Raw genomic sequence first — 72,089 nt, 5'->3', positions numbered from 1 at the left:
CTTGTCCTACATCCTTTTTCTCTGGGCAAGGGGAGCTTGTTGGACTAGGTTCCCAAATAAATGTGGCGCTACTTTGACTATTTCATCTACAAACACTTCCAACTCCTTCTCTGTAAAAAGTGGCTGCTTCCCCTGGGGCATGGCGAGGGGCATGGTGAGGGTGAGGGTGAGTGTGAATGTGAAGTTGAGGGTGAGTGTGAAGTTGAGGGTGAATAAAAAAAAGAGTGTGTGTTCCTAAGAGTTTTTTTTTAAAGTAAAATCTATGCAAGTTGTGTGGTGGGATAAGTAAGTGTGTGTGTGTGAGGCTGAAAGGCAGAGAGCAGGGAATGTGGACAGACTCCTGAAACCTTTCAGCAGTTGTTTTAGAACAATGGATCATGGTCATGTTTTTGGCACTTTATATAAGTGGATTAGTGGGCGTGGCAAATATTAGATTTTTTTTATTTGGTGGTACAAATGCTTGTTGTTGTGACTGTATTGATCAGTTTACACTTGCCATTTGTAAGACAATCTGGTTGTTGGATAAACTGAGTCTGATTTGTAAGCAGAATGCCTATTTGTCAGCGTTTCCGAAAGAGTCGGTCGGATTGGGCTTGTTTCCTGATGACTCGGTGGGGCGGATTGCTTTCGAACAGACTCAGTCAGAGTTTTACATGGTATTCATCATAATTGACCCCTAAATTTGTACGTTGTACCTTACACTAGGGTCAATAAATTGTAATGCCCAGTAATGTGTATGGGGATACCCACAGAGATTTCTGACTCAGGGAACTTTCTACCAAATAATGTGCAATTCATAACGAGGCCTTAAGCATCCTTGAGATGGTGTCAATTATTAATTTATACATGTTTCATCTTGACCTAACATAGTTTCCTCCCAATACAAGCATCCTTGTTTCTTGTACCTGTGATCATTTCTCATTCTCTTTATCCTTGTCCCTCTCCTGGGTTGATGCTCTGACTTTTTGGCCCTGCATTAATATAATTTGTCTCTAGTACTTATACCTCTATGTTCCATTATCTAGTCTCCTGTGTCCTTGTCTTAAACTGTCTTTACCTTAGTACATTTTTGCTAATATCATTAAACTGTATGTCCTTACTTAATAGTCCACAGCTTTTTACCCTAGTGTCTAGTCTCTCCCTAAAATGTTTTTCATGTATGCTTGATCAGAATTTCACTTGACACTTTTTAGAGAGGAGACTACTCGGACCCTGAGGATTTTAACAGTTTCATCAATCTCCTGGTTATTCACATGCAGTATAAATCACTCAAAGATAAACCAGGTGTAAAAGGGTTGGGGGAGCAGAGTTTTGTCAGCTACTTGTCATTTGGTACTCTTGTAGATGAGAGGAAAAAGAGGGAAATTAAGATTTGGAATGGCATCCTTTGCCTCATTTTTAGTGAGGTGAGATCAAAGTGGGAGTGTTCAGCTTAGAGTTATATGCAACTAGCAGAGTGACCTTTGCACTGTTGTAATTATAAAAAAGATTGGATGGCATGGTGGGCATACAGGCATTTTTGTATAGGTAGTCTGTTATTTGGCCTAGCTTACCTGATGGTACACTGGACATGGAGGATTAAGACTGTAACACATTTAGAAATTAGGCTTACACTTAGGCCAATGCAAATCTGCACCTATTTGTAAATCTCCCCAACTTGGACAATACATAAGTAATTATACTGGGTCCCACCCCCTCTGCCTGCGTTGACTCTTTGTGGCCTGCTGCACTGAGAACTCCCCCATCCCCATGGACCACGGATGCAACCTCGACATCATCTGGCAGTTCCTCGCTCACAATGAACCACCCCATCAATGCTGTGACCTCCTCATGCTTCCACACAATATGCTTTCTTTAGAAGACTTTCATAAGGATCCCCACTGAAGCAAGAAATACGGTTACCCATGCACTCATCACCAGCAGACTCAACTACCACAATGCACTCTATACTGGCATCACCCAAAAACTACTCAGGACACTACAGAACATTCAACATGCTGGAGCCAGACTGGTCATCAACACCCCCGCTGCTGCAGCCACATCATGAACACCTTTGTGAACTTCATTGGTTCCAGTCAACAAAAGAATCAGCTTCAAGCTCCTCACTCCCACCTACAAAGACCTCCACGACACTAGACCATCATATCTGAACTATCGCCATGCATTTCAGGTTCTCGCCAGACACCTTCATTCTGCCCTGCTAGCCCTTGCCTCCTTTTCTCAGGTCAACAAGACTAGAACTGGAGGAAGATCCTTCTCCTACCTAACCGCCAAGACCTGGAACACCCAGCCCCTCAACCTTAGGAAATCCCCATTGCTGACCCAATTCAGGAAGGATCTCAAGACCTGGCTATTCGACTGAACACAGATGGTTCAACAGCCCCCTCAATCGCCTTGAGACCCTCACAGGTGGGAAGCTGTGCTACACAAACCTCTTGATAGATGGAATTCACTATTTTCATACATCTAGAAGTAGACCTACAAGTCTCCAAACCCCCAAAGGGGTTACACGACTCTTGCAATTGAAACAACAACCTAAAAGATTCTATTAGATATGTTCTGCCTGTTAGTGGAGATCACAACTACAGGGGCAGAGATCTTCCTTTGGAAAGTAAAATGGAATTTTACGAACATTCATTTAAAAATAATTAATATTTAACAATAAACTTAAAAATTTTAGTTTCTTTTTTAATGTGTTTTATATTTCCTTACATGTTACTGCCTACATTGATTTCTATGGGAATATATTGCATTACTACTGGCTAACCTTTCAGTATTTGTTTTAAATGTGATGGTTTATCTCTATATTTTCTATTCTATATATTCTGATATCGAAAGACCTGAATGTGAGATAATACAAAATTATCAAATATTTTATCCTCTTATAGAGTGCAAAACTCAGAATATTGACTTTTTTTGCCCCAACATTTTGGCACTATTTTGACAGGGATAAAAACTCCAAGTCTGTGAAACTGCTGCATATTTTTTATTGATTTTGTACAACAATTGCCTATTTAAGAAGAAGGCGATAAATTAGCATTCTATTCGTACAACTCAAGTCTTGTGTATTTACATCGGTTATATAGCGGATACCAACAGTATCCCAGCGTATCATTTAAGGTGCGCTATTTAACATTGTTTCATTTATTGAGCACAATAGAGTGTAAACATGGCTTTACAGCTATGTGCAGTCTTGTGACTCCCGCTCAACAACCAATTATCAGCCATTATATAACATATTGAAATGTTCAAATTCAAATCTTTTCATTTTATGACTAACTTATAAGAACAAACTTCCCCGACCATCCCTCCTCCCGTGAACACGGCCAACAGTTCCCATAAAGAGTATCAACATAGGCCCATATCCTGTTCCTGCGTACACAGTTTTCTCCATTTGCATTCCTGTTTGCACCCCCTGTCTCTCTGTAATTGAAAGCACTGACATTGTTGACATGTGTGATCACCGCTTGTAGTCCGGGGCCTAGCTAGGTGTAACTATGATTTCTCGGTATGATAGTATGTCAACCGCAAGATATGTGTTATCTCAAACCCCTATGTTCTTCTCTTTGTAGCTCAGCCCTGGGTAATAGGAGCCTGTAGATATCTCTGTGCTCCCATTCCCGATTCGACATATCTAATTCCTGTGGATTACGATCTGCCAACCAATACGCCAGCCACTGCAGCTGACTAGTGTAACAGTATGCCTTCAAGTTGGGCACCCCCAGGCCCCCCTGTTTAGTACTTAATTGAAGCTTCTGTAGGCTAATTTGTCTACGTCCTGTGTCCCAAATCAGTTCTGTCAGTAAAGAATTCAGCAATTTAAAAATCCCAGTTCGTACAAGTATAGGTAGATTGGTGAAATAATAAAGCAGTCGTGGCAGTAGCACCATTTTAGTTATAGTGATTTGCCCTGCCCCCGATAGAGGCAGTGAGATCCAGAACTTAACCTGGGGTTTGAGAGAATTTACCGCACAAGTCAGATTACCATCTAACATATCCGTTGTATCTCAATAGATCTGTATTCCCAAATATCCAAAAGGTATCCGGCTCGATGTTAAACTTCCATTGACCAAAATGTACCTGTCCAGTATGCTCGGGGTTGTCGAAAAAATAGGCATATGATTTGGTGGGATTAATCAAGAGGCCGGGCAATTCTGGAAAATGAGCAAAAGTTAAGGGCAGAGTCTCAAAGTCCATATCCATGTCTTTTATATATACAATAAGGTCATCTGCATAAGCAGAGACAATATGTGGCATGTGACCTCTCACTATTCCTTTGCTCCCCGTGAGGGAGCAGAGTCTATCCAAAAGGGGTTCCAGTGCCATGAAGACCAATAATGACGACAGCGGCATTCCTTGCCTGGTACCTCTAGCCACTGTGTACTGTTGGGAGATATGCTGTCCAGTATGTGAACGTGCTGTTGGCTTTGTATATAATCATCTTAACCATTTAATAAATTCTGCTGGTATGCCAAACCTAGAGAGGGCGTAAAACATGTAATCCCAGTGTAGTGAGTCGAACGCCTGTCGCAGGTCGAGTGAAATGCAACCCTCTTTTGTCCCAGTGCCAAGAGTGCCAGACATAATGTGATGCAACCGTTTGGTGTTAAGCGCTGTACTTCCTGGCATGAACCCACACTGATCAGTGTGTATCAGTTGTGGGATAAGCTGGTAAAGTCGATTGGCTAACAGCTTACTTAAGATTTTATAGTCCGATTTGAGCAGCAATAAGGGCCTGTATCCCAGCATGTCAGAGACGTCTCGTCCAGGCTTCAATAATGAAACCACGGTTGCCTGCAAAGTAGGGGAAGGGACCATACCTGTCCCTAGCGACTCGTGATACAGGCACTGTAAATGAGGCACCAGCTGCAACCCATCAACAAAGGGTTCAATGTATGTGTTGCTATGGCCTACTGGCTGTCTGCATAAGTGGGCATAGTAGTCCTTAAATGCAATGTTGATGTCCAGTTGTGTGGTAACTATATTACCCTCAGCAGTCTGGATTTCTAAAATAGAGGACGGTGAGGCAGCATTTTTAACCAACTGTGCCAGTATGGGTCCTGCTCTTTCTGGTTGTATGTGTTGTTTCTGTGAATAGAGTGGATAATCTACAGTGCGAAGTTCCTCCAGAAGCTCCGCATATTGTGTGTTGACCTCTTGTAATTGTGTCAATTGCGAGTTTGTCCCTGCTGCCTCCCCTTCTAGTATATGAAGCTTGCCTTCAATCTCCATGATCCGTTTTGTCAGAGCGATTCTGACCCCGTTTTCGTGTCAATTGCTACTTCCCTTATAACTGTTTTGAAGGCATCCCATTCCAGCTGAAGAGTACTAGCAGTTCCTGTATTCTATGAGAAATAATTAACAATCGCCTCTGATAACGTGCTAAGGAAGACCTGGTCTTCCAGCAATAGGGGTTGTAACTTCCAGTTCGGTAGCGGGATCTTACCACATTGGAGGGTTAACTCTACCGGGTTATGATCCGATATTGTCTTGCCTATGTGCAGAAAAATCTGTCTATGTGTGTATGTAGTCGATGCGGTGGAGAATAAAAGGAGTATTCTTTATGTCTCTGGTTTTTTACTCGCCATGTGTCATGTAGTTCCCAAATCTCCGCCCAGCCCCTAAGTGCTTCTGCTTGTTTTTTACATTCTGTTGCACGCAACGGGGGATGCAATGTGTTCAGATCAATGTCCAGTACTGTGTTAGAATCTCTCCCTAACACCCAGGGGTACTCAGACCAATCTGTCAGTGCTACGCTAAGGGCTTCCAAATATCTATCTTGATCGCTATTCGGGGCATGGTTATTCCCAAAAACTATGTGTGCCCCTTCCTATAAGCCATGAAGCAGAACATATCTTCCATGTAGGTCAACCTTTTGCTCCAATAACATAAAGGGGATATTATTTTGAACCCAGATTGCTGCCCCTCGAGTAAATACAGAATACAACGTGGAAAACAATTTCCCCCTCCATTTCCACTTCTTTGTCATGATTGAGATGAGTCTTCTGAAGGAAAGCTATATCAATTCTCCTTCTATTCAGCTGAGCCAGAATACGGTGTCCCTTGTGGATCGAGCCCATGCCCTTAAAGTTCCAGGTGCAGTATGTATACTTGTTATCGGATGCCATTTTGAAGCAGGAGGTATAATCTCCACGCAGTATATGAATTATGGAGCCTATTAAGTGTCATGTGTGTGAAGGCCGGGCATGCGTAAATAACAAAACTCCCCAATACTAGGTTCTCCCATATAACAGTAGAGGACCAAACCTGGAAAAAAATACATGAACTGTAAACCAAAAATTCCATAGTGCATTTGCGAGGGGGGAGACGGCAGCAACTGCCTTATTCCAAATGGGCAGCGCACTGCACATTTGAAAACTGAACTTAATATGCCGATACTTTCCCCTTTACAGCTCATAGTGACTAGAACCTCTCAAAATATCCAACATCAACAGAGCATATTGCGGAATATCATATACATTACCACTCCTGATCAGTCCCGAAACACAGTTCTAGTTGTCTCTAGCAATTTGTGCAGTAACCAACGGAAATAATGTCAGGCTAGCCTCAGATTCAGAGCGTACTGTAGCCACATATGAGAACTGCGTCAAGGTTGCTGCAGTTTGGGCATCACAGGCAGCCAGTGGCGCTGCTGTTAAAAGAGCATCGTTCGGACTGTTTGTAATTTATTCCGGAGTTGAGCCAGTGTCAGTAGCTTCCATGCCTCATTTGTTCTCCACCATAAGGAGCCTGGCATCCCTCTACAAGGGTGGTCGCGCATTTGGCTTGATGGAAGTGAGGTCTGCGAGGCCACTGGTGTAAATGTTATTTCCAGTCAATCCGCCACTTCTTCAGAGTTGTCAAAAAAGATGGCTTTCTTCCCGTATATAACTTTCAGATGGGCCAGGAAAAGCAATGCATACTTCAGATTGTGCGTCCATAAGTTCCTCTTTACCTCCTGGAAGGTGGCTCTGGCTTTCTGAACCGCTAGAGTAAAATCTGGATACAGGGAAATCATTTTGTTCTCAAAGCGTATAGGAGCATTCTCCCTAGCAGCCCGCATGATCGTGTTGCAGTATTTATAATTCAGGATGGGGGCTATCAGTGGCCTTGGTTTAGCACCTGGTTGAGCCTGTCTAGGGGGCACTCGGTGTGCTCTTTTCACACTGTGGAGGGCCTACAGTCCCTCCTTCGCCAAGTGATCCCACAACCAGTTTTCCACGAACTGGGTGGGATCAGGCCCCTTGCTGTGATCCAGTATTCCAAGAATTCAAACATTATTTCATGGGGATCTCCCTTCTGCATTATCCACCCTGTCCTGTAAGCCCTTCAATTGGCATTGGAATTGTTGAAGCTGAGAGGTGTGCATGGTTTGTTGCGGGATCAAATCATCCAGGGCTAAACTGTTTCATTTCACTTTATCCGTTAGTTTTTTATGGTCTTATGATCCTCTCGGGTCTGCTGGTGGTTATGCCTTACCGCACGCCGGAATGATTGACTGCTTCCGGCCATTCTCTAAAAGATATTAAGGAGCAGATCTGAAAACTGACACTTTGTTCATCCTGTGCACTCTGATTACACCTTATCAGATTCTGTTTTTTATCGGACCTGAGCTCTCTGCTACTTTGAGTGGATTATGATTGCCTCCTGCCACTGAATAAGGGTGCTTTATTGCCGGAAATATCACCCCGAGCCGGGCTTCTTGATTATCTTGAATACCCACCTTGGAAAACTTTCAAGGATACTGCTACTTCATTGAAAAAACTTGGGGTGCACAAGAACTTTGTTTGTCTTCATGTAATATTTCAAATGCATGCCGTTTCTTCGTCCCCCTCCCCTCTTCTGTGTGCCCCGAGGAAGGCGTGGCCTTAGTCCTGGCCTTGCACCGAAACGCGCGTTGGCGTTGTTTGTTTTGTCCTGATATCTTGTCAACTAGTCTCCGATCCTGTGCTTGGAAACTATTCAGGACATTATATATGTATAACATCTGGCTACTGAAGTACGATGTATATGGGATGTATATGGGATCTATGAATGGATGAGTATGTCAGAACCTATTGAGTTGGTGTATGTATAAAGTATGTGTGTGTTTGTTGAGTAGTATGACTGAATTTTTGCCATAAGCCCCTGTCCCTCAAGTGGCTACAGCGAACATTACATATGCCCTCCTCCTGCAGTGGCATCTGTGTGTGCAGCTTTCCCTTCTTCCCATGCCCACAATCTCCTCCTCAAACTGGGCCGATAACTGTTGTTTATCCACAGCTCGCTGGTTCCTCTGGGGCTGCGGCAGGATCTATGCAGTGCAGGGCACAGAACCCTGCATACTCCCTGCGTAGTCTCCCTGGGCAGGTAATGACAGCCGGTGTCGCGGTACAGCCGCCAGTCGTCCAACTGCCAGTATGAGTTCTACGCGCAACAACGTGGTGTCTGCAGAGCCGAAAGCCTTAGTATGCACCGGACACTCACCACTCTACTGCAGGTCTATGCTAATGGGCGAGCAGTCTCTTACCACGATCGCCGCCATCTGCCATTTTGTTTCCGCGCCACGTCGATCTGGTATGTCGCTGCAACCGGGCAATCAGCACATCCACTATGGGACCCGCTCACCGTCAAAAGATGTTGAGATCCTCATTTACATTCCGTAATAAGACATCGCCGGGGGTCACAAGGCGCACACCGGCAGCCACAAGCCTGATCGGTTCCTTCCTCCACGTATGGTCTAGGACTACCGACCACCCCCTCCTTGTCCTGTGCACCACCACATCAACCCTTACGATAATTTAGCCAGGCAAGGAGTTTCTTTGGAAGGCAGGGGGTCTCATTACCCCCCGGCCTTATTTATTAAAATATGAAAACAAATTAAAAATTGTTAAAATAAAACATTATTTACACAATCATTGGTATGCAAAATTCTGACATTAGATTTACAGCAATGTAGACAGGTATGAAGGGCTAACCTTAACAAATGTCTAATACAGCGTGTTTCCTTACCGAATCTTACATCCTACGTATGAATTTGGCATCCTAGCATTTTTGGGCCTAGGGCAAGGCTGCTAACCGGTGTCAGATCCTTATTATCCAGCTACGCCCTCATGTATGAGTGCGCATGCGCGACAGGGCCCGGTTACCGGGAGAGTAAGTCCCTCTCCTGGTTACCCCGTACGCTCCGTGAACTCCATTAAACCCTTTCACTCTGCGCTGTTTGATGACGTCATAGTGTACGTGGGGGGGCTAGCAGCCCAAGGAATGCGTGACTCCCTCCCCCGCATCCTTCCAACCAAGCAGATATCCTGTCCCTGAAGTTCTGGGAGAGACCATTGGCCCCTCCCCCTGGGCGACCCCATTCGAGAATGGTGACGCCCCTAAGGACCTTAAATTGCTGCTCACCGATCATGACCTTACCGCCACAGGCCAGCATATTTGACAGACTATCTGGCCCCCCCAACACTCCTTCTCGGAAAGGTCATACCTGCCTCGCAAAACCCTCCAACCATGCCAAAATATTCTTTGTTAGTATCTCATTGCCTGTCTCAGTCAGGCAGACCCCATCCTGCAAGTAGAAATGGTCCCCCCAGATGCACCCATGTGGAATACTCTGCAATTGAGGTGTTCAGAACAATTTGTCTATCTTGTTGTTGATCCTCTTTACCGAGTGATTCAACGCCCTAACAGAGTCCCCCCCTCCACTGCAGCCTAAGTATCAACTGAGACCACACTATGGTGCAGCCCGGGTGAGACTTCGCCAGCCAACCTGCTACTGAGATAATCTCCTCAAACAGGACCCTCCTGCCCAGTTTTACCAAATCGTTTCCCCCCAGGTGTAGGATAACAACTGAGGGCGGCGGGGTGTGTTTGTCAAGTAATTCTGAAAAGAACCCCGTAAGCTGGTTAAGGCAGAGCCCCCCCCTCTACCATGAAAGGAAACCTTGAAACCCCCCTGCTCCGCCCTCCGTCTACATTCCCCTGAAAGAAAAACGGGTTTAGCGCGTTTGAGATACGAGTGACCAACAACCCATACTACATGTGTCCTCCTTCTGTCTTCTTGCGTTCGCCGAGATGATGATGGATGCTGTTGATGACCCGATACCAGTTTCCGCCCTGCGTCACAGGCTGGAGAAACTGAAACATAAACAAACAACAAAGGCGGGTGTCAGGTGATTTAGTTGCACCTTACAAGTAGAACTGGGGGGCTGACCAGCTCACTCTGGCCCGCCTCCCCCTGGCCCCTCCCCTTGACCCGGAAGCACTTCTGCTGCTTCCGGGTCAACGGTGAGCCTGAACCAATCGGTGGTGGGGCACCCCCGGCTGCTTCATCAGGACGCGGCAAAAAGGAAGGGGCACGCCCCACCATCGAGGATATGGGGGAGGGGGAAGCCGGGCCCAGCAATACGTGCAAGGGGGCCAAGCGCCCCCCCCTTTCCTTTCCACCACTCTGCCTACCGGCTCTGTGTGAGCTTTGTGCCGGCCATAACAGTTTGTACAAATGTATGACTTCCACAGAGGTCAGGAACCCCAGAGTTCGTCTAGCAGCTGCAGGAGTAGTCCGCACTCAAGAATTCTATATTTCAGATTCAAGGCTCCAGGATAATGCAGGATATATTGCCAAGTGTCAGATGTGGAAAGGAGCTCTTTTAGCTCACGTCCTCCATGCTCTGCAGTAGGCCAAGCCCCTCCTCAGAATGATGGCTAGGTCATGCATGACTATTGAATATGAAGCGTTATTGAAAAGGAAAGATGATAATGTATGAATTAAAAAAGACCGAAAGAATTACAAAAATATGAGAGGTACTCATATTGGTGACAGGCTGAGCCCCACCTCCTGATGGATATTACACCTGGGAGGGTGAAGTCCCACCCCAGGGAAGTGCGTTCAGCACCATTTACAGCATCCTGTGCTGCATTGTTCAGAAAGCCCTTTATAGTGCGATGACAGGCTGAGCCTCTAATTCTGCACCTGCGGAAGAAGATCCACCCCAGTAAAGACCTTTCAGTGGCGTTTCCTGCGGTGTTTGTAGAGCACTTTATAGCGCAATGACAGACTGCGCAGGCCCTCCTAATAGAGATTGCACCTGGCGGATGAAATCCCAACCCATGACAGTGCTTTCAGTGGTGTTTGCATCATATGTAAATGACAAAATCCATTACATTACATACCACTGAAACACAGACATTATATCATATTCAAATATTAAAAGATGATGATACATAAAAGACAAAGGAAGGAAAGGGAAATACTGAGCGGGAGATAAAATATAAGCATATATTTATTCCAACATTATAACTATTATATAATATACACATATTTATTACTTTAATATAATACTGAAATATTATAAGAACCACATATTATATCACAGTGGTTTATTCACCTCATCAGCAAAGCCATCCCTGTATGTTTTTAACAGATGGCAGTTAATGAGAAATATTGTTAGAGGTAACCACAGATCTTCTATTTTAATAGAGAATTGTCTGGGCAATACATATGCTCTACATCTCTCATGGCTAAAGCATATAAAATACCACCAGGGATGAAAATGAACATTGGTAGCATTGATCCATGTGGCTGCCATCTGCTAAAAGGCATCAGCTAAAAAAATATAGATTAACCTAATTGCTTCAGAATGGTTGGCCTATTCAGAACAAAGAATTCCTAAGAGAATATTTACAATTTACATGGAATTATCATTAAAGATTGTATACATTAAGATGCCTGGACATTTTTTAGGCCTTGGAATGTAGCCCTCATGTCTGAAGCATGGTTTCATTATATTGCTTCAAATTTCTTTTATACAAACATTAAAAAAAGGGAAATAATTACCAATGATAACTTTTGCTTTTTGCAAATATATTCAGTCAGTCAGTCAGTCAAGTATGCTTTATTCGAGGTAAAAAAACTCATAAAAGCAAAACACCTTTAAAACCTTACATTCATGACAATGGTATTAAAAACATATATATATTCAGTAAGGTAAAAGTATTTTGGATGGTTGCAAAAATAAAATGTTGTCACTATCTCATAACTGGGAACTCATTTCAGGCCTTAATATCACCATGTTTTAAAGATATATTTCATGTATTAATTTTAATAATATTGCCATACCATAAAGAGGAATTTATAAGCTCTTTTTTCTTGAGAGAATAAACAGGTCTCCATTATTTACAAAAATATGCAATTACATGAAATGATAAATTACATGATCTAGCAGTAAACAACACAAATTCCCTGAATGAGAAAGGAAATATGAAGGAACATTCTATATTTACGTAAAACATCATCAAATGTTAGCCAATGTGAAACTTGTTTTAAATAGGATCACCAAGATATATACTCCCCCACCTTGTTTATTCATCGATAAAATAAAGAGGACTACTCCAGATCATTTGATATTGTGCAAGCAATTTAATAGAATTGATTCTGGAAAAATACAGAATAAATATGGACTACACTCACATATATTGCATTAGGGAAAACGTCATCTTAAAAGAGCTTAATAAACCTCACCAATACAGAAATAATGGATTCCATTTCAAAAATGCATTTCCGAATTTTTTGAGATTTTAGCAAAATATCCTTTAATTGATTCTTTAACCGAATTTGTGAACCATAGTCATAAATATGTAAGCTTCTTTGTTTTTCAGGAAAATAAACTAAAGGTGCAAAAGATTGTTTAGTACAGAACTTGTTTAGTGTCAATATTTTGAATTTATCTAACTTTAATTTATAACCTACACATAAGAAAATGTTTGTACCTATTTAAAAGTGGTGAGAGATATAGGGACGGATATATTTGTGTACATCAACAATAATACTTTGAGAATCGTTATGCATTAAACTTGAAATATCTGCATTGTGTAACATTTTGGATTTAAAAGGTTCTAATATTTGAAACACACACACAGTTTAATTTTCTGCCCTGCACGCAGCTCACTGATCACTGACTTAATATTATGCTGCAAATAGAGGACTTGAGGAGACCTAGGTATGCACAAACTGACACAGATTTTCTTTGCATGATCTGGGGTTGCCCAATTATAGCGCAGTTCTGGTTGCACATAACAAGAGATCTAGAGTGCACCGTAAACTGTGAACATCAACATACAGCACAAATTTACCTTCTTGGGCTTTATAAAGGGTGTAAAGAGTGAAAAGTAGGCAGAAGATTTTGGGATTTGGCATTCGAAGGTAGAGCTCAGAGTTATTGGCCATCACTGGACATTCCCCCATGGGGCCTCCCCATAGCAGGTGGCGCACTGAAGTGAGAAGCTGGGCAGCAGCTGAAGGAGAGGCACTACGAGCTGAGGACTACTGGGGATTGTGCAAGAAGCCACTTACAGGTTTATGGGGGAGGTGGCAACCAGCTTCCCAGAGCTCAAGCAGTAGTGCTAAATTTACTTGGACCGTGTGGCCATCGTGGCCTGCTGGTTCACTATTACAACATATCAAAGCAAGAACCTGGATGTGGATTATGATAGAAGTGAGAAGGCGCCTGAGGTGTAAATAGATTAACTGTGAGACATGAGTTACCACCGTCCTTCTGGCCCGCATGCTCCCAAGCCCAGACCCCTAGTCCTGGACCGCTGAGGAAACTATTTCTGGAGAGCTTAAGGATAGATGATGCTAGAAACACTGGGTAAAGTTGGGTTCAATGTTAGATTGGTTTGTTAATACTTATTGCAATAGTCAGAACATGCTACATTTACACAACCAAAGCATATTTCAGTTACGTTTCTTATACCAAAATACAGACATTATATTGTAGACTTGATCTGTACCTCAGAAATTACTAATTGTGTGATTTCTACCAAGCGTTATGTTGATTTGCACCAAAACTAATAAATAATGTATGTTAAAAAAAATGATATAAGGTTTCCAATATAACGATAAATAGAAGTGGGAGTAAATTGCATTCTTGGCTGGTACCCTCTCGTAATATAAAATAACCAGACAAAATGACAATTGCAAACATAGCAGCATACTATAATGAAATCAAATTTAATATTTTGCAAACAAATCCAAACCACCACAAGGTTTTAAAAATAAATTCCCAAGCAACATTATTGAATGCTTTCCCAGCATCCAATGTAATTGCCGCTAATGGAGATAATGGTTTGGATGCCTCCTTATAATATTAACTCGTTTACCGCGGCGGACATTCTGCCACAGTGCGGGCGTTCTACAGAGTGGGTTCGGCTGCGTCAGCCAACTGTTGTTCGCAGCACCCGCGAGGTAGTGCTCGCTTCGGTCAACGCAAGCAAGGAACGGGTTAAAGAGATTTTGAGTATTATCATAAGAAAGGTGGTCTTATACATATCCAACTTGCCCCAATCTGATAACTATGGCTAAAATAAAAGTCAACATTAAACAAACAAAGTGGTCTATAATTTTTACAAAGCATTAAATCTCTGTTGCCTTTGGGAAGAAGGCATCTCTTTGCATCTTGGAATGTAACCTAAACACATTTTGTTGTGAAAAAAAATGATACAACTCTAAGAGGTTATATAAAAAAAATTGATAAGTGGGAGTAGAAGTTAATTATAAAGCCATCTAAACAAGGAGTTTTCCTTCCATTTTCAGTAATTAAACTGCTTTACTTACTTCATTGGTTGAAATATCTTTGTTCCAATCGGGAATCATCAATTTCAGCAGTTCCATTCTTCTGGATTGAATATAAGTAATCATGTATTTGTACATCTCTAGGACTGTTTCTGTTGTATATAGTGTTCTATACATTACAAATCTATCTAAGACATCCTTATCCTTGAGGAAAGGTTCACCCCTATTATTCATGACAGATTCAATTTTACTTCACTCTTTCCTCATTTATAAATAGTTTGCCTATAATTTTCCTCCCGTTTGACCCCATTGTATCTGGAATTACGCTGGAACAAAAATGCTTTCTAAGTGGTGTTTATATTAAATTGTATTATAGCTTTAATTAGTTCATGTAATGGATCCTGCAATTTAGAATGATAATTGGACACTCCAACGGTTTATTATTATTTAAAATAGCAATCAATAATTTCTCTATTCTCCACTTTTTTTCTCTACAAATGTATTAATAAACCTCTTGTCGATGTGGTAAAGAAATCACCAATAATAGGTATATTGAGTGGCATTTATGTAGAAAAATTATTTAGCAAAGTTCTAAAATTGATCTTTGAAGGAAAGAATTGTTAAATTTCTATTTTCTAAGGTAAGGTTAAAATTGAATGAAATCAAAATTATTAACAACAGACTCATATTTGAAAATATGAAGAGCTCTGATTTCTGCACTGACAAGATTATTTGTTAAACATTTACACATAGACAATTATCATTTCTAGACTTTGGATGATGTTCAGAGGAATAAAATGTATATTTTCTCATAGCAAAGTTGTAACACATCAATGAAAGATTTCTGAGAAGTAGCAAAATGGAATCTCCTACATATTTGTTCAGGAGTATGCTCAACTCTAAAGTGTCTATGAAAGAATCCCTTATCTGATTACAGTCACTTCTCATAATGAAATGTATTCTAGTATAATTTTGAGTTTAGTTAGTAATAGCATTCCAAAAATAGTTAGTTGTTGATGTGTGGCCATAAATATTAAAAACTGATAACAATATTCCATTAACTAGTAAGTTAAAAAAAATCTATCTACCTGCATCATTTCACTTTTGAACTACATCTCTGATGTCAAGCATGTTATTACAAAGAATGACCATTCCATTTTTATTCTGTATAGTAGGCAGTACAAATTCCTCATCAACCCAATACCTTTTGAGTTGCAATGCTTCACTCTCTGGAAGATGTGATTCTTGTTTAAGACCTCGACCTGTCTTGAGTTTAGCTAAGTATGACTATACTCTATGTCTCCTTATTGGGTTAGCCAATCCCTTAACATTCCAAAATACAACTCTCGATTAGAGAGTCTAAACATAGAACACCAAAATGCTTATAATAAGATTGAATAGAAAACATATGACAAACACAAAGATAATAATATTATTAACAAGCATATACATATCACAACTTGAAGAAAATTAGGAGTATAATAAATAAGTGAATTGAATAATCACAGATAAAATAAAATAGAAAGAAAGAAGAAACCAATATAGCCATAATGAGCAGACAGTCCAACCCATATAGATGTTACAGGAAAACATACCTAAATGAAATGTTTATGTGAAAGGTTTATGTGGAGTAGAGATGGCATAGCTTTACTCCAGATGGTCAAGACATCATGAATATACATTGAGGCAATAGAATAGACAAAGAACATACCTATGTGAACAATTAAAAAAAGGATATTAGGTCATCTGAATATTATTTTACAACAAAGACTAACTGCAATGGTAACAATCTAATACAATAATTCTTCACAATAATTCAAAGAGATGGATAGGTCTTAGAAGTCTCCTTCTCCTCTTCTCTACCTACCAATAAAACATTTTTAAGTTGGGAATGGTCATCAAATGTGACTCTTTGTACCTTCAAAGCAAGACGGTCTATGAACCGAAGTCTGCCATTAATGACTCTTTGCTGTGGTATCACATCTAGGAACGGTTTCCTTTTATACATTTTGTCACCCAGCCAGGGTATCTGCTTTTTAGCTTTTGTCGCATTAAGAACTTTAAATAGTGTGTTCCATGAAAAATATTATAATCCCTCTGGGTTTATTAGCTGATTTCTGTCGAAGTCTATAGGCCCTTTGAGTATTTAGAGAAATAGGACCAGGTAAATCCAGAATATTTGGTGTACAATTTTTTTAAAAGTGTATGGGCACAACCCCTTTCGTATTTTCTGGACTACCATACATTTTGAGACTGTTCCTATGATTGATATTTTCAAGTTCATTTAAATATATTTTAAGATTGCCTCCTCCCGCAAATTGCTCACTCTTTGTTCCAATTCCATATCTCTTTGATCTGTAATAGACCACTTCTCATGGAGTCCTTGCAACTATTTTTTAATTTCGTACATAAAGTTGTAGAGCTCTAGTTGTCTCCAGGAGGATTCCATTGAATATAGGGGTGGGGGTATTTGACAGAACAAGGTGGGATTTCCTTGGTCATTTATTAGTTACCACTGTTGTGGATGTTTTACTAGATGCTGAGGCTTTTGGAATCACCATTGTAATAACCTCTGATTTTGAGAAACATTTTCCTCAACATTTAAAATCTAACTTGCAACTATGAGATTTCAGCAAACATGTGCTGTACTGTAGGTATTGAGAGCAGCTTACTGGAAAGCATTAGGTCCTTTATTCTGCTCATAAAAAGGCAAAATAGTCATAACATATACTGCTACCTCTTTCTATATTCGGTCACTAGGAACCCTAAAAAATCCAATCAGAGTATTCTTAAGTATGTACATTTATTATGTTGAATAATTGAAACAATTACAACTTTATACTGATCATAATAAACTTGTATTTCCTTCCCATCTTAAACACTCGTTGTTAATTAACCTCATTCATATTTCGTTCAAGTGTTGGAAAAATAATAAAGCAAATCACTTGTTTTAAAGATTTGAAAAGGGAAGTGCACTTTGATAGATTAATAGCATATCCACTAGGGAAATCTAAGGAATCTTTTGAACTATTTTTTGGACCTTTATTATTAAAAGAGGCTGGCATAATCATTAGTATTCTCAATCTCCTTCAAATGAGTGATAAAACCAAGTAATTTCTCTTTTTTAGATATTTCGTGGAAAAATGTTGCAGCGAGGCAACGTTGAGGTGCATTTCTTGTGTTGAGGCAGTATTTTAATGCATCTCTGCAATGTGCTATTCTGTTTGCAAATGAAAGTATACTTGAAATAAGAAGTGTCAGAGAATAAATATTCAGAATTCACAAATTCTCTAAAAATAGATTTCAAATTGCAGATAAATTCCACAGAAAAGACTAAGGCAAAGACATAATGCCAGACAGTTTTCTTTTCAGATTACTAAATGTAGCAAATCTGCCCTTTTTTGCATGGTGCCCCTAGATGTTGTGTCTTTTTCTACAACATAATTTTACTAATATAGAAGTCTGTGCATGTTACTCATGCTGAGGCGGAGTAAAATGCCTGTGCTCCCCCTTTAAACATTAATACATTGGCTTATCCCTGATTGATACACAAACATCATTGTGAGCAATTAGGGCTCGATGTATGAATACATCGTACAAAATGAAATATGACTAGCCAATTCGTAGAAATAAGGTTGAATAATACTGAAAGTGTCCATTATCCTATTTAATAATTTACACCAACATGGTGATACATCCCAGGGTGTATGTGTTTTTATTTCGGCAATGCACGATGGGCATGTTATGTAATGTACTTGTTATATAATTGATATATGTGACAATCAGTAGCATTAATGGCTACTTTGTTTCTTTCTCTAGTGCTAACTTCAGCACATTGGCAAACCCCCTTTTGGGTGCAGACTAACGTCGCACTAGTGGCACACCAGTGAAGGGTGAGTGCCTTTCTTTTTCTCTGTTTGCCTAACAACCTTTCATACATGACTTGGAGATATTTAGCCCGGATATTTATTTGTTGTTACAGGTGCCCACTGATATTGGGGTTGCTTTACGCACGTGCACATTGAGCCCCCCCCCCCCCCGTCCTGATGAAGACCCGTCCCTGAGGAACCCAGTTACCCAGCTTTCTATTTTGGGTCGAAACATCGACAATTCCCCTCCTTCGGAGCCTGTACCTACGATTTCCTGCCCCCCTCCCCTTTCCCTTTGTCTCTTGTGCCAATCAAGGAATACGGACGACTACCCAACCACGTGCTAACAAAAAAGAATTACATTTTTTGCAAGCGATTGACTAAGGGCAGGCTCACTTGTATTTTCCATTATTTTTAATTTCTTCACTGACCGTCTTGGTCAAGAACACAAGCACTTACTTTCACTCTTTTCTGTGCACACCTATTGAAAGTAAACCCCGTTTGTAAATAATTGTATTTTATATTTGCTATCTTCAAAAATACATATTAAATAAGTAAGTCTCTCGGACTTTGGTGAGACATATTTACTTGGTTTTATGTGTGTTTTCTCTTATATCAGTTGATATTTTGGGCTATTATATCTGTCATGTTATGTTCTATGCTAACCGTAGAGGATTTAATCTAATGGTGACTAAATCAATTGAACAATATCATTACATTGTGTATGTTGAATCAATGTCTAGGACCAACTGTTGACTATAATACTTGATACCCAGGTCCTTTGACTGTGATTGGGTTACCCCCTGTATTATAACAATTCCCTGGTTTACTTCAGCGGTGCGAGCCGAGGAAAGCTGCTGTAAGAAACTTGAATGCAGCTAGAGATCATGCTATGATCCTGAGGCTAAGTTAATCTGTAAAGCCGCCTTACATTTTTTTCGTAAACTCAAACGTGCGCCGAAGAGAGAGTTTTTCATCAATAAAATTAACATCGCCGGTAATTCTTCAAAAACAGTTTTTAAAACAGTAAAAGATTTCACCAACCCGTCTGCCATCGTGAGTACTATCCCCCTACCCAAGATCTCTGTAACAGTCTATCTGATTTCTTCTAAGACAAAATCATGGATATCCACTCATTATTATCCCCATCTTCACCTTCCTCTATCCTGGACACTGGGCCGGCCTCTGGAGATAAACTGACTTTCTAAAACCCTATCTCCACTGACACCTCACTTGCAAATCTGGATCTCCTAAGGATCCCTGCCTGGTGCAGTTCTTTAACACCTTAGCCCCACTTATTAAATAGCCGCTGAACCTTATCTGGAATTCCTCCCTGGGCTTGGGTACCTTCCCCTCTATCTGGAAGCAAGCTCTCCTAGTGCCTATCCTAAAAAAAATGGTTGCCGACCGGTTTGTTTTAAAAACTATCGACCCAATTCCCTTCTCCCAGAATCCAGCCAAAGTTTTGGGAAAACTAGATGAGGAACAACTGTCTAGTTATCTTGAATCCCGGCGTCTTTTTCACGACTCCCAGTCCAGGTTTAGATCCGGTTCTAGTACTGAGACTGCCCTCCTTAAAGTCTCGGAGACCGTCTGCGAAAATGTGGATTCAGGGAGATCAGCCATGCTAGTGCTTCTCGACCTGTCCGCGGCATTTAATACGGTCTCTCACTCCATCCAGCTAGAAAGACTTCACAACCTTGGGATCAAGGACACCCCTTTGTTCTGGATTCGATCCTTCCGGAGTGGCCGTACTCAATGAGTCTCTCTTCAACTGTTTGTCTCTGAGGAGAAACCCTTGAATTGCGGGGTTCCGCAAGGCTCAGGCTGCACATGCTCCGCACTTTCTTCCCCTGGAGTCCCGTCGTACTATCATCTATGCCCTGATCACCTCACATCTCGACTATGCAAATAGACTTTATGTGGGGGCTCCAGCATATCTGATCAGACGTCTGTAGATCATTCAAAACACGGCTGCCAGGCTGATATGCACAATCCCATATCGCCATTCAACTTCTCCCTACCTGAAGAAACTCCATTGGCTTCCCGTGACCAAATGCATCCAATTCAATTATTTCGTCCTGGTCTTCAGATCGCTTATGGGTCATGACCCAGCTTATCTTAGAGCTTGACTCAAGCACTCCCAGTCCAGCCGTGTCCTCAGATCAAGCATTCTCTGCCTTCTGGCTACTCCCCATTTCCACTGTTCTAGAATGGGTGGCAGAGCCTTTGCCGTGATCACGGCCCAAACCTGGAACAGCCTGCCACTCTCCTTGCGATTGGCCGGGTCTGAGACGATCTTCCAACAAGCACTAAATACCTGGCTGTTTTCCAGCCCTTAGACCCTGTCTGGTACCTCATCTTTCGCCTGCCAATAGCGCCGGGACACCCCGTTGGGGGTAGCTGTGCGCTCTATAAGCTTAAAAAATAAATCCTCTAGATTTGGAAGTAAACTGTGCTGTTTACGAAGTGAGGTGAATTTTTCTCCTCCAATAGCTATGAGATATCCCTCAAATAATCAATCCGACTGTTTCCAAGGAAGATTAGGTTCCCCCATATCATTAAAAAAAATTGTTGGTTGTGGCATATTAATTGCAGCCATGTTATAAGTAGAAATCTGCGTTAATCCCTACTTATAATGCAGGATAGTTACTGGGCACACTCAATTAACAACACTTGCTAATATGTTAAATTGAAGATTTTTGTTACTATAACACAGCTCTCTAGATTGAGAATATCACTTTGACATATGTATTTGGTTAAAACTCCAAATTTGTGGAAAGTAAGAGCACTCAAGATGTATAGTCCAAACTAGGCTTTGGTTTAGCTCAACCTCTCAACACAACATCCGCTGTGCCAGTCAGCGTGCAGATTGCAGACAGGATGAAAGTATGTGGCTTAAAGCAGCTATGCCTGTCAGTGTGAAAACTATGATTAATAAGAGAAATTGTGATTTAAAACAAGCTGGCAGTTTAAATGAAGCTGTGCCTGTCAGTAAAGTGAACAACATGCTGAGAAATTAGCATATTCTTTTGCATGCATAAAAATGACAGGAACAGCTGGCAGGCTTATCGTCGTGGTTACAGCCCAACTGTTGAAATTGACAAGTAGAGTTTGCTTTGCAGTTATCTTTGGGTATTAGAGGTAGGAGACCGCAATAACAGCTGTACCCAGCTGGGAAATGAAGTGGTTTGGTCGCTAAGTAAACACCCCTCTGATGACAAGGGAAAAGGGGCCGGCCCGTGTAGAAAGAGAATGTCCCCCTTGTATCTGGAAGAACTTCCACATGACAGCTGTGCCTGTCAGCGGTGGTGAAATGGGCTTACTTTCCACTAAGGTACGGGTCCTTTGATCATCCTCCTTATATCTGGAAGGGATCACTGACATAATATAGAATGACAAAATATAGACTTACCAAAATATAGTCACCAAAATATAGAATGCCAAAATATCGAATTCCTATCTACAAACAGGTAAGTACAAAAATATCGAATCCAAAATATAGTCTGTAAAAAATATAGTCAGTCAAAATATTGAATTTTTTTAAATGTCTTAAAAGTAATTTAAAATTAAAGAAATAATAAATATAATTAACTAAAACATACTTAAAAATACTCAAATAACCTTAAAATTAAGATATAATTAATTTAAGTTATTAATAAAAAATGTACAATATTTTACCGTAGGATAGTAGGAGGGTAACATTTAATATTACCACTCCAGTGAGTGCAACAGTAGGGAAAGCGTTGGATAGCGTAGGGGTAAAAAATACTATTCCCACTCCAGTGAGTGCAACAGTAGGGAAAGCGTTGGATAGCGTAAGGGTAAAAAATACTATTCCCTCTCCAGAGAGTGCAACAGTAGGGAAAGTGTTGGATAGCGTAGGGGTAAAAATTACTATTCCCACTCCAGAGAGTGCAACAGTAGGGAAAGCGTTGGATAGCGTAGGGGTAAAAAATACTATTCCCACTCCAGTGAGTGCAACAGTAGGGAAAGCGTTGGATAGCGTAAGGGTAAAAATTACTATTCCCACTCCAGAGAGTGCAACAGTAGGGAAAGCGTTGGATAGCGGGAGGGTAAAAAACTACTATTCCCACTCCAGTGAGTGCAACAGTAGGGAAAGCGTTGGATAGCGTAGGGGTAAAAAATACTATTCCCACTCCAGAGAGTGCAACAGTAGGGAAAGCGTTGGATAGCGTAGGGGTAAAAATTACTATTCCCACTCCAGAGAGTGCAACAGTAGGGAAAGCGTTGGATAGCGTAGGGGTAAAAAATACTATTCCCACTCTAGTGAGTGCAACAGTAGGGAAAGCGTTGGATAGCATAAGGGTAAAAATTACTATTCCCACTCCAGAGAGTGCAACAGTAGGGAAAGCGTTGGATAGCGGGAGGGTAAAAATTACTATTCCAACTCCAGAGCGTGCAACAGTAGGGAAAGCGTTGGATAGCGTAGGGGTAAAAATTACTATTCCCACTCCAGAGAGTGCAACAGTAGGGAAAGCGTTGGATATTGGAAGGGTAAAAATTACTATTCCCACTCCAGAGAGTGCAACAGTAGGGAAAGCGTTGGATAGCGTAGGGGTAAAAAATACTATTCCCACTCCAGAGAGTGCAACAGTAGGGAAAGCGTTGGATAGCGGGAGTGTGAAAATTACTATTCCCACTCCAGATAGTGCAACAGTAGGGAAAGCTTTGGATAGCGTAGGGGTAAAAATTACTATTCCCACTCCAGAGAGTGAAACAGTAGGGAAAGCGTTGGATAGCGTAGGGGTAAAAAATACTATTCCCACTCCAGAGAGTGCAACAGTAGGGAAAGCGTTGGATAGCGGGAGGGTGAAAATTACTATTACCACTCCAGTGAGTTTAACAGTAGGGAAAGTAATGATTTAATATATTATTAAAAATAAATTAAATATCAATACCAATAAAACATTAATTGAAATTAATAACTAATTTATTATTATGTAATAATTAATTAGAAATACAACTGCATATTAGTTTTTAAAAATTAATAACCTATTCATAATTATTTAACAACGAATTAATTTTCAATAACAAAAACTAAATAACAATACAAATTAATACCAATTAAAAATTAACAGTAAATTAATTATCAATACACAAAAATAATTTTTAATATGTAAATAATTACAATTACATTACTTCCCACCCTATTCCCCTATAAACCCACATCCCACTTTAGAAAATACATTAATACAAATATCATAATTATCAAATATTTAATTAATACAAAATATTTACCAATTAATAAAAATTATTTGCCAATTAATAGAAATTAATTACCAATTAAAAATTAATTAACAATAAATTTAAAATCTATACCAATAAATGAAAAGAATTATTTACTTACTTACAATTAAATTACTTCCCACCCTATTCCCCTATAAACCCACAACCCGCTACAGAAAATAAATTAAAAAATTAACATAATTAACAATTAATCAATTAATACAAATTAATTGGCAATTAATACAAATTAATTACCAATTAAAAAATAACAATAAATTCAAAATGAATACCAATAAATAAATAAAAATATTTAATTAATTACAATTAAATTACTTCCCACCCTATTCCCCTATAAACCCAGAACCCGCTACAGAACTAAAAAGCAAAATTTAATTAAAAATTAATAGTAATTGCTAAAAATTTATATTTAATTTAATATAATTAAATTACTTCCCACCCTATTCCCCTATAAACCCACAACCCGCTACAGAATTAAATTACGCAAAAATTAAAAAACATAAAATTCATTACTTAAAATACATTAAACATACATTACAAAAATTAATATACACTTTTCACACATATACTTACATACAAAACACTTAAAAAAATTGATATTATTTAAAAAATCGATATATTTAATGCCTATATTGTATACTTTGATATTTTGACTTCTATATTTTGAATATCGATATTACTTACCTTAAATTCGATATTTTTAACCACTATATTGTGTCCATTCGATATTTTGTCCATTCTATATTTTTTCTTCGATATTATGTCCATTCTTTATTTTGGAATCCATATTATGACTGTTTACCATCTGGGAGACATTGACAGGACAGCTGAGCCTGTCAACAACGAAGAATGGGCTGTCCTAACGCTGAGGTAACCTGATGACAGGAAAAATAGGCTTTGAGGTAGGTAAATACTGTATTTCGACGCGCTTGCCATGGGGAGAACACAAGAGAACACCAATATAATCACCCTGCGCCACAGCGAAACTGTCAAAATTGATTGTACCTGGGCCTCAGAGCAGCACTGTCACTCTAAATACACCTCACCTGTGTTTCAACTGCACTTGCCCTAGAGGGAACACTGAGGCAAGACATCCTTTGTAAGGAACAACTCACCGAACCATGCTCAAGAGGAAGAATTTGCTAGGCAGTCAGTAGGCGTGCAAGTTGAAAAATAGAATGATCAGCTGGACTGAATGTTGGTGGTAATACGGCCAATGAGTAAAAAGGAGAAGGCAAAAATGTCCCCCCCCTTGGGAACTAGACCAGCTAACCGTAGGTAAAAGGTTCTTATGGTCTTGCGAGGACATTCTCACTGTCTGTTTCAAGATTTACTGTTCTGAAGTACTGTTGCCACGGAGTACAGGGTGGGGGAGGTGGGTGGCAGTCCCTGCACAGCTACAATTGTGTCCAGTGTTATAAAGTGATAACACTGAGCAGAAGTTGTAAGGTAGTTTATTCACGCCGTACACCACCACAGATTACAGTCAGCTGGAGTCATCTGTGAAACCTTAAGGTGTCAGTTCCAAAACGCACATCCCAACTGGGTCAATAAGGGAAAAAACACATCCCAACTGGGTCAATAAGAGAAAAACGTACATCCCAACTGGGTCAATAAGGGAAACAGGAATGCACCAACAGGTAGATAACTGTTTTGACGTTTATTTCTGTCTTTTTTGCTTAACCGCAATTACTTGAATAAGTATATTTAGTACAGGGAACTAACACATTAGAACTCTGGCAATGGCAGTTATTTTTGCTGTGTGCCATGAAAGGCACCCCATGCTGTTTGGTGTTGTACTTACTGCAATGAAATAATGCATATCTACAATAAAAACTTTAGGCTAAAAAGGAATGCCTGTAAAAATTATGCATACTTTAAATGGGGGCTTGGGGGTGGCATTCAAAGAATGTCCACCCCCGGGAAGCTTTGGGCACGTGGTATCGCCCAGGAGAGATCTCGTGCCAGTGAGGCCCCTGGTTTAGAATGCAATTTTTGAACGTGTGTTCTAATTAATGCCAGTTGGGGGCTGAGAGGCAGGTAGGCGGGGGCGCGCTATTTTTATGCCGCCCCTGACAGCTTTATTGGCTCTGTGGGGGATCTAAGTGGTTGTAAATGATGGCGGAAGCGGCAAAGAAAGTCAGGGAGGCATTCAGGGTTTTGTGTCAGGAGGGGAGGGAAGATTTACTGGCCCCTGAGGTGCTGAACCAAGCCTGGACTGGGTTGTGTTTGAAGAAAGGGCTTCTTCTGAAGGGGTGTCTGCTGCAGTGATTGCTTGTACACTGACAGACAGTTACCCCGAGGTGGTGACTGGTGATATTACAAAGGCATTAAATAAAAGGGAAAACGAGGCTCCCCTGATTACTGTACAGTAGCCAACTCCTCCGGTGGTGTTGAAATGTAGAAGGAGGGCTCATAAACGCTCAGTGAGGGGCAGAGGGCTCAGGAACTCTTGCAGTGCAAATTGAAGCATAGACTTGTAACATATTTATGTGCATATGTTACATTCAAGTGCTTCGGAGGTACTACAGTAAACTATAGGTAAACACCTTATAGATTTATGTTGTAGCACTACCTTATAGTTCTGCACTTTCACATTCATCATACACTAGTAATATATTCATTCATTCATATATGTACTACACATTCATTCAGACAAAGTTTTACACACTATCATATAAATATAGCTCTTTCTTTGACCAGTGGAGGTAGTTCTGAGAAGAACTGTTTTTTTGTATTTTTAGTTTTCAATTTTTCTGTATTTTTTAACAAGTTTTTTTTTTTTAAACAAAAAAATGAAACCAGAACCCAAAAAAGTGTGGAACATCAACAAAAAAATTAAAAAAAACATTATTGACGAGACCAACGGTGGTTCCGTTTCTTGAGGAGAATGAGTTCAATGGATTGTTCCCCATAGCACAGTAACAATCAGGTCTGCAAATTCAGGTTGTATATTTGCAATCATACCGCTCGGTGGTGGTTGTGGTGGTGGTGCACTTGATGTACTGGGAAGAGCAGATCCATGGTACTCCTGCAAGCTTCGAGCTTGAACTCTGGCATAGTTGTTTGGATGAAGATTCTTGACATGGCGCACCATGCTAGCAGTGCCGAAAGAGAACTTTTTGGTGGGGTCACCCCTGGAAAGAGTAACCTGACAAATATTGCAGGTCACCTTGGGAGCATTGACCTTTTTTTGACCTTGAGGAAATGTAAAACATTTCCAGATAACTGCTTCCTTGCACTTCTTCCGAGGCTCCTCAGAGGAATATTCTGATGAAGAGTCATCCTGTGCAGCCATGGTGATTTCTTCTTCCAAATAACTTGAGATCTACAGAAGAGATGCTTCTTCTTAGAAAGTCAAAGTAGAATGATTAAAATATGAGGGATCTTTCAACAGTTGGAATAGGAAGTGAACTAATCAAATCTCTTCTTTTAAAGTCACATGGCTTTACGTACGCTTACGGTGCACTTACGGTGCTCTTACGCTGCGAGTACGGACGACGTATGGCCACGATTTCCGTAATTGCTTTTAAAAGTAATATACGCTTATTTAAAGTTTTAAAAAACAATTTTCATGATTATCCCAGATAATGTCTTCCCTTAATATGTACATTAAATACAGGTTTTTGAACAATTAGAAACTTTCGCGCCGTACGCGTATGGGGCACCGTACATGACATCACGCAACCTGCAGGATGTTCCACCACCTGCAGTGGCGAGTACCTCAAGTGCACCACCACCTGGAAGCACTCTAACACACGTAATTGTTCCCCAGTTTGGAAATATAAAGTTCCTGTGCAAATTTTGCAACAAACTAATATGCTATGGGGAACAGTCAGTGGACCTGATTGTAAAGAGGGAGGAGCAGCACCAATGCCCCAAAAAGTGAATTTTTTTTTAAATTTCTAATACAGGTTCACAGTTTTTTGTTTGAAAAAGTTACATTTTTCTAGTTTTTGTTTGTTTGTAAAGTACAATTTACTACCAAATTGTCCATGTGATTGAAAATCTCCCCAAACCACGCTGCACTTTTTACTATTTTGTGATTTCTATAGGGACATTCGCAAATCTACGTTTAACCCCTTTGTAAAGTAAATACATATTATCATTATAAACAAGCTTTTAAAGTTATATGTAGCTTGGAGGATGAAAAAATTATGACTACTGCTTGTACTTTTATTCAAATGTCTATTAGGAAAAGAAAGACCTATTCTCACTTGGAGGCTCTAAACTAGGGGTGGGTGTCAATTTCCGTTCCGCTTGCGGAAATTGCAAAAATTTGACATTTTTGCATACCGCGGAGAGCATGAAATTGTCAAAATTTCCGCAATCCGCATCGTCCCGGAATTTTTTTTCTTGCTCGCGCTGTAAAAATAAATTCTCGCACGCCCGTTCGCCTTACCTGCATTCCCCCATTCGCTGACAAGTTTTCCCGATCCGGATGCTTTCTCCACGAGATGTTGGATTGATGGTAGCCATTTTGCGCTATCTCGCATGAGTTAGAGCCCGAGATCACGTCATTCGTCACGCGATCACGTCATTCGTCTCACGATCATGTGCCGCGAGAGTATGAGATCTCCAACATGTCATTCTCCACTGCGAGCGAGAGCGTGAGGACGCAGACACGTCATATCGAACGTGACAAGGAGCCAGAGAACCCAAAAATGTCATATCCAACGCGACATGGAGCGAGAGAACGCGATCACGTCATTTTGGATGTGCCCGCGGAAGTAATGTGAAGCTCGAGAACTCCAACATGTAAAATTTTCTAATTGGAGAAGAATATCAGATCAAGCAGCATGAAACCTTCTGCAAATGATGAGTTGGATGAAAAAAACTCTTCAGATTGACCTTTGGCTGTCCTTTTTGGTGCAAGGAGTCCATTTTTAAAAAGCTAGTGAGAGGGAGGAAGTGCCTCAGAATCTCCTACTTCCTGTTCCTGTCCAACAGGCTCCTCCCAGTGCTTTGTCCATCTCCTGCTCATTCTTCCTTTGGATTTTGAGCTTGAAAGATCACTCTTTTTATCTGCTGCATCATTGCCATTGGATTTGAGGATTTTTGAATTGGATATTTTACAAGTAAGTGGTTGTTGTGTCTGTTTGATTGGGGGCATTGCAGTTGTTGCAACTACAATTTATTTTTGGTGACTATCATTCCTTTTTTTTTTTTAAATGTTGAGGGTAGTAATAGTCAGTAGGCCCAGAGCTAGTCATGGCCTCATGGGTATGTGCATGATGAAGCAACTGTTCCTTTGGTGTTTTTTGAATGTATTTCATTTTCAAGCATCATTTAGGGCCTAGATGGCATTGGATTGAATTGGGAAATGTGTTTTTTGGGGTGGGCTTTCTGTTGTTGGGCCTGGCCATTTGGCTGGTGGCCATTTAGAAGCCTAGGCCTGCAAGCTTGTCTGGCCTTGTCTGCCAATATGCCTGCTTTCATCCAGTAGGCTCAGAGCAGGTAGCCACAGCGTTATTAATCAAGTGTTTCTGTGTGGTCTGTTGAATTTTTAGACAGCATTTAGGGCATGAATGACATTTGATTGAGTTGGGGAGTGTGTTTTCTTGGGGTGGGCTATCTGATGTTGGGCCTGGCCATGTGGCTGGTGGCCATTTTGAAGCCTAGGCCTGCAAGCTTTGCTGGCCTTGTCTGCCAACAGGCCTGCTTTCATCCAGTAGGCTCAGATGGCTTTGGATTGAGTTGGGGAGTGTGTTTTCTTGGGGTGGGCTTTCTGATTCTGGGGGAGGAGAAAGATGTCGGGCTGACGCCGCAACGGAGCACACCGCATGCAAGAGAGGGCCTGCCCCGGCTGATTACTGATGCTTTTTGTCTGGGGGAAAGTAGCAGCGCAATGGAATCAATCTGTCTACCCACCCGATGTGGGAAAAAACAAAAAGGAACTGAAGTTCTGCTGATATTTTTACTTTGATTATGAAATTCTGGACGCATACAGAACAGCGCTGACGTGCTCTCCCGTCTGGACCCTGCGGATGCTGTGGGAAGCTGCTGACCGGACCACTGGAGGGGGCTGAAGCGGTGTCGAGAGCGGCGTTGAGGGTCTTTCCGCGATTGCTTCCGAGTGGGAGCTGTCAGATTACAAACCTGGCTTCTTGTGTTGTGACCAGGGGAGAGCGCGTCTCGATGGGGCATAACCCGCAGAGTTAATCAAGGGGAGCAATACAAGGTAACTGGCATTGCTGGAGGCAGACTCAGGCTGTTTTGGCGTCTTCGGCAGAGTGTAATCTGCGGAGTTAATTAAAAGCAATTCCACCGAGGGTGGCAGCTCCATCGGGGGTTTGAGAGGCCTGCTGGTTCTGGAAGGGCATTGTCAATACGCAATACTGGCTATTATCTGACTTATCTGATCTGCCCCAGTTTTCAGGCAGCATCTCGCTCCTTTCATTTTAATGAAAAGTTAAGAATGGCAACGGGAAGGAGGGTATTAAAATACCTGGGAAAAGCGATTGGTATGGGGAGGAACTGTTTGAGATAAATATACCGCTGGGGATAACTTTTGCATGATGGGTAAATGAATGAAGAACAATGTGCTTTTCACACTGTGTTTTACCTAAAGGCGCAACTGTGCGGATTAACTAAATGATTTATGCAAGTTCTTGTGTGAAACAGAAATGAATTATGTAAATGAATGATGTAAGATCGTGTTTGAAACAGTAATTGATAATTGTTGGTTTTTATTATTGTTTATAGTGATCCCCTGACGAAGGGCGCTTTAACGTCCAAAATGCATTGGGATTTTGACGAATAAAGCTCTGTTTGTGATGAACCCTGCATCAGTCATATTTTGCATGAGGTCCGGATGGGCACTGTTTGAATATTAGAAATTTGGAAAAAAGGCACAACATTCCGTGTGTGGATTTGTGACTCAAGGAAAGAAGAACATGAAGTTTAAAGTGGAAAATATGGTTTAAATTGATTATATGAATGAAAATGGAAATTATAAATTATCGCCCACGGTTGGCATGTAGCAGTGCGTTTGGAGGGGACAAGATGTTGTCCCCAATTTTGCAGTACATTGTTCAGTTCAGTGGCATTTGGGCATGCCACCACACCATTCAGCACGCATCAAGGAGTATCGGGATTACAATGTAAGAAATTGGAGCATTAGGTGTGCATCCCCACCCCCATGATTGTTGTTATAAACTCCCCATAGGGTTTATGGGGAGATGCAATTTAATATAGATAAAAATACTCCCCAAATTTCTATATTTGTTCAGGTCCATTCCTTTACGTCTTTCTAATATTTTCTTTAAAACATTGGATGGAATCCTGAGTAGTTTCATTTGGGGCTTTAAGAAGGCTCGCTGGGCTATCGACTTGCCTAAATTACTCTACAAGCAAGGTGGTCTTGGGCTACCAGATTTTAGATTCTATTTTTGGTCACCGTTTGCCGGTCGTTTTTGTATTCTTTTGGGGATTGATCAGAGGGAATCTCTATATCGACTGATCCTGGGGAATGGCAGTTTATTTTTTCTATATCATATTAATGATCCAAATTACTTTAAACTTTAAGACTATCAGAGACTGTGTTTTTATATGGCGAGCTATGGGTGTCAAATGTACTTTGCCTGTAATTCATACTAAGCTCCCACTTGGGGGGAATCCAATCTTTCCAGAAATCTTTCAGCATTATAGAGGCAAATTGTGGTTGAAGTATGGGATCGTATATCTGGGTGATATGTATGATGATAGAGGCATTAAATAATTCGAAGTTTTACAATTTTAATATAAAGTGCCTACTAACCATTTATTTAAATATGTACAGATAAGAGATTATTTCCAGAAGAATATTGATCTAAATTTTATTTCAAAATCTTTGGTTTGGGATCTTTTGTATGAGGAGAAAACTAAATCACTGATAGGTAATATGTATAAGCTGCTGTCCAGTTTTAAAACTGATGGGTGTGAAAAGCTAGCATTACAATGGAGTCAAACGTTGAATTGGCTATGTTATGGTATGTTAGGTATTAAACATTTATATCGCACACGGATACTCAAGAGAGTCCCGGCGCGGAGGTGAACCATAACAACGAGCAGTAAATTTAGGTGGGTTGATTAAAAAGGAAAGTCTTCAACTGCTTCTTAAATAAAGTGGTGTCTTTGATGTTACTCAGCTCCAGGGAGAGAGAGTTCCAGGCCTCCGCAGCCTTAACAGAGAGGGAGCTATCCCCTAGCCGAACCCTGCGAAAGCGGGGGCGGTGATCAGGCACAGAGTGGAAGAGCGGAGGTTTCTACGAGGCGTGTAGAAGGAAAAGCGCCTCTAGAGGTAAACCGGGCCAAGACCATGCAAGGCTCTGTGGGCAAGCGTAAGGGCCTTAAACTGAATCCGATGGACAAAAGGCAGCCAGTGCAGGTCTCGCAGATTCTGCTTCATGCTAGCGCGCCCAGGGATTTGCAACAAAACCCTGGCCGCTGCATTCTGAATTACTTGCAGCTTCTTTGACTGGTAGCCCGGGAGTCCAACGTACAGGCCATTGGCATAGTCAATACGGGACAGAATAAGTGCCCGAGTGACCATTTCCCTGGCAGATCTGGGTAGCAGAGGAAAACATTTTCTGAGAGATTTTAGAATACCAAAGCATACCCCAGCCAGTCGCTGTATTTGAGCGGTAAATCTAAGGTCCTCCTCAAACCAGATCCCCATATTTTTAGCAGGAACGCCGGATGACAAAGGCTGGGGGTACTCTGGGGGCCACAGAGTCTCCCTAAAGAACGAAAGAAAGGGGCCGTTAAGGAGAACCTCTGACTTACCCTCGTTGCACTTTAGTTGCGCCCGGGCCAGCCAACCAAAGACCACTGCAAGGCAGCGCTGGGCTGCTGAAGAAGATATTTCACCTTCCTTCCAAGTGAAGAGGAGCTGAGTGTCATCCGCATAAGCGATGACTTTTGCGCCCTGCTCCTCTGCAAGAAAGATCAGAGGGGTAACATAAACATTAAAAACATATAACATCTGGAATGATTGCACAAGCTATGGGCAATATTGGCGATTCAATCCACTCTGTGAGTCTGCAACTACAGCAATTTTGTAAAATTGGTATGTTGTATTACACACCCAAAAGAATTAGTAGATGGGCAGGAGGTAATAGTGGAGGGTAAAAGATTAAATGTCCTAAATGTGGGATTCCAGCTGCAAATCTAATACATATTTACATAGAGTGCCAAAAATTACAACTTTATTGGCAAAAGATTGGCTTAGTGTTCTATAGTAAACTAGGAATGGGACCTACATTTACTCCTTTAGAAATCATGTTGGGAAATAAGGTAGACAAACCTGCTCTAACACGGTCATTCACTATCATAATGGTAGCAGCTAGGCTGGCTATCGCCCGGATGTGGGTTTCACCGCATCCACCAACAATTTATGGCTGGTGGTCTAATATTAAAACCACTAATGGTATGGAATTCGCCCTAGCCAAAGCTAGGGGTACAGCTGCTATGGTAAAAAATGCGAAAACATGGGGTCCTATGGATCTTTCGATATAGGTAATTACTGATAAGGAGGATAATTATCATTATTTAGGAATTGGAATGTCCCGGATTAGACAGACTATTTGTTAATCAGGATGTTGATTATCTTGTTTTTTTATTGTATTTAATTGATGTTCATCTGCATATAATTGAATTTATATTATGAATTACTGTATATTATCCTTATGTGATGTCAATAAAAAATTGGAGAAAAAAAAGGAGTGTGTTTTCCTGGGGTGGGCTTTCTGATGTTGGGCCTGGCCATGTGGCTGGTGGCCATTTTGAAGCCTAGGCCTGCAAGCTTGTCTGACCTTGTCTGCCAACAGGCCTGCTTTCATCCTGTAGGCTTAGAGCAGGTAGCCACAGCTTTATTAATCAAGTGTTTATGTGTGGTCTGTTAAATTTAGTCATCATTTAGGGCATGGATGGCATTGGATTGAGTTGAGAAGTTTTATTTTTTGGGGGAGGGCTTTGTGATTTTGGGCGTCTTAAAGAAAAGCCATTGTTGTGTGTGTCTGATGTGTGTTGGTGTGCAATGCATGCACCCTGCAGACCTTTTTTGGGGCCTGTGGATTTTCATATTTGCATTTTGTTGCATTAAAAAGGCAGAGTAGTTTGATTTAGCATGCATTCTTTGCCTGGCTTTTATAGGCCTTTTGTCAGCTCCTGGTGTTTCCCAGCCCCCCTGCGTGTTGTTTGTGCTTTGTGAGTGTCCATGTTCCTGGTGGCCTTCTTTTGTTTTGGGAGTTATTAGTGTCCTGCTTTTGCCATATAGGCCTGCATGGTTTTCATATTGGCTTACTGCTTCCATCCATCCACCCCCCTTGCCAGCAGCAGCTCCATGAATGATGTGATGCTCAAATTATTTAAAGGAAAATGGGGTCCACCTCACTTCCATTACATTTTTATTTTGGTGGTTCTTATTCTCTTTCCTATCCTTTCTGAGAGTGTAGTGTGTGTGTACACAGTAGTATAACATAGCCCTTGTTAACAAAGTCTAAGAAAGGGCTAGACTATATCTTTTGTTTGCACTAGTACAGTAGTAACTGAACCACAACAACAAATGCAACATTTCACTGATGTTCTTCTCCTGGCTTATTTGCTTTTAGGTGCACAAAAAGCCAGAGGAGGAGGTGTCATCATCATCACCCGTTGCACTGCCAGCCAGACAGAAGTCCTGCTGCACATCACATCCACGTGTGACCACAACTTGTTGTGCATCTGCGTCCTGCCTGACATCCGAAGAAGATGGCCCCAAAGAAAGGTACCAGTTCCAGTACCAAGAATGTTGCCAGTGACAAGAAGGAACAGAAAAAGAAAGTGCCAGCTTTAACCACGACTGGTGTGCCGGCCAAGTTTTTTTTGGGACCAAAAACGTTAGGCCTGCAGCAGCATTGTCTGAGAACCAAGTTGGGAGCGGCACCTCCGCACGAGCGGTCCAACCCCACAAACCTAGGCCCAAGCCCTTGAGTGTCACAGAGGTAGCCAGTCTACTAACGAGCAGCGATGTTGAAATGTCATCATCGCAAAGAAGTACACAATCAACACAGGCAACTCAGCAGATAAGTGTGAAGCCGCAACAACAACAGCAGCAGCCGCAACAACAACAACAGCAGCAGCCGCAACAACAACAACTGCAGCAGCCACAAAAATAACAACAGCAGCAGCCGCAAGAACAACAGCAGCAGCCGCAAGAACAACAGCAGCAGCCACAAGAACAACAGCTGCAGCCATAACAAGAGCAGCAGCAACAGCCGCAAGAACAGTCCACAATAGTAGTTTTTGCTCCTGAAATAGGGGCATTTCAGGAAATCGAGCTGCCTGCAGACAAAGTGGAGCAAACCACCATTTCGGAAGATCTATTGTCTTCCAGAACACCAGCAAGGAAAAGGAGGCTTAGTCCATCATCTTCTTCTTCAAGCCCTCATCTGATGATCGTGATGCCACTTGGCAGTCACCAGCTCAGTCTGAGAGTGATGCACGCCACAAGACAATGCTTCTGAAAAGGAAAGTTCCAGAAAAACTTACAGTTATGGAGGTATATGTACAAGAGGGGGATGATGTTGATGAAGAGTCAGACGAGCCAGTCATCACGCACATCACTCCCGAGCCCAAAGGCGATGGAGACCAACATTCTCACCCTATCCAGAAAGGCTGCTACTGAGCAGGATGTAGCACGGATACCACTAACACAGGTTACACCACCACGTCCTCCCTCTGCCATATTTTCAAAGGGCCGGCAGGGAACTACTACATCCAGTTCAACCCTCTCAGTAGGTAGTGGTGGTAGTAAAAGTCACAGTGGAGCTGCACAGAGTCACATTCCAAGCACACCCTCCAGTTCATCTCGTATTGAAAGTGGCACCATTTAAGAGCTATCTCCCTCTTCGCAAGCAGCAAAGCAATGGCAGTGAATTTATGTACCCCCTTTGGGAAACCAAACATATAGCTCAAAAGTGCGATTTCAAGTGTGTGCTCCACCTGCCAGCTTATCATTTTTGCTAGTACGCTGTACACCGCTCGCCAATTAGTCCCAGACTAGATGTGCGACGTCGGCATGTGGCACCCCACACTTAAAGCATGTGTGATCTGCTGGGATCAATGGTCTGCATTTACATATAAATCCTCCACAAAAATGTTAAATGTATTAATGTGTGTCGACTATTTAAGGAGATTTCTTTAATTTGTGTACCGCAGAAAGCCCAGTGCAAGTTCTCGCTCTCACACCACCCGGACCTTAGCATCTCTGCAGGTAACTATTGACATGCACACGCCATAAATCTTAGAAATAAGGTGCAATCCCACAGGACTTGCGATCACTTTGGACTACGGGGTGAAAGAGAACTCAGGAATCCCTGCTCTTAATGCACAGCAGACCTGTTTCAGGATAAAATGGTCCATAAATGTTGCCTCACTAAATCTACCCTCTACTGTGCTAAAGAAGAAATGACCCCTTGTGAACAAGTCCAGAATGTTACTTATTGAGTATTTGGTGAGTGTGCGCTATACCAGTTTCTCTTCCATAACGGAGATCCATGAAATATTTAAATTCGGAATGGTGGAAGAGTATAAAGTATGAGATCTAGTGACTCACACTAACTTCTGCCAAGCCCAACTGGTATTAGCCACAGTTTGAATATCTCTTGGGAATCCCCGTGGCAACACCATGCTCAGGGAGCCGGGCAGGACCAAGTCAGCCTCGGGTCTAGTGTAGAGAATCCACGCATCCGGATGATACTAGGAATATACGAAACTGCATTGCGTGACCAAATAATATAGTTGAAAATTAGGGACACTGAATCCCCCTCTGTCGTATGATAGGGTCATAGCCTTTCAACTAACTCTGGGTCTCCTACCTCCCCCAGACCAACCAGATAAGGTGAGAGCGCAGCGAGAGAAAAAATCTGTTAGGGAGCGGGATTGCAAAGTTATTAAATAGGTATCAAAACTTCGGGAGAACAATCATATTTATCAGCGCCACAAGGACTGCAAGTGAGAAGAGAAGTCTCAACCATCTTTCCACTTGCAGCTCTAATTTATGCATAGCAGGGTCATAGTTCAATCAGATAATTTGTTCTGTTTCTCTGTGGATATGGATTCCGAGATATGTAGCAGAGTCCTCACACCACTCAAGAGGGAATTCACAGTTCCATCTCGTGGTACACAGGGTAAGGGGGAATATCTCTAGTTTATCCCACTGTATGCCCAGGCCAGTATAACCACCAAATCGTATAATGTCTCTGATAAGAGGTTCTAGAATCTCCTGGGGAGTGCATACGTAAAGAATGATATCATATGCATAGAGGGAAACAAGGAGAGGGCCCGTTTTAAACTGCAGTCTTCCATGCAGATGTCGTTCTTGAAAATTTCTGACCAGAGGGTCAATTGCTATAATAAAGAGCATTGGGGAGAGTGGGCACCCCTGCCTGGTGCCACGGGTGAGATCGAATGAACGCAATAGTGTGCCGTGTAAGCGAAGCCGAGCAGTTGCGGCAGCATATAGTAATGCTGTATGGTCAATAAAACCTCTTGGCATGCCCATCCTCCTCATCAATGCTAGGAAGAAAGGCCACTCCAAGGGTCAAAGGCCTTTTCAGCATCAAGTAGGATTGCAGCTGCTGGAACCCACGGCAAGATTCTATGAATCACAGTGAACAGAGTTCTCAAGTTGAGGGCGGTGGATCTATGGGGGATGAATGCCGATTGGGCTGGGGAAATTATCCAATCCAGCAACAAAGTCAACCTCAACACGATCATTTTAGCCAAGATTTGAGAGGAAAAGTGACCTGTATGATCCGCAAACCAGCGGGTACTTTCCAGGTTTAGGAAGCAGGATTATTATCCCCCATTGACCCCTGCCCCCTCATATCTACTACAGAGCAGCGCCGCCATCACACCTGAACAACAACACACCATCAACACCACCTTCAAAACAGGCACCTTCCCAGATGACTGGAAGTATGCAGAAGTCAGACCCCTGCTCAAGAAGCCCACAGCTGACCCCACAGACCTCAAGAACTATCAGCCCATTTCGCTCCTCCCCTTTGCTGCCAAAGTTGCAGAGAAAACAGTCAACAGGAAACTGACACGATTCATTGAAGAGAACGCTGTCCTCGACCTGTCCCAATCCGGATTCCATAGCAACCACAGCACAGAGACCGCCCTACTCACTGCCACAGAGGACATCTGCACCCTCCTGGACCAAGGCCACTCCACAGCCCTCATCCTACTTGACCTATCAGTGGCCTTCGACAACATCTCCCATTGCACATTTGTCAACAGACTACACGACGCAGGCATACAAGGAACAGCCCTGGACTGGGTTCCTCACCAGAAGAAGCCAAAGGATCAGACTCCCACCCTTCCTCTCCGACCCAACAAAAATTACCTGTGGAGTCCCACAGGGTTCATCCCGGAGCCCCACCCTCTTCAACATCTACATGGCTCATCTTGCAGCCATCATCCGACCACACAGCCTCAACATCGTATCCTATGCCAATAACACCCAACTCATACTCGCCCTCACCAAAGACCCCAACACTGCCAAACTCAACTTCCAGAAAGGAATGCAAGATGTTGCAGTCTGGATGACCAATTGCTGCCTGAAGCTCAACGCCAAGAAGACAAAAGTCCTCGTCCTCAATACCACCCCTTCTGCATGGACAGCACTTTGTGGCCACCCACCCTTGGAAGCCCACCTACCCTCTCAGACCACTCCAAGAACCTCAGCATCGTACTCGACTCATCACTCTCCATGAACCGACAGGTCAACACCATCACCTCCAGCTGCTTCAACACCCTCTGCATCCTCTGCAAGACCTTCAAGTGGATCCCCCCTGAGTCAAGGAAGACAGTCACCCACACACTCACGACAAGCAGACTGGACTATGGAAACGCACTCTATGGCGGCATCAACAAGTCCCTACTCCGCAAACTACAGACAATACAGAACACCGCTGCCAGACTCATCCTCAGCATCCACCAACACAAACACATCAGCCAACTCCTACGAAGTCTCCACTGGCTCCCCGTGGATAAAAGAGACACCTTCAAAATCCTTACTCACGCCTACAAATGCCTACACAACAACGGACCCAAATACCTCAACAACAGAATCAACTTCCACATACCCAAAAGAAACCTCTAATCTTCCAACCTCGCACTGGCCAAAACCCTGCGCATCCACTAAGCCAGAGCAGGCAGAAGATCCTTCTCTCACATTGCAGCCAAAACGTGCAACGAACTACCGGCTGACATCCGACGTATCCCCTCCCTGAATACCTTCAAGAAGACCCTCAAGACCTGGCTCTTTGGCTAAACAGATCTGCGGACCACCCCTCAGCACCTTGAGACCCTCACGTCTAAGTAGTGCACTTACAAATCCCTGATTGATTGATTGATTGATTGATTGATTATTACTGCTTCTCGCTGAGTGGGGGGCAACTCCTTACGCTCAAGGGCCTCATAGTAAACTTCAAGGAGATGTAGTGCCAGCAAGTCCTTTTAAGTCTTATAAAAGTCACCCGTAAATCCATCCAGGCCAGGGGCTGTAGAGCCGTTCATGGCATCTATGGCACAAATGATTTCTTGTGCGAAGACTGATTCCGCCAGTAACTCTTGCATGAATTTCTCAAGCCAGACCATGGCAATCTCAGTCAAATACTCCACTGGTCTGTAGCATTGTGAGACACTTGAGATGTAGTATAGTATGACAAAAATGTGTCCCTTATTTCTGGGGTGCCTGTGAGGATCTGGCCTGTAGAGGATCGAATTCTGGTGATGCATGATCTCCCAGGAGAGGGTCTTCCCAGTAACAGTGGGCCAAGGAGTATTTGTTTAAAAGATGAGTTTGCCATTCAACGGCCTCCCTAAATTCCACCAAGAGGGCAGGCGGCAGCCCAGCCAGGTCGGGTCAGGTTGATCGATCTGCTCTGTATCTAACATCTCCAGTTTCTGCTCAATACGGGCTATTGTGGCCCTAAGGTCCTTCAGTACATCCGTGTGTTTAGAGATGAAAACACCTCGCATGTAGGCCGTAAAGGCCTCGCAAATTTTGGCCCAGGAGTTAACAGATCCAGTATTTAACTCAAAATAATCCTCTTTTGCCAAGCGATGCTCCGATTTAAATAGTTCATCCAACAAGGCCTGCCGAGGATATCTCCACTGCCTCTCACTATCCTCCGGTCTAGGAATATGAGCCTTCCACACCACTGGGGAATGGTCTGAGTATGTTCTGGGGAGAAGATGGGAAGATTTTGACCAATTAGATAAATTGGAGGAGATCGACCAATACTCTAGCCTGGTCCACGTATCGTACAGGGCTAAATCATGAGAATATGCGGTAGTTCCCGGGTTGCACTGCTGCCAAACATCTACCAGGCCATCAAAGTCACAAAGGTCTAACAGTGCTCGGCACGCACATGGTTTAGTGTCCTGGGAGGTGGAGAAACTATCAAGAGCTGGATCTAGTATAGGATTAAAGTCACACCCCATACGTACTTGGTGTCACGTTGCAAGATTTGTGCGTGCAGATCATGGAAGTACTCTGGGCTGTCTACATTAGAAGCGTATATATACTCACAAGTGCTATGTGTTGACCCATTAGCTGGCCTACCCACATAGTATAGCACCCGTCTCCGTCATTGTGTGCTTTGTGTAGCTGAAAGGGGAGATGTATGTGTATCAATATCACGGTGCGCCTCGCATAAGTGCAATCATTTGCAAAGTAACAATGTGGGCCCCAACTCGCAGCAAAGTTGGTAACGTCTGTTCTGGGAAACTGGGTTTCTTGCAAAAATGCAATGTCGATCCCATGTCATTGTAAATAATGTAGTATATGCGTCCCTTTTCTAACAATATTAAGCCACCTGACATTCCAGGTGATAAATGACAGGCTGGAAAAAGTGGGCAGGCTATCCAATACTGACATTTAGACTAAGAGACAGCGATTGCGGTTGTGCATTGTAGCTAGACCTCATCATTGTACAGTGAGTAAACTGAATATAGAAACAATAGTGACCAGTGATTGCGAACATCTTCACCTGCCACCCCGCACCCATCCCTGCCCCACCCTACCCTGGGAACAACCCCGTAGAACAGACAGCCATATGAATCTTGGAAACATCCTTGATAGTTAAGAAGGAGATAAGCAAGATACAATACAATCTTGTGACACATTTATTGTGCTAAACACACAGATTGTGGCAACGCCAGGCCAACAACCCAAATTTGCAGTTTACTATTTTGACATAATAAGCATCCTATCTCAACACATACTGAACTGAGCCATACTGACCCGGGGCAGATTGCACCGGTTTTTCGGAGGAGAAAAGTTCCAAGCTGGCCACTGAGCCACTGTGAGGTGGAGAAGCGCTGGATAAGTCTGCACTCTTTTGGCTGCCGCTGCCTTTATAGTCTCTGCAAAACTCCTGAACCACTGTGGGAGTGTTGAAGATACGGGATCTGCCGTCAACGTCCACCCGAAGGGGCTTTTGGGTATAATATACCATATCTGAGTCCCAGATTACCGAGAGTCGCCTTGACTCCATTGAATTTGAGCCTCACCTCCTGTACCATCGCTGTGAAATCAGGGAACAGGGCCAACACCGAGCCCTGCCATGATATAGCACCCCACTCTATCGCAAGGTGCAGCACCATATCTCTGTCTCAAAAGATTAGCAGGCATGCAATTATGGGTCTAGGGGGACAGCTAGGGTTGAGGCAGGGACCCAGAGAGCGATGTGCGTGTTCAACAAGAAAACCAGGTGTGAAGGCATCTCTGCCAAATATGTCAGCCAGCAGTGTTTCAACAAAAAGATCCATGCAGCCAGTATTTGCTGACCCAGGGACTCCCAGGATGCAAATGTTGTTGCGCCTGCTGCACACTTCCAAATCTTAATTTTTCATTGCTACATCCTTAGGGATCTTTTCGTATGGTCCAGGCGCTTCATGTACTGGGCTGCCCATCCTCTAGGTCGGACACCCTTCCTTCCACTGTGTAGAGGTGCTTGCCATGTACATCTAGCTTGGTGCCCAGATTGTCTAGGCGTTTTTCTAGGGTGTCAAACCGACCATCCAGGGCTCTGAAGCCAGCCCTCAATTCCTGCAGTATGAGCTCAAGCATGTGGGAGGGTCGCCTGTGGGTGCCACATCCAAGCCACCATCAGCCATGCTGTTGGTCGCCTTTGGCGTTTTCTCTGTGGTTTTACAAAACTGCAGTAGCTGTTGTTTGGGCTCTTTATGACCCATATATTCCTGCTTAAACCCACTGGATGGCAGCATCTATCCCAATCCAGTATCTGCTGAGGGGCCGCGGAGGCCTCTATGAAGCGCGCAGACCTGATCAGTCAAAAAACAAGGGGCCTCTTGTGCCAGGCAATAGACTGCGCTAGGCAAGAAGAGTTTACCAAGCTCACTGGAATATGTTATATGCTGCATATATCGCCGCCAGAAGGACTTCGCTGCATGGGCTACAGTAAACCATCTGCTCCCGTCATGCGAACATGTCCACAGATTATTTCAATGCCCAATGTTGTGTAATGTCCAGAAGTGCTGGCCTAGCGCCAATGGTGCACCGGTGCTGCTCCGTTCATATTTATGCCTCTCATAGGCTGTGGCCCCCGGTAGGTCAGGCAACTCCTCACATTGTGCAGGCGGGGCCCCAAAGAATTGGTATTCCCCCCAACACCCGACAGACAAGATCAGCCGGATGGCTGTCTCCCAGTTTCGCCCGTGGGCCCTTTCTCCCCTATGGCCACAGGGCCTCCGGGAGCAAATCAGGAGGTCGCGTTCACACTGGGCAGTGAAAGCGGGTTACAGCGGGAGGAGGAGAGAGGGTGGGCCAAATATCAGGCAAGCTCACATCACCCGTAGCGGGAGTAGGACTTCACCGCCCCTTTGGAATCTCACCGCTGGAGTCACCAGGCTGGAGTGTGCGATCGATGCGGCCTTCTTCCAGGCCTTTCCACACCACAGTGACCGGCTCCACCCACACACATTTGCTGGCCTCAGATCGAGGCAATTTCTTTAGTTTTGGATGCTATAGAAGGCTCCACGGCAACACGGCATCATCTTCTATGTGGGCATCTGTCCCGCCGAAGGCTCAGGGTGGCTTAGATCAGGATAGGACACAGTTGTTGGCATTGTATGGCGGAGCTTCAGCGTTGCGTGGCTATCTTGGTCGGCAGCCTGGCCACACCTCCCAAATTTTGCATACTTCACTTGGTCGGCAGGATCCCAGACCCGGCTCAAAAATAGCTGCAGGTATAGGGATCCAGCAGGATCCCCCTCATTTCCTGCACTGATGGCAGTTACCTCTTTCAAGAGAAATGGGTAACAGCTGTGAGCCCCAAGATTCATTGCTTGTAAGAGGTGGAGATGATTTCTCTGTGTCCTCAGAGTTACTGCTTGTGCTCACATTCCTTCATTTCTTAGTGATGTAGAACTCATGAGCGAATCTTTCCAAGGTGCAAGTTCGCATCATGCAGTGTTCACCTTCACACATCCAGGTTGTGACCCTGTGTACTACAAGGCAGCTCGCTCTCAAGTAGAGTTATACTGTGAAGATAATCATTTTGATAGTTAAGTTTACTTGCTATACGGAACAATGGTGATGATGCACTTAAAGTCAACTTTGTAATTTGTGGTGAGAGTGAGTGAGTGGGTGAAAATCAATCTTCTTGTTGTATGACAAATATTACAGTACAAGAATGAAACCTTTCATAACGATTAAAAAAGCAGGGTCAATTTTGGTAAGAGTTTCTGGAAAACCTTTTTCAGGCTGTACACAATTAACAATCGTCCCCTGCAAACCACATAGGGGTGCTTCATGAAGGGCAGTGTGGCTTGGGAGGCAGAGTCATACAATTTTATACAATGTTGAGAAGTAATCTGTAGATTCCCTACTTTGACTGCCACAACATTGTCATGTCTCCTTTCATAACCTGGTAGAAAGGATGCCGTCCCATGACATTGCATGCCTGCGTGTACTGAGGGATGCTTACCGAATATTTCACTCTTCCATGAATGTGTCCATGTGTCTAAGTAGAGTTCTACTATGAGCAGAGGCAATTTAGGATCTAGCCTCATACTGTTACGTTTCCCCACTAAAATCCCCTTTGGGCCTCATCGAAGGCTGATGAGCGGTCTACAATGCAAACATCCAAATTCTCTAATTTTTTTCCCAATATATAAAGGAATATCAGGTGGTTTAAATGCAACACGAGTATTTGTTGTAAACCCAGTTTGCGCCTTGCTGATCAAGTTAGTGGACATGACCAGATTTCGAGATAGTGCAGCAAAACCTTTGAACAGTGTTTACACCATCATTCTGTCGCTTGGCATTAGTCCAGAGATGAAAGAAGAGGAGGGGGCAAGCCGTGCCTAAATTGAGCCAGTGGTTTTCAGTGCTGAGCACCGGCACTTAATTGACACCACCAGCTCTGGTGACAGTCTGTCATATGGTGATGAAGTTTGACTAATTTAAAGACGAGCACAACAACAGTTGTTTATTAATTCAACATACATTAGAAATTACTAATACCTGCTTCCCAAGCCATTCTTATAGCTTTGAGGGCCTGGAATAGTTTGCATTGTCACACCTGTAGGAGAGTGGTGGTCAGTAGTTGTGTTCGTATTGTCATTGGCAGGGCTGGCAGGGATCATGGGTGGTGCAATCTTAAGTGGGTCCTGATGAGGCAATTATTCTTTCAGAAACTAAGCAGTGAGGGCCAAGGGAAGGGCTAGTGGTTATGTCAGTTAATTTCGAGTGAATGGGCCCTTCCCATTAGGCACCGGACGATGCACAGGTGCAGCACAGCGCCACTTTTCTGACAATGGACAAACCAGTGAACCCATGCGGTGACCTCATGGATAACTTCTCATATATGTACTTATTTGAGGGAAATTAGTTCAGGTACTACACATACACATACCAAAATACACACTGTCAGACAGCAATACACACAAACTATGCCAAAGTGATTGCACATCCAAGCCGTATTTTAAATAGGGAAATGCTAACAGAGCACAAATGAATACAATAGGTGCTCATATGGTACATACACCCTGCCAACTAAGGTGAAATTACCAAAATCGGAAAACTCCTGATGGGCAAGCAATAAAAAGAATAATAGCGAAGGAGTCCATCGATTCAGCTATTACAACCAGAGAACGAAGCTGTGGAGAATTCCAAGACAAGTTGATTGTTTTTATTGTTTTCTTTGTTATTCCCTTCTCTTGCATCAAAGACGAAATATCAATACACATAGGCAGCCAACACGTGTTTTGTAATGGCAACTTTTTTAAAGCTGAAGACGACAATATGCGAAAAATGAAACAATGAGATAGGTAACACAATCCTTTACCGCAATCCGTTCCACAGAACACACAAAATGCAGAACAAGTTATGGTCGGTGCGGGCAGAATCTAACATAAAGTGCAATGTTGGTGTTACTAAGATATATTTTCTCTCTGGGTTAGATTTTGCCTGCACAAACCATAACTTGTTCTACATTTTGTCTACTCTGAGTGCCTAAGCACAGATCTTTTCACACTGTCATACTCAAACTGTAGGCCCCAGAAATACGCACCATGTATCTGGATTACAACCCATACTGCTTTCATGACAACCAATAATCAATTGGTAAACATATACCTCGATTGCCTTGGATTAGAAATGTTACCCTCAGGGAGAGGCTAACAAAGTTTACTGATCCTGGAAGTGAAGACTATGAACGTTGCAACAACATAAATGGAATGAAGAAACGGTAATGCTAAACATTGAGTAGTGAATTTCTGTATTTAGTGTGAAGAACTAGAAAGTAAAAAACACAACAACAAGGACGTTGTCGAGGATGAATGTACATCCACAAGTAGAAGGTGCAGGCCGGGTCAGGCATTTAAGAAAGAGAAATGTTCATAAAGCAAAGGTAAGATTTGGGTAACAAAAAATATGATGCTGATGTAATGAAGTGAAGAGTCACTGGAAACTCAGGTAACCAGGAAAGTCTTTATTATTCACCCCATTCATCAGGGAGTCAGGTCAACTGCTTGACATAGAATCCTTGCAAAAAACCCACTTCACGTTCCATCATGGAACCAAGCTACATCACACTTCTTCCGCCTCACGTTTATCATACCTTTCAGTAAAATCCCACAACCTTTCTTCCCCTACAACACAAAACATCACACAAGTGATAATATAACACTTGAGAAACCAATAAGATGAGCTCTTAAAAAAAAAGAAAATTACTTCCTCACAAAATCCATCAGAAATGCTGGGCTTCTGCTGTAGTGTAGTTCCTATATTCCCAATAGGCTCTGTGCATTGAAATAATAAACCCTGTAGATTAGACGTAGGACTGAGGTCAACTAGGTCTCTAACGAGTCTATTAAACTTAATTGTGAGTGCCAGCTAGCTCAGAGGTCACTAGAAACTTTCTCGAATAAACAAGAAGGGATTCGTTTTTGACAACCGTATAACATGACAACTTTGTTTCCCCAGAATGAAACGTATCTCTAGAGTCGCGGAAACAATAGATAGTTATTTCACTCAGTCATTCTTGCATGCTTTGTTTCACCAGAGTTGCTGGGAAAAGGAAATTACGTGAGTTTTTAATAAAAGTATTTATTGAACAGTCTTATCTCTCAAGCATAAGAAATGTACTGCTACAATGGTAATACTGGTTATAAAGTACAAGGCGTATAATACGAACAGTATTATAAAGTAGTACTGTAAAAGCATGATATGGTTTCTAAGCCATAAGTTGCTTAAAACGTATAAAATACATACAATGATAAAAGATGGCTAAAAGTACTCAACTGGTGCTTCTAAAATACGCCTACCCCGGTGTACCTAACCTAAGTCTAGTACGAGGGAGGGAGTAAGTAAGGAGTAGCTTAAGTTTAGTAATTCTCTGCCAAGAGTCTGATAAGGAATTCTCTAAGAGTTTAATCGGCTCCGTACCTTTGGTTTAGAATGAAGGAGGTCTAGTATCTCTCTCTCGGAACTCGATTTCCCAGCAACCCGCAAGGGTAAACCGGAAACACTGGAGCTGGATTTCTCGGCTGGAGAAAAGACAGCGTCTCTCAGTGCGTCAGCTGGAGTTTCGGCTTCCTTCGGCACTTGCTGCTGCATGGCGTCGGGCAAGTAGTGAGTCGATCTGCTCAAAACCACTGTGTGTTTGTCTGGGCAAATCTGGGGATATTTATACTATGAAGGTGCCGAGATTGACGTGTAATTGGACTTAATAACGTCATATAGGGACTCAATCCCTAGAAAACTCCTTGATTTCCTAGATAAATTAGCATACAGGCAAGGGGAAGTCCTGAGCTGCTGCACGTGGGTTTCTCTAAGAAATCGTTGCAGATTCTTGGAACCTAGGGGAAGTAGCCATGCTGTATTTGGGCTGCATAGGCTCAGACTAAATATGGAGATGATTTCTATGCCTATATAAGGATCGAATAAACTATACCTATATAAGGGCAAGAATCAGGAAAATTACACTAGGGTCCTAGATTGATTTACAACACTGCAAACTCTCACACACCTTCTGGTAGGTTTCAAACACCCCAAATGAGGAGGAACCCCAGATGAAGATTCAGTTTCACATGCATTGCCATTCCTTGACTTTACATGAACCACACAGCTGTGATTCCAGATCTGACTTGGTTTTAACAGCATTCTTTAACAATTTCACCGTAAACTTTTTAATTGTGAATTCAGACCTGTCTTGAAAGCCCACAGGTGCTTTGATCTTGACTTTGTCACGAGCCTGCCATTCAGCTGTCTTAGCACATTTACGTGAGCCAACATAGACCTTTCCTTTCTGTTGCAAAGCCAACTCCTTTGCCCTCCACTGATCAATATCATTGTCCTTAAGTGCTTTGTCCAGTATCATCCACCCAGGACACATTTAGGTATTAGCAGACCTACCTTTGAATAACTCAAAAGGAGTCTTCCCCGTGGAGGAATGAGGTGCAAATCTGTAAGCTGAAATTCTATTTTGCAACTTGTTCCTCCAATTCAAACTGTTCCCCCTTACCAACTGTATTCCTTCCTTCAAAGATTTGTTCAAGCTCTCAATAGCTCCATTAGTCTGGGGATGATAAAGAGAAGTTTTTTTGTGCTGAATTCCACATCCTTCCAAATATGCTTCCATCTCACGTGAACAAAAATGAGGACCATTGTCTCATAACAACGAACTAGGAAAACTCTCACACTTGAAAACTGCATCCAGGAACTTTATCACACATTGTAAAGTAATGTCACACACACAACCTACTTCAATCCACCTTGAGTGTAAATCTAGAAGTACAATTAATTAGGTTGTCTGATGTTCACCGTGAAGAGGACCAACTATATCTTCCGCTACTTCTTCCCAAGGATACATGGGTAATTTCCTATAGACCATGGGTGATTGTCTTAGCTTGAGCATCTTGTCACTCAAAGAACAAGGAATAGAATCACGCAAGACATGTTCCACCATGAGATCCAAACCCAGCGACTAAAAATCCTGTCTAATGTGTTCTTTGGTTTTGGAAATACCCATGTGCCCTTTTTGAGCCATTTGAATGACAATGTTCCTCAAACTCGCAGGAGGAACTAACCTTGTCCCTCTAGTTAGCATTTCATTATTAATAGCCAACTAATCACATACTAATGACCAAGGTTTGTCAAACTTGTCTTCTTTATCCAGTAGCATCAATTCCTTCAATCTCAAAATTTCAGAATCCTGCCCTAACTCCTTCTTCCATTCTTCCTGTTTAATTGCTCCTGACCCCTTCTTAATCGCATCTGTGATAATCTATGTCATATCACCTGGTTTAATAGCCTGTAGATCAAGAGCACCCTTAAGATCCAGCTTAACTTTTGAAAATTCTTCCTCCGACACCTCATCCCGCACAAATTCTCCCTTTTTGCATAACAAGCTTCTGAGATGATATGTTTTGTCAGCAAAATCGTTTACAAATTTGCTCTAAAACTCAGCCATACTCAAAAACGAGGCCAGCTCTTCCTTTGAACATGGATTCTTCATTTTAGCTACGGTATCAACCAACTCTTTTTTCAGCCTAACACCGCATGATATGAGAATGTTGCCTAAAGGTTAGGGTGGTGGACTTCAAATCTGGGGAACCAGGTGCAAGTCTCGGCAACAATGCTCAACATCCTGTGATTCTGGGCAAATCACTTAGGGCCAGATGTAGGTAAATGAGAAATACCGATTTCTTAATGGCGAGTTTTACCGATTCGCTATTAAGAAATCGTTATTTCCAATGTATGAAAAGATTCGATAAAAATACAGAATCCTTAATATTCCTTATTACCGAATCGGTAATTGAGATTCGGTAATAAGGAATACCTACCCATTTATTTCTATGGGTTTGGAGGCCCATAGGAATGAATGTGAAGACATTCAGTATTGGCGATTCGGTATTACCAAATCGGTAATACCGGGAGGTATTTCAAGGGTGCCAGGGTGTCCAAAGGTCACCCTGTTGCGCCCCTGAAATGTGCATGTGTGCACATGTGCCGCACATCCATGCCCTAAAGGCATGGATGTGTTCGACGTGGCACTTTAAAAAAAGCAAAAAAGTGCTTTATTAAGGGAAATCGGTAATTACCACCAACTTGAAGTTGATGGTAATTACCGATTTCCTAAGGCTCAAAAGCAGTCTTCTATGTGCTTCCTACATTGCATTTAAGAAATCAGTATTACCGATTCCTTAAATGCAAGAGCAATAAGGAATCAGTATTAAGGAATCAATATTTACTGATTCCTTATTTACCGACTCCTAACCTACATTAGGAATGGCTAAATACCGGTCAGTAACGCTGAAATTTACCGAATTCTGGCATTACCGACAGGTATTGACCCACCTACATCTTGCCCTTAATCTCCCTGTGCCTATCAAAAATTAATGTGTCCTCATTTAACACAACTGGTGCTCATGTAAAGCGCTCTGCTACCTGATTTTGGGTCAAGTTTGCGCTGAAAAAAAATTGGGAAATAAAAATGTGATGACCCAAATAATCAACCTTGGTCACCCCAAATCTACACTTGTCATGACATAGCGTCAAACTAGCTTTTAGTAATCTCTCTAAAACCTTCACCACTATGCCATCATGCTCTTCAATAGTTTTCCCAAAAATCAACACATCTTCCTGGTACATCGGACACTTGAGATTCCGTTGAAAACATCATACATAATCCTTTGAAACATGGATGCCGCTGAGACCAATCCGAAAGGCATTCATAAGAACTTGAATGCCCCCGTTGGTTTTATGAACGCAGTCAACGTCTGTGAGCACTTATCCAAAGGCTAGGCAGAAGCTAGGTTCAGAATGCTAATATAACAAGCACCATCCAGTGTTAACACCAACTCATCAATATTGAGAAGCGGAAATTTGTTCACCACAACTTACCTATTAGTGCACAAAGATCAACACACAAACAAATCTTGTTATTACTCTTCCTTGTCACCACTTTTGGAGCCAACCACTATGTTGCTCCCACCGGATCAATCACATCAGAATCCACTAATCTGGCAATTTCTTCTCTTACCGCCTCCTGCACACTCAATGGAATCCTCCTCACCTTGGCTGTAACAGGCTTGGCACCGAGTTTCAACTTAATCCGGTGACTGTAGCTTTCAAACGCCCTAAAGTATCCTTAAACAGCTTCTCAAACATCATCCCAAACTTGTTATCAGCATTCTCTATAGCTTGTACCTGCACTGGGGGATTACCATTAGGATTAAGAGTAATGTCCACACGTGCCTGATGTATCGAACTTAGTAAATTATCCCCTTTGTCAGCCACATACATTTTTGCATCAGCAAATCTCCCATTGAACTCCACACAGCTTTGGAAATACCCCAGCATGTTTATAGGAGTTCCACCATAACCTGTTGGTCTCGCATCTAACCTCAAAATTTAACTTTCACAGAAAAGTTCCTCTCATACATTTCCCTAGAAATCAAAGTGAGGTGAGAGCAAGAACCAAATTTCATTTGTATCTTAACATCACTTACTTTGACCCACTCTGAAGGGTGTTCCATGTCACACTCATTCACCTTATAAATGACTTCCTTCACCTCACTTTTGCTATTCCTTTTGTTACGCATATGACAGTTCTTTAAGAAATGACCTCTTTTCCCACAACAGCTGCAAACCACTTTGAGAGCTGGGCAATAATTTGCTTTAGCTTTATGTCCAAATTTGCCACAGCGATAACATGTTCCTTGAACCCCCATCACTAGATGGTTCATCTTTTAGCCATAGCTCTTCCCTTATCTTATCACTGCAGCATTTCAACACAAATTGGCCGTGTATTCTCCTTTCAACTAATTTGACAAATTTGCAAATAGATGCAAATTTTCTCAGAGAAGTCTCAAACTCCTCAACTCTTTCTTCTTTCCCTTGCTCTCTTAATCCATAATAATATCTTTCCATGGAGGTGCTCACTTTAGGGAGATAATGCATATCTAACTGTTTGATACACAACTCATATTCATTTAACCCTCTTTGAACTGTAGGACTTAATTGAGGCAAATTTTACAATACCTCTTGCCCATCCCCACCTAAACAGTGGAGAAAAAGTGCCTGTTTTCTCTCAGCACTCAAATGCGTGCTACAAACCCTGGCATAGTTTTCAAATATTTTTCCACTTCTGCCACTTCACATGGGGTTCCCCAGGACTTCTCATAAAAATGGAGGAGCAGTTACATTTTGCATTTCTTTTTTTTAACTTATACCAAAATTAAAATAAAAAAACAATAGATTCACCCCAAAATGTTGTGACTCTTATTAAGTATCAACTTATCTTATCTTATCTGCTTTGATTGATTGATTGATTGATCTTACAGTGTCTTTCAAAATGATCCACAAAATGCACAAAACAATACTGAACTATCTAATAGTCACACAAACAGAGACATAGTACATAAAAGCCAGGTTACAGTACAAACTACCCAATGGTGTGCTTGTCACCGTGAAGACAATCGGAAAAGATGAAAAGGTTACCAATCCCTCGAAGTTTCCTTCGTGAATTTTCCAATGTGTGACTGCTCACAAGACAACAAATAAACTGCTTGCTCTTTATCTTCGAAATGGCCACCAGTTAAATAACATTCGTAGTCTTGAAGATGCAGGAAAGTAGGTTTATTTCCATAAATCAAACACCCACAACCGGAGTCGTTCAGTCGTGAAGAAGCCAACGTCCAGAATGACGTTCAAGGAATCTTCACGACTGACGACGACAAACACTAGAATGCAATGTATGTCATACACATAGAACGAGTCTCGTGCTCCCACGAGACTCGCCATGACACCATGAGACTTCACAATTACATCAAAACAATGTATGTAGTTATACAACACCACCGAAGTAGCTGCGTAAACATTTACCCCAATTTCCTGCATACGTTGGGGTTGTTTTTCTTTAGACCATCAAATTTGGCCCTCAGCCTCTTTTCTATGGCTGATTGGGCTCACACACAGCCTCGCGGTGACGCGCGTCTCCTGACGTGTTGCACGTTGAACTGCAGATGAGCTCTGCGTTCCTGCTGATGGAGCCTTTCCCCCACAGATTCTGCACTTAAATTTCCACTCCTCGATGCCAACTTGGATTACACCACGCAACGTTAGCTGCACCTTGACTTCCTGCGATGCAGTTTTCTCTGCTCCGTGACATTCCTTGTCTTCGCTCCTCCCAGACGCTGCTCCAAATGTCTTCCACACAGCCTTGATGATGTTGGGGTGAATCAGCCTTCATCCAAACGCGATCGTCATCAGTGTAACGAAGTAGAGTCACTAGAAACTCAGGTAACCAGGAAAGGCTTTATTATTCACCTCATCCATCAACGGGTCAGGTCAACTGCCAGATGTGGAATCCTGGCACAAAACCCACTTCACGTTCCAACATGGAACCAAGCTACATCACAGCTGAACCAACAGGAGGAAAAAAGAAGGAAAACAACAATAATGTGCTGTTGCCCACTTAGCTCTGTCTCACTATAGGGCCAGCCTGCCTCGCATACAATATCTATTGCGCCTACACATAATGATTATGTCACCATTCGTACAACTACTTTCGGGCGTATATATCTTTAGCGTCAGACTGTCTGTGTATCCCATTGTGCGTTTCCCTGTGTACTGGAGCCATTGGGTCCTCATTTCTCAAGGCATAGGGTCTGCTCCTAGCGCCTCTGCCACTTTCTCCAGTTCGCCCAGATAATTTAGCAGGCACAGAGGTAAGAGAGTTAGACCGTTTTTTTGCGTGGAGTGCGCCCGGTTCGCGAACCGGGAAGCGGTCTGGGGAGCGTACTTTCTTGAAAATTAGTGAAAAAAGTTAGAGTAAAATAATAATTGTGAGTGATCAGATGTAGGGTAGCTCTGAGAAGAGCTTTTGGGTTTATGGTACATTTAGGTACTTATAAGTAGGTACCAATGCACAGTCTTAAATTCAGAGTGAAAACTCTGTTGCCCTCATCTGAGAAGTGAACTCCATCTGCTCTGTAGATATCTTGCATGTAGTAACGCAAGTTATTGTTGTACAGGGAGCCCATTCCATGGTCTCTCATGTAAGCTGAAACAGATTTGTTTACGTGCTTCCTCGATTTCTCAATTTGTGGACAAAATTGGTTCGACCACCTCCATTTCTGTCTTTGGCATATATTTGAATATACCACGGCAGTCTGAGGAAAAAGTGCCATCAATTGCTCAAAGGTGTCCTTTAAAAGCATTTCCAGACCTACCCCAGTCAAAGTGCCCAAATCATTACCTCCACAGTGCACAATTAACAGGTCAGGTTTTGGCAAATGCATAAAGGTTTTCACCAATGGTATCAATTGGTGACATTTTAATCCTCTGTGGCCAAACCACTTAATTTCCACATCTTGTAAATTGAGGTTAGGTAAATTCCTGTTTTCAGCGTACCTTTGAGCCCAATAGATGTAGCTATGTCCAACAATCCAGACAGAAAACATGGCGAGAGAAGGTTCTCCTGCAGTCAGATGAAGTGTGGCAATGAAATGGCAGTTGAAAAAATGAGAGTGTAAAATGAAAAAAACTGAGGAGTTTCTGTGTTAATGAAGCAGTAAGAGTGATTGGTGGATTTTGATTGTTCAAAACAGAAAGTTAGTGTGCATGGATGAGTTCGTTGAAAGATGTATTTTGAGTGGCGAAGAAAAAATCATTAAATGAAAGAATGCTTTGGATATGCAGGTGCACTGAGAGTTCAGAGTTCAATTGCAACATTGTTGTGTGAGAGGTCTTGCAAGAGGTGGTTGCTATGCAGAAAAAGCAGAGAGGGGGCAGAGGGGGGAAGGGTTTTGCTTTGAAAAAAGTGAGGGAAGAGTTTTGATTGGGTGACATGAGAGATCTGTGTGAGGAATTACAGCATTTCTGTGCTTTTGATAGCTGCAGACTCTGGAGTGCATACCTTTTGCTCTGCTGAAGACAAATTGGTGTGTTTCTGAGACTGTTTTGAAACTCAAAGTATTTGCTAAGGTGAGAAAAAATTTCTTTAATTTAGATAGAAAATAGTGTGCTTTAAGGAGAAAATTATGAAGAAAGTTGTGTTTTTCAAATGTTGCTTTGTCTCAAGTGTTTCACAAATAGATTTTGTTTCTTTGAGAAATTGTAATTGGAGAAAATGTGAAGTATTAGTACTGACAGGGCTTTTATGTGCATAGGAGCTGTGGAGTGTTTTCAAATTATGACTTGTAAATCGTTTTTGAGAAAAAGCAATGGTTTTAATATTGATGAGAAGGACATAATGGTGTCTGCTTCTTTATAAGGTAATTGAGAGTCTCTGATGTTATTTTTCCCATTTCAATGTAAGAAGTTTGTCTGTGGAGCAAATTGCTTGTAAATATGCTCCCACCTGTGCATGGCAAATTTAGATTTTGAATGTTTCCGTTACATAGGCATGTTAAAGGTGACTGAAACATGCTGCAAAGGCAATCAAAAAATGCTTTTATGTGTCTTAAGGACATTTTAAGTCATTTCCCGATGTGCAGTGTTTTCAAATTATGAGTTGAAAATCGTTTTTGAGGTAAAGGAATGTTTTCAAAATTTATGTGCGCCATATGACCCCAAATTTTTTTTTCAGGGGTGCAGCAGGGTGTTCTTGAGACACCCCTGCACCGTCGGAAAAATTCGTAATTTGCGATGAGGTAATTGCTAATCGCAAATTGCACCTTCATTCCTATGGGCCTCCTGCTGCATGGAAATGAATGGGTAATCTTGCTGAAATGCAAAGTCGAATCTGTATTTAAAAGGGTCTGCAGCTCTGTACGGGTGTTCGCTATGTGAAGCACGAAAGTTTCACGGGCCGAACTCAAGGCCACCTCTCTCTGAGACAAAAGAGCTCTTATTCTTGCCATGCTGTTGAAATGTGCTCCCAAGGTTGGTATTTGTGGCCAGATTGAAAACTCCCTATGTTCATGTGTGGGAGGAAATAGAACATTTCTGCAGCTAATAACCCGTTCATTTACTGTTACGATAAAATGAATACTTTTAATTAACCCAGAACAATCTTCATTATTGAGCATCAAATAACTACCATTTTCCAAGAACTTGAACGTGGGGATGATAGCAGGAACTGGCGTGCCTTGCAACACGCAAGCCATATTTGGTCGGTGTTTGTTGCATGAACCGTGTAACTGTATGTGCCTACACATTAGTGAATGATCTGGCGTCTCAGTGCATTCCTCTCCATTCAGATAAAGGTCTTGATCATCTTTGAAAATCTGTATGTGTATGGAAGCGACCAGACCTCATGAAGAAAACCACTACCTAAAGGTTAATAACGACCTATTGGTATATATTTCATACAATTTGAAAACTTATATAAAGCAAAAGGCAGCGTTATTAAACCGTGGATAAGGCACGTTGCCAAAGCAGTGAACCTTTTGGATTTATACTGGAAATGTTAAAGGAAGAATTACGGAGTAGGGCCTGTAAATCTTTAATGGACAACGAGTAAAATTACTCCAACCATCATATTCCTCTAACTCCGGGATAGTAGGGGTGTTTAATTTTTTAGAAGTAGCCAATCCAAAGCATTTGGTCTGGGAAATTGTTTCATTCACAAACAACATATGATTTGGGATGAGACATGCACGGTGGAAAGCCTCAGTGCCTTGTACCTGCCAGGTTCGTGAACCCCAAACTGATGTAGATCCTGGATATTTTTACACTGTGTTACGTTAGCATGGGCTCATTACTGGTTTAAACGCCATTTTTCCTTTTTTGTAACTTCTGCACACGATACTTAGTTGTTGCTTTAGCTTTCAGCCTACCTGCGTCAAGATCTATGCCTGCTTCAAGCAGGCGCAGGGTTTTGATGTAGCTTTGTCCTATCTGATTGTAAATGCGGCACACCGTGGGTGGCAGAGCAGCGGTGCACGTTATTTGGTGCATCCCTGGGGATGTGCTAGTTAATATAAATCTGCCCCTTTACATTTAATTATGTGCAGGGGACACAGAGTAGGTGAGGTTTATCCAAGGTTAAGAAGAGATGAGTCCTGTTCAGTGAAAAATTGGAGATAGGCTTCAGTATATTATATACTTAAGTAGTGTGTTAAGTTTTTGATGACTGTTATTAATTTACTGTTGGGTAATAGTGGTTAATAACATTTTTTATTATATTTTACCACAGATTCAACTGCAGATTATTTCAAGATTTTAGGATGCCTAGCAAAGAAAGAGTAAGAAAGGCTGCAAAACGTCAAAGACAGCAGGACCATGGAAGAATGCAGCAGTCCTCTAACAAAAAGATTTGTCAAGTCACCAAGAAAGCACCGGGTAAGAGTCGAAAAACAGTCATAAGAAATATGTGTAGTAAAAAAAATATTACTACAGAAAATGTTTCAGTCCAGAAAAGGAGACAGAATTCAAATGGTAAGGAAAGGCCAATGAGAAATGTTACTGCTAGAGTAAGAGATAACTCTATGCATGAAAGTAGAAGGAAACAAGAGTTTAGGGATATTCGTAAACGAATGTTCCGCAACAGGATAATTGGGAATTTGTTAAAAAATATTAAGAAAGGTCAGCAGAAAGTGGTTTTTTATAAGAGAAAAAAAATTGTTGAGAAAGTTATTGATCAGGCATTTGAAATTAAACGTAAGTTATTTATTTTGACAATCAATAGAATTCGGAAGCTAAACAAGGTAATTTATGATTTCAAAAGAAATAGTAGATGGAAGAGAATAGTTAATCGTAGTAATTTTTGTGAAGTTTTTTCTGGAGAATGGATGCATAGTTCAAGCTCTGAGGCATTTTTTAATGAGGAGAGTTATTTCCAGGATAATGATTTGGTGCATGCAGTTGACACCAGTGGTCGAGCTTATGAAGTGAAAGATGGTTGTCCAGTTGAAAAAGAAAAACTTGTGACAACAGAGATAGAAGAGGTGTTAGGTAATGAGGTTTTAGGGAGACGTCCTAAGGGTCCTGTGTACACCTGGAAGTGTAGTAGTATTTGCAGTGTACGACAGGATTCCATCAATTTGCTTTGTGATTTTATACGGTCATTTAGTAAGAACAGTTTGAAGCAGAAAATGAAGTTGTTGCAAGAATTAGATCCTTGCAGAGTGAGAGAAGTGATAGGTTTGCATGGTCATTCACTGGCTTGTCTTTCCAGGAGAGTATGCCAGAGTGTTTTTCATCATTTCAGGATGCTAGCAGTGCATCATAATAAAGTGAGGAAATTAGTTAGAATGTTGTATTATGCTAAGAGTCCAGCAATTATGCTTAAACAATTATGCGCTGCTCTTTTGCATGGTTCTGAAATAGATGTGAAGAATATATGTGAAGAAATTGAGTTTTGTTACTTTGGAAGTAAAGAGGAGAATGTTGAAATTGACCAAGAAGAAGAGAGTAATGTGGAAGATAGTGTACAGGTTTCCAGTACAGATAATTTCCAGAGGGAAATTGCGACGTTTGAGGTGAAATCAAGTGAGAGGCCAAATTTCACTTGTGTGTGTTGTCGACGCACTTATTATAAGAATCAGACTAAGTTAGTGGATTTATATGGAAAAAGTGAAAGGGAAAATAATAGTGAATGGAAGGATTTTACAACATACTTGATGGTAGAAAATTGTTTTGATTTGGGATTGGATCAACGTGTGTGTACTTATTGTTGTAACAAATTAAATCAAAACCAGATGCCTGCTAGAGCAGTTCATAATAATCTGGAATTGGTTGAGATTCCTTCTGAATTGAAGGATTTAAATACTTATGAATCTATTTTGATTCAAAGTATCCATCCCTTTCAGGCTATTGTAAGAATGGAGCCAAAGACAGGGAAATTGCCTCCATCAGATTTACAGAGAGGATTAAAGGGAAGAGTTGTTTATTTGCCTCTAGATTTGAAGAAAAACATTAACACAATTGGAGTAGAAAAAGTGGAAGAGGAACCTCTTGTTATCTTAGTTAATGGGGTTACGACAAAGAATAAGAAAATATGGCAAGATTTAGTAGATGTTAGGAAAGTCAAAAGGGCAACATTGTATTTGAAAAAATATAATAAGTACTATAAAAATGTATATGTTGCAGAAGAGGAAGTAAGTGAGGAAGAGGATAACGATTTGTGTGCTGGTCAAATTGAGAAAGTAGAACCCTGTACTAGTGAAGAAATATATGAACATTATAGTGTTCATCCTTTGCATTCCAAGGAAGTCATGGGGAATGCTATTGAGTTGTTTCAAATGAAACAAGCGAAAGGGAGTCCCATTAGTGTTTGGGAGGAAAGTTTGGAAGCTCGGTGTTTCCCACAGCTTTTTCCAACAGGTCAGGGAGGAAGATATGATGAGCGACCTCATCAAATTCCTGCTTCTGAATACCGGACTTTGCGATTGTATGCAGGAGATCCTAGGTTTCGACAATGCATTCCTTATTTGTTTCATCTCCTGTTTGAAAGCGATCTGTCTGGACTGTCATATGCAGTGAACCACATCTTGAAAAGTGGTATACACATGCAAAACATCTCGGCAAGTGACTTTATGGATAAAGTCAATGTCCAAGACAGTATTTTGGATTCTCACCTGATTAATCTCATGGCGTGTCAGCGTGGTACTAATGAGTACTGGTACCGTCGTCATGGTGATTTAAAATGTATGCTAAGGAACTTAGGAACTCCCACATGGTTCCTCACTTTGAGCTGTGCTGAGTATGGCTGGGAAGACTTACTTGAATTTCTACGAGAGGCAAATGCTAACGTAGAAAACATCGAATTCAAGACACCCGGAGAACTGTGCTCTTTGGATCCAGTCAATGTATGTAGGTACTTCAATCATAGATTTGAAGGTATGATGTCTTTCATCATGAATAAGAAGAATCCACCTCTTGGAGAGGTGTTGGATTTCTTCTGGAGGAAGGAGTACCAAGCAAGAGGTGTTCCTCATATACATATGTTGCTGTGGATCAAGGATGCACCTAAATTTGGAACGGATGCAGACGACTCAGTGATGAGTTTCATAGAACAGTATTCTACGTGTGCTGTTCCAAACGCAAAGGAGAAAAAAAGCCTAAGAGAAAAAGTTCTACGTTTCCAAAGCCATCGATGTGGAAAGTACTGTCGTCGTAAATTCCGGAACAAAGACAAGTTCTACACCAAATGTCGTTTCGGCTTTCCACGATCGGTGATTTCTAAAGGAAGAGTGAACAGTTTGATGTCTTCGCTGCGACATAATGTGATGAAGAAATCACCTAAAAACACATACAATTTGAAGAGGAACGAAGAGTCTAAGTACATTAACGACTACAACCCGGTGATTTTGTCCATGTGGAATGCTAACATGGATATACAGTTTGTGGCTGATAACTGTATGGCTGTGGCTCGGTATGTGACATCTTACATCACCAAAAAAGAGAAGACAGAATTGAAGGATATGTGGGAGGACATTTCCCATGAAAAGAGCCTCAGCAAGAAGTTGTACAGTTTCAGTCTGAAGATGTTGTCGCATCGAGAAATCGGAGCTTACGAATGTTCTGACCGGTTGTCTTCAGCAAGTCTCTATGCCAAGTCCAGGAGTATCGTTTGGGCGAGTGTTGGTCTTGCTGCAACGCGTAATCGAGTTCTGAAACCTGTGCGGGAAATTGAGTATTTGGCGGAAAAGGAGCCAAACAGTACCGACATTTTGAAGAGCAACATGTTGGATACATATTATCCAAATCGAAGCAGTCACCTCAAGAATGTTTGTCTGTATGAGGTTCTGCAAAATTACATATTCAAGAGGAACATCAAAGAAGATACTGAGAAAGGAGTGTATGCTGTAATAGGAAGTGAGGGATGTCTGGTCAAGCAAAGAAAATGCCACTTGATAAACCATCGAAAATTGAGTGGCGAATCTCCTGAAAAAAAGGAGTTTTTCTATTTAGCACTTTTGCAACTTTTTAAGCCTTGGCGTGCAGAAGAGGAACTGCTTGGAGATTTCCTTTGTTACGAAGACTCATTCAATGCTGCCAAGGAGACCATAGAATGTCCTGCTTTTCCCAAATATGTAGAAATGTTGAATGTGGAAATTGAGCAGGAAGCAACGATTGCAGCAGAGATTGCCAGAGACAGTTCTCAGGACAGTCAGAGTTCTGCTTCATTGAGTCAGGATCCACTAGGAGGACCTCTTATCGAAAATGAAGCTGCCACTGCTATGAATGAAGTGGAAAGAGCCATGGCACATGCTCAGGAGGATGCGGTTAACTTAGAAGAGTTGGAAAGACAACTCAACGTTGAGCAGAGGAAAATATATGACGAACTTACCATGCAAATTGATCATGGATTAAGTCATGACAAGAAAGAGTGCTCATGTACGTCGTTGAAGCCTGTCCGACTGTACGTGAGTGGAGAAGCGGGAACTGGAAAAAGTTTCCTTATTAAAGCAATTTCATGTTATTTGCAGGAAAGGACAGAGTCATCGCTGTCTTGTGTTGTCACCGCTCCAACTGGACTGGCAGCACATAACATTAAAGGGATTACTTTACATCGTTTACTGATGCTGCCAGTGGAGCATGACAACAAATTAGAATATCACAAGCTATCTGGAGATGCTTGTTTTGAAGTTTCAAGAGTCTTGAGGAAAATGAAACTTCTTATCATTGACGAAGTAAGCATGGTTTCCAATGTCATGCTTGCCTTTGTGCATTTGAGAATGCAAGAAGTTCTCAAAACAGAGTATGATGTGTTATTTGGTGGCAAACACATCATTGTTTTCGGAGATCTTCTGCAGCTGACACCAGTGAAAGGGCAACCTGTGTTCAAAATGCTCGCGCATGAAGATACCAGGAAGTGCTTAGGGAGTATTGGCAACGTCAATATATGGTTAAACTTCAATTATGCTGAACTGCATGAAAACATGCGTCAGGCAAAGGATGAAGTTTACAAGACTATTCTACAAGATGTTAGAATTGGAAAAGTGACCGAGCATAGGAAAGAAGCTTTACATGCACGATTACTGACAAATTTATATCCAGACGAAGATGTTGTGCCTGAGAATATTTTTCAGAAAGTTACTGAGAAAAAATCTGGAATATGTTTGATGCCAACTCTTGCAGAATGTGCCAAATTCAACAACAAAATGTTGCATTTAGAAAAGCAAGAGATTGTGAAATTGGAAGCTATTGACAGAGTAGAGCATATGGGATCAACAATTATTTTGTCTGAGAATCTGAAAACAAAATTGGATTCATTAGAGAAGAGTATATCTAAAACTGCGGGTTTTGAAAAGACTCTGAATGTGTGCTTGAACTGCCGTATAATTTTAAGAAGGAATTTACATGTTGAAAGAGGTCTGGTAAATGGATCAATGGGTAATGTTGTTGATTTTGTGAAATACAGAAATAGAGATGGAATTGAATTTTTAAAAATTAAATTTGATGGCATTGAGGAAGTACAGCTAATTGCTCGTTGTTCTGCTAGATTTTTGCTTGTAAAAGACTTATATGTTCGTCGTAAGCAGTTTCCTGTTTGCTTGGCATATGCGGTGACAATTCATAAATCGCAAGGTTTAAGTGTAGACTGTGCATTGGTGAATATTGGCAGTTCTGTGTTCAAGGAGGGTATGGCATATGTGGCATTGTCACGAGTTAGGACTTTATCGGGATTGTACTTGATTGAGTGTGATGTCACAAACATTTGTGCGGATCTAGATTGTGTTAAGGAATACAATAGGTTGAGAAGAGAGTATGCGCCACATTTGCCTCAGTATCCTTTGTTTGAGAAACGTGTGGTAGGCCGGAAACGAAGAAATGTGACCAATACTGGGGAGGTTGTAGCAAAAAGACGAAAAGTCGATGAACCTGAAATTATAAGCAGAAACAAAAAGGATTCTGTTGAAGATGTTGTTGGTTTTCAATTTGAAAACAGTTCTGGTGTCAACTGCTATGCTAATGTAGTAGTTAATGTTTTGTTTTCTCTAGAAAATGTAAAAGAAGAGATTGTGGTCAATTCTGATCAAAGATTTTGCAGTTTGTTAAATTCTGTGTTAGAGAAATGTAGCACTGATAGAACAAACATAGAAAGTGTGTCTGAAATTCGAAATCTGTTAGACAGATGTTCAGGCCAAACACAATTCTCTCAAAATAGTCAGCAAGATTGTCAGGAGTTTTTAATGTACATGCTTGATGTATTGCATGATGAAGGTGTAGATGTAGATCACCTGTTTGGGCTTTCTTATCAATGGCAGCATGACTGCGAGAACTGTAGGGTATCAAGTACTACTAGTGTAGACTCAGAAAGATTTATATATTTAACTTTGCCAGACAGTAAATCAGTCTCTTTTAATAAGCTAGTAAAAGCAGCTGATCACAACATGGAGTGTAGCCAATGTAAATCTGAAATGATGTCCACATTATTTATACGAACATATGGCCAGTATGTCATTTTAATGTTCCAACGATGTAGGCCTGATGGAACAAAATTGACAACTTTAATTAAAAATGTTGTGGCTTCACAGTTGTCAATATCAGGAAGGACTTTTGTAACTGTAGCAATTATATATCATGATGGTCCTTCAATAACATCAGGACATTATACAGCTTATTTAAAGTGTAGAAATGGCTGGTCATTCTGCAATGATTCTGTTTTAATTTTCAAAAAAAAATTGCCGTTTGACCTTAAAAACTCTTACCTGGTGTTTTTAAAACCAAAATTTTAGGGAAAGAATCTCGGGATGTGCTCTGAGGAATTTCAAGAAGTTCTCATGGCTCCTACACGATTTGGCCTTGAGGATAAGTGTAGTACAGAGACATAACTTCTTACCATAACACTGGACTTTATGGAGAAATACGTGCACTTTGAATGAGTTCAGAAAAACTGTTTCTTTTTATAAGCTAATTGAAGCAGCCAATCAAAACATGGAGTAGAGGGAATGTAAGTCTGCAATGCTGTCTACTGTTTTACATTGCTTTGTGATTAAAAGTGATGTAGAGAATTAAATAATTGTACTAGTCATAAAGGTAGTGTAAGTCTGCTTCATAGTAAGCAGTATCAGTGTGATAGGAAATGTAGAACATGATTGAGCAAGAAGGGGAAGATATTACTAGTCCAGGATTGTGTAAATGATCTTCAACATTTTAATTCTGAAAGTTGCGGAAATGCGAAAAGACGGGATTGGCTAACAAGAAATCCAAGAGTTATACATGGCTCTGACAAGATTTGGCCTGGTGGAAAATTGTGGTAGAGAGCAAGAAGTCATTTATTGTATGTAACATGTTTTTGAAAACGATGGAGGTTTTCTTTCAGAAAGTGGCGGGTTGAAAGTAATAACAGCACAACAGAGTGTAAGCTGTTCATAGGACATCCTTGGCCGTCATGGAAAGTAAGTTAACTTTAAGGAGTTCTGAATTCTGATTTGTAATGTTTTTTGGGTTTTTTAAACACAATCATTTTGATTGTGGTTTTTTTTTCCCCGCTGTTATATGATGAATACCTTCAAGTCACTGTTTTAGTGAAATTTGATACATTCTGAGAACAGCAAAAATAAACCATTTAACCTGTATAATTAATTCTGTTCTGTTTGCATTTATGATGTACATGTAGAACTGTGTAGGAGGCATGGAGAAGGTGAGTCTTCTGTAAGTGTCAAAGTTGTTGCATACAGTGCTCATATTCTACGTAGTCTTTTATATTTCATTACTTTCACTGTTTCTGACTGATCTAAAAATTTTTTTTTAAAAAGAACAGTAAGTATAAGGGAAGGAAACAGACAGTTATGTTAAAAGAAACACAGCTATAGGGAATAAACTAGGGATACTGTTACCCGCAATCCTCTGCTGATGATGTCACTGAGCATGTCATGAATGATGTAATATGTGACATCATCAGCAGTGGATTACGGGTAATAGTATCTCTAGTTTACTCCCCTATAGCTGTCTTTCTTTTAACATAACTGTCTGTTTCCTTCCCTTATACTTACTGTTCTTTTTTTAAAAAAAAAATTTTGGTTCGCTTCCGGTTCGCGTACCGGGGAGCGAACTGGGAAGCGAACTAAGAGAAATAGAGGTTGGCACAGTTGCAAATATTGTACCAATTTTTTAATAACGGGGAGGTAGTTCTGAAAAGAACTTTTTTTTTATTGTTTTTGTTGTTTTATATTTTTTCTATTATTTTTCGGAACATTTTTTTACTTTTTTTGAATTTTTCTGAACAGTTTTATATTTTTTTTGTTTTTTTTTCGGAGGGGGCAACGAAAACGATTCATTGTAAAGGGCTCAACAGGAGCAAGAAAACAAAAAAAAAGAATTTATTGTTTGGGGAGTTTCGGACAAACATGAGCATGATTGTCAATAGCTCTGTTGATCAGAGTGATGCTACTTTCTCCGTAGCAAATGAATCCACTGCAATGTACGCAGACTTGTTTTACTTCACGAAATCTCGTTTGTATATTTGGCACCATCTCCCTGCCCTCTGGTCCCGTTACTTCCGGTACAATAGATCTTATGGCCATAATAGGGAGATTATCTAGGTCGTCCTGTTCCTCTTCTTCGTCTTCTTGCTGAATTATAACTTTAGCAGGTGGTCCACTCTTCCTTGGATACGGTGGAGGTGGTGGGGAAGCACCAGCTGAAGCTAGTAAAGAAGCCATTGCTCACTGGTAACAAAGGGTCTTTCTCTCACAATGATGAAAGTCAGAGTGAGGAAAGAAGGAGGGATTTTTACCATTTGGGAAAAAAAATAGTTCTCAACCAATGAAAAGTGTTCATTTTAGATCATATGACCTAGTCTTACATCATTAGGAAACCGAAAGTGAAATGAACCAATGAAAAGTGTTATTACCAAGTCACATGACCTGCTGTGTGTATGTTACGCGCTTTGCAGGGCCTCCCGGTTTGCTTCCAGAAACCTGTGCTTTGCGACTCGGTAAGCGTACGAGTTCGCTAACGTAGCACGTCATATGACGTATCACGCGACAACGCGAAACGTCATGCGGACGGGAGGCGTCACGATGTTGTTTTCTAACGCGGCAGTTGCGGTAAAGAAACGTTTACCGGCTCGCGGTCTATTTCGCGGCATCAAGGTCAGCTAACGGGAAGCTTCCCGATTCGCGAAGCGGGAACGAAGAAAAAAAAATATAAAAAAAAAAAGTTATTAATAAACATATAAAATATATTTTTGGATTTAAAGAAGAATACATTTTACAGCTACAGATATTAGCTGTTAAAAAACCAATGAAATTCACTGAAAAAAACATAGGTTATAGACCATATATAGTTAGGAATTAGCATTTACAAAACCTTGAAAATTCACTGAAAAAACCGTAGGTTATAGACCATATATAGTTAGGAATTAGCATTTAAAAAACCTTATTTTACTCACACAAAACCATTGAAATTCCATATATAGTTAGTTGCACTAACTATATATCGCGCACCCGCAATCCACTGCTGATCATGTCACATATTACATCATTCATGACATGGTCAGTGACATCACTGATGACATCACTGATGACATCTCAAATGACATCACTGATGACATCTCACTTGACATCAATGATCACATCACTGATGATATCATTCATGTGATAATACAATGCATCTCCTCACACTCTAATATAACCTCCGTTACACCCAGTGTTAAATAGAGAGTATCATTTTTGAAACCATTGACACACCAATACTAGTTACTACATACGCACTCACTGATTCCTATGTCTACACACACATTCACCCATACAATCACTCATACATACAGTCACTCATTATTACAACACTATCATATGCACTCATACACCTATGCAGACAGTCACACTCTGCCACTCATCCATGGAGTTACTCACACACCTAGTCAGTCCTGAAAAGAATCAATCACACTTCCATTTTCTCATCTATACAGTTAAACACAGAACACCTTACATTTTTGAAACATATACTAACACATAGTTACTCTCTTATAGAATCACTGATACAAGTACACATTGATCTGCACAGAGTCACACACCTCCCAGCCAGCCATACACACACTCAGTCTCCCATACAAATACTTGTGCAACCAATCAATAACCCATATAGCTACTTATATAGCTACTGATTAACACGTGCAGCAGCTTGCACAACAACAGACATACTGATGCACACTTTTAGACAGTTTAGTCACTAACCCGTGCATTCAGTAAGACGCATTTAATCACTCACTCATACAGTCAATCACGCACCTACTAAAACCTTTATTCAGACACTTATACATCCACTCATTCTTCAATATGTAAAACATATTTAAACTTTACAGAAACACACAGTCACTGGATGATGTCATCAGTGATGTCATTTGAGATGTCATCAGTGATGTCATCAGTGATGTCACTGACCATGTCATGAATGATGTAATATGTGACATGATCAGCAGTGGATTGCGGGTGCGCGATATATAGTTAGTGCAACTAACTATATATGGAATTTCAATGGTTTTGTGTGAGTAAAATAAGGTTTTTTAAATGCTAATTCCTAACTATATATGGTCTATAACCTACGTTTTTTTCAGTGAATTTTCAAGGTTTTGTAAATGCTAATTCCTAACTATATATGGTCTATAACCTATGGTTTTTTCAGTGAATATATATATATATATATATATATATATATATATATATATATATATATATATATATATATATGTATAAATGGACAGAAGCAGGAAAATTTCAGTGGGGCAGCACACTATGCTAAGTACAGATTGTTAGCTTGTGTTTTAAGCCACGCCCTTAATTACACTTGCCACGCCCCAATGAGGAACCCCCCTGTTTTTTCATCCCATTTAAAGCCCTGATAAAACCTTTCCTTGGACCGTTCTTATCATCGAAGAACAGCATTGTACACAAATCGCTGTCATGTATTTTAGTAGGATGCATTTAAAGTGCTAGTGCAGACTAGGGTGACCAACTGACATGGGTGCAAATTGAGGATAGTGAGTGCAAAAATTCAGGACAAAGGGTCAAAATTCAGGGCAAAAATTGAGGACAGAAGGTCAAAAGTCAGGAAAAAAATTCTAGAATTCAGGGCAAAAATTCGGGACAAAAGGTACATTTTGCATAAACATCGCTCAATAGTGCATAACTAGATAGACAGCCAACACAAGCACAAGTCAAAATAAAAGTGAAACTTGAACACCTGCGTTTTCATGGTAAAAAAAAAGTGAAGAAAAAGATCAAAGCAGAATGCTTCTCAGATCTTACATGCCCTCTTTCACCCACTGGAAAAAAACACTGGTTCCGAGCTGCTGTCACTGGGCAGAGAAACCCATTATCATTCTGTATGTGATAATTAGGCCAACATACAGATGGATAATGGTCCTGATACAAGTCTGTACCAGGTTGGGAAGAGGCTGCTGCAGGCCACATATCACAGCAGGGGCGTGAGCTGGCCCGTGCAGTGACAGTTACAGGATGCTTGCAGGGGGCAGCTCACGCCAATGTCTGCAATTACGGACAAAAGGCGTCCGTGGAAGAAACCCTTACGGATGACGGACAAGAGGACCAAATTACGGGCAGTCCGTGAAATTGGTCACCCTAGTGCAGACTTAGCACCTAGTCATACATGAATGGTGATTAAGAATCAAATAAATGATTATTACCTATAGTGCAAGGCAATGTTTAAACAATTAAAAGTGCATTTTGGTCACAGGTATCATAAATTTACCATATTGAAACATAGCCCAACCATACATTTTCAAGATTTACACAGCCAAAATTTCTATCACTGGGTGTCACTGGTCTGTGGCTCTCATTGTTTTAGCTGGCCTCAGACATGCACTTTAGATTACTTTTGTAATATTTTCAGTAACTAACAAAATAAGGTAATTCCCTTTAGTCTTCCATAAGCAGGAACATACTCTATTCTATTTTGTTCTATTCTGATGATTTTATATAGCGTATGGCTACCCAGGTGCCACCCAGTGCTGCAACAGACGTGTAATTTTTCAGTATGAGTCAGGGGATTATTTGTAGAACAGTCCGGCATTCAAGGCTTTGTGGAAGGTAAGTTTGTGCTACAGAAGACCAGTTCCAGAGACAGGGTATTCTAAAGTGTATGCACCAAAAATGAAGTGGAACGGCCTCCCCATCAGGTTCTATAGATACTGGAGGCCCTCAAAGGTTGGGCTGAGGGGACCTATGAGGTTTCCTCAGCCATGTGGGGCTTTATTGGATACCTCACATTAAACACCAGGGAATGGTTTTGGTTTGGGAAAGTCCCTGGGAGGTGATAGTAGAATTAGGGCTCACGGTTAGCTTGCACCCAGAACAGTTCTGAAACCTAGAGATGCAGCGAAAGCCAGGTTGATGTGACATCTATGAATCCAAGAAAAATTGTATGACCCAGAATACCTGCAACTTTAAAGTGTGGGAAATATCACAATTTCTTCAGTTTTAATCAATAGAAATTTACATAGCTTCTGGTAAATGGCAAAATTCCAACCAAAGATTGTTTCCACTATTTTCATAACAAAAATGGTATCCCACAAGTTTGGGTCGGCCTAATCCAAATGGGGGAGAATAGTTGTTGCTGAAACATAAATTGACCTTAAAAAAACGAAAGACAAGGTTTTTGACTAAACAGGAACAGTTTGTTTAATCAAACTCTTCAGCTGGGAGAACTGCTACAGAGTTAGGTTCTGAAGATTGTCTCATAGTACAATCTATCTGAGAGCCAATATATACATTTCATGGAGCATCATAAAACAAAACAGAGTTCTTTTTTAAGAAGAGAAATGCAGGCCTAATCATGGAGTCATAAATTACTCCCACCGGATAACAATTGTAGGTGGGTTTCTGACCTTGGTTGGACACAATGAGGGCCAGTGGGTAACGTGTCCAGTTGTCCAGCATAGGGAGCTTTTGAACACTGCATTGCTGTGTGCGCAGTATTTTGATTGGCTGAGTGTTCCTAACTTTATGTGGAATCTAACTTTATGGTTCTTTGCGAACTTGTGCACCTTTCCGGCTATGTGTTCTTCTTAGGGGCCAATCCTCCAGGACTGTTGTGGTGTTAGTGCCTACCTGTGGCACTGATCTGGGTTTTCGCTGTTTGCATGTTTGTTCTGCTGGCTACGTGCCACCCCACCTCTGATCTGTCAATCAATTGCCTCTGGCCTAAGTTGCAAGGCCTCCCGGACCACATATTTGTGACTAGGGGTTGATGGAGAGGTCATATCGGGTGGATTCTAAAACAATGATGTAAGTTCATTGTTATGCATATATATAATATGGCATTCATTGACATTGTATTTTACAGTTTTAAAACGTGGTCTCCAGCTCTAGTCACTTTGGGAATGTAAGATGTACTTCAAACTATATAAGGATAAACATCCACATCACAATATGTAGATGTGCTAATCCTGCCATTTTTTGATCCTCTAAGTTCCCCTTCAATTTTGAAAGCAAATATAAGATCGAAAGAACCTCCAGTGGTCTCTTAACCTTATATTGTAAAGGAGTCAACCCCAAGCCACCTTATCCACCTCTTTTAAAGCCCTGGCTAGTGGCATCATTCATAGGCAATACGGGTACAGTAACTGCATCAGGGATAAGCCTTCTGACCTCCCCATGTAAAATAGGTACAGTGGCTTGTGGCAGATGAGGGTACTTATCTTCTTTTAATGTTTGAAGTATTGGTAATGTTAGGTGAGTAACCTTTGCAATGTTGAACATCGGAAAGTGTACACACAATAACTTATTAATGATGTCTAGTATTGCACCCAATAGTAATTCTATTAGAAGAATGGTAGTTGCCGAATAAAGGGTGGATATTGCCACAGCCCTACCCCTCACTTTGTCTTACTCTTATGATTTTGGTGATTTAAAGCCTAATGGAATGCACAAGGTTTCCTTGCCTGTAGCCAATGGCCTCTACAGTGCTTTTCATGAACTGTGCCCTTTTCAGCAACAGTACTGAAGGAATAATACTCTTCCACAACTTAAATGGATGAATAATAAAGAGTTATGGAATGAAGAGACTCAAATAGGTAGTTGACTTCTTCCCTAGTTATAGGATTTCACAAAGTAAACTTGGAATTCCCCCCTATCTTACAGGACATTACCACAGAGCCAGACTTGTATCAACTCTCATGCTAGACCTAACACCAGAGGATGTCATTGCCAACTACAGGCTCAAAAGGACAACCATCCTCCGCATCCTGAACATCATTACCTGCAGGCTGACGGTACCAACACAGCGGACAACTAACATCCCTCCGCAGACAAAGCTGCTGGTTGTGCTGCATCAGTTGGCCTCTGGTACCTTCCAACCAACAATTGCCAGAGTCGGAGGAATTTCACAGCCAACTTTATCAAAGTTTCTCACAACTGTCTTGGATGCCATCGTCAGTTTGGTATCCCAGCACCTTCACTTCCCCCACACTGCGCAGGAACAGCTGGAGACCAAGCAAGGCTTCTACACCATAGCTGGCTTCCCACTCAGGTTGGGGGCAATTGACTGCACATATGTCCTACTTGTGCCCTCTGCCCACACTGCACACAATTACAGCAACAGAAAGCACACACATACCATCAATGTGCAGGCAATAGTGTACCACCGGGAATGCTTCACCAATGTCGTTGCCAACTACCTGTGCATGGTTCCTACATCTTCTGACAGTCCATCATCAACCGGCACTTCCAGGATTGCACCTACGGAAATGCACTGCTCGTTGAAGAGTACCAAATGAACACAACACACACCCCAACTCCACAATCATGCAACTCACAACTCTGGTGATGCACATGTTACGAACTCACATACAACAGGCCAAACAACATGCCTACCCATCATACATAACAGCACAACTTACTTTGGTAACCTGGGCTAGCCATGTACCTGAGCCATCATCGGCATGGCACCTCAGTCACAAAATAGCAGATTGTGGGGAGGAGGCAAGTGATCCATGAATGAGAATGTACACAATGCTAAGTGTGGCGCGGATGTGCTGGCCAGACTGCGGTATGCAGACCACATACATGTCCATGTTGACATACACTGTATTGCCCGCCACTGCACCCCCAGGGAATCACTGCTCACCTGAAGACACAGGCGTGTGTCAAAGAGGGTTCATCACATGCCGGTAAAAGCTCCAAGCCAGAGGCCTGCCACCTAGGCAGCCTCCTCAGATCTTCACTGGCCTCGGAGACACAGGCCCCCAGCACTCCTTACTCGTTGACCTATTCCACCGCTGTCTCTGGCCTACACTATGGTCAAGTGGGTCACACATTTGGAACTGAGTCTTGATATCCTGATGGCTGAGTTCATTTGTTCATTGGACATTTGATATCACTGAACTCCCTTCGATGTGGTGCCACCAACTCTGTGCATAGCTTTCCAACCACACGGGTCTGTGGTCCCTCGCTGACTAATGCCTTCGGCCCACACTGCGGTCCAGTAGGTCACACATTTGGAACTGAGTCTTGATTTCTCAATGGCTGAGTTCATATCATTGTACGCAAGGAGACGAGTAAGAGGAAGACGTGTTTCAGTCCAGAGGAAAAAGGAACATCGTTACGGAGGTGATCGAACACTACCAACAACTGCTCTGGTGTCACTGACTCTGTGCATCGCAAGCCAATGACATGTGTCTGTGGGCCTCTGCTGACCGCTGCGTCCGGTCTACACTGTGGTTGAGTAGGTCACACATATGGAACTGAGTCGTCATTTATTTATGGTAGAGTTTATGTCATGTTACAGGCCTCATCGCAGATTGCATCCCCTTTCACCTCTGGTACCACTAAGTCTTTGCCCCGACATTCATGAACACTCTTTGGTTGAACTGTGGGGGAGTCTGAGTCTATGGCCTGGGGGTTGTCTTCAGCATCATGTAGCTAATACTGACTTTGTGGCAAAAACAAGGCTGCAGCATTCCACTCCTCCATTTGCCTGTTTCTGCCAGCCTCTGCCCTCTGCATCATGCCCTGGAGGACACCTACGACTGTCC

The sequence above is a fragment of the Lissotriton helveticus genome, chromosome 3_1 (genome assembly GCF_964261635.1).
Source record: "Lissotriton helveticus chromosome 3_1, aLisHel1.1, whole genome shotgun sequence".
NCBI classification, from domain to species: Eukaryota; Metazoa; Chordata; class Amphibia; order Caudata; family Salamandridae; genus Lissotriton; species Lissotriton helveticus.
Note: the sequence above shows the minus strand (reverse complement) of the source record.